The sequence below is a fragment of the Mytilus trossulus genome, chromosome 2 (genome assembly GCF_036588685.1).
Source record: "Mytilus trossulus isolate FHL-02 chromosome 2, PNRI_Mtr1.1.1.hap1, whole genome shotgun sequence".
NCBI classification, from domain to species: Eukaryota; Metazoa; Mollusca; class Bivalvia; order Mytilida; family Mytilidae; genus Mytilus; species Mytilus trossulus.
In genome coordinates this window covers 54438510-54495143 of record NC_086374.1, presented here as the reverse complement: position 1 = coordinate 54495143, position 56634 = coordinate 54438510, and the positions used below count along the sequence as shown (strand labels likewise).

At 31.5% G+C, this 56634-nt stretch overlaps 2 protein-coding genes across 3 annotated transcripts; both read left to right on the top strand.

Moving 5' to 3' along the window:
* Positions 1-7002: 7002 nt before the first annotated feature.
* Positions 7003-23475, top strand: LOC134705242 (neuroligin-2-like). Of its 2 annotated transcripts, XM_063564003.1 has the most exons (11): positions 7003-7230; positions 8161-8319; positions 8711-8855; positions 11342-11527; positions 12672-12880; positions 14652-14784; positions 15818-15913; positions 16332-16390; positions 21239-21374; positions 21571-21706; positions 22780-23475. In XM_063564003.1, exons 1-11 carry the CDS (start codon positions 7051-7053, stop codon positions 22958-22960), a joined length of 1620 nt encoding a protein of 539 aa, XP_063420073.1. In that variant the 5' UTR covers positions 7003-7050; the 3' UTR covers positions 22961-23475. The 2 variants fall into 2 exon arrangements, with proteins under 2 accessions (XP_063420073.1, XP_063420074.1); XM_063564004.1 differs by lacking the exon at positions 21239-21374 and having other exon boundaries at positions 22780-22902.
* Positions 23476-30313: 6838 nt separating this feature from the next.
* Positions 30314-51120, top strand: LOC134705868 (neuroligin-2-like). The gene is made up of 11 exons (XM_063564583.1): positions 30314-30493; positions 34964-35122; positions 35543-35687; positions 37793-37978; positions 38893-39101; positions 42920-43052; positions 43549-43647; positions 44135-44193; positions 47335-47470; positions 48124-48259; positions 51001-51120. Exons 1-9 carry the CDS (start codon positions 30314-30316, stop codon positions 47449-47451), a joined length of 1287 nt encoding a protein of 428 aa, XP_063420653.1. The 3' UTR covers positions 47452-47470; positions 48124-48259; positions 51001-51120.
* Positions 51121-56634: the final 5514 nt, after the last annotated feature.

Here is a 56634-nt window from a genome sequence, read left to right as displayed (position 1 = left end):
ATTCTGTAGTTAGTCACCACTTCGGTTTATCATGTATATCTCTTATATATATTCATTTTATTTAATTTACTGTTTGCAAAAGTATGATTTATTCTCATTAATAAGGATGTTCTTATCCCAGTCAAAAAACCCTAGCCGTATTGAACACAACTTTTTGGAAATTTTGAACATCAGGGCTCTTTAACTTTGTACTTGTTTTGGCTTTCAAATGATTTTCTTCTAAGTGTTACTGGTTAGTCTTGTGTGGACAAAACGTACGTCTGTCGTATTACATTTTAAACCTGGTAACGTTTGTTAGCTATAATTCGTAAGTTTCTCTGTCCTTTATTTTCTCCCATTTATTTGTATTGTAGTCCTGTCATGCAATGTTGTCATTTTAATGTTATATTTAACATTGCCATTAAAGCGGGAGGATTGGCATGCACAAAAACCAGGTTCGACCCACCATCTTTTTTTCTTTAAATGTCCTGTTTTAAGTCAGGAAAATGGTCATTGTTATAATATAGTTCGTTTCTGTGTGTGTTTCATTTTAATGTTGTGTTTCTGTTGTGTCGTATTTCTATTATTTTTATGCGTTTCCCTCAGTTTTAGTTTGGAACCCAGATTTTTTTTTCTCAATCGATTTATGAATTTCGAACAGCGGTATACTTCTGTTGTCTTTATTTAAGGTGGTACCCAACACTTTAACTAAAATGATTTTGGCTCATTTAATTTTCTTAAAATTTTGACAAAGTATTTACTTTGAACCTCTGACAAAAATATAAAAATTTGAACCAACCGTTTTTTTTTTTAAATTACACTGGTTACATAGCAGTTTGACAAAAACTTATTTTGATCTTTGAAAAGCTTAATTTTCCCTTAACAACACAACGTAATTAAAACGTTTATGTGATTTTACAGAGTTATCTCCCTGTAGTGTTAGGTACCACCTTAAGTACACAAAGACAACTTATTTCTGTCGTTGTAGATCAAAACAGAACTTTGTCACCTGATTTAAAAAAAATCATAATGATAACCATATTACACATTTTGAACAAAACGTAAATTGAAATGTCCTTGCAAATATCAAAATGATTCTTTAAGTATAGAAACTATATATCTATGAACTTAAAGTCTTCATACATCAAGTTTTATCTTGCAACATTTTACAACACTTATGTACCTGTTGCAGAATGTCATGTTGTATTATAGTATATTTTGTAACGTTTTAAATAATAAAACATATTATGAATTGTTTAATCTATTACATCACCATTTTAATATCAAAATAATTGTAACAGATAAAATTGCAATGAAACCTACGCAATCATCTACACTACCAATAATTTACCCATACTTTTTTGGTACATTTCTACCCTCGTGCATATCAGTACTGTTAGGAAAGACTGAAAACTTATAATGTTATACTTTCAATGAAATCAGTACTGATTTTGTCAGTACTGTTTCAGTACTGATTTTGACAGTACTGTTTAAGTACTGATTTTGACAGTACTGTTTCAGTACTGATTTTGACAGTACTGTTTTAGTACTGATTTTGACAGTACTGTTTCAGTACTGATGTTGACAGTACTGTTTCAGTAATGATTCAGTACTGATTTCGTAAGTAGTGTTTCGTTACTAATTTCTTCAGTACTGTTTCATTATAACACTTTTTAAATCAGACTGTATCTGTATAGTGATGCCTAGTTGTTTTGTATATTTGGGGTTGGTTAATTGTTCTCTTTGACACTTACCCCATTTCCATTCATTTTCTATATCGTGACATGTTAATGTTTTCGTTATGTTTTTTTTTATTTCTCGGATTTTTGTTGTCCTGAAGTGGTTCAGCTTTAGATCCAGCTCTTCGACAGTTACTTTAGCTTTTTTTTTTTTAAATATTCTGGCTTTATGTCATATTTATTGTCAGAATTGCATCTTGTGTGGTCTACAAGGTTTATGTTTTTAATACTTATTAATACTTCTATTTGACAATACCATATTACATGTATTTATATCTTGCTTGAGTCAAATCAGAACATATTGAACATTGGAACTCAATATATTACTTTTGAGAAGATGGGTGGATGGATTGATGTTATGTGATCCAGTGGCAAATTAAGTGCAGGAAGAGGACATGATACTCAGATATAAATACAATGTAATTAACATATTTTGTACAGAACTAGACCAATAATGCACTTAGCTCCTTTTTAACATGCTAGTTCACCACAAGGAGAGAATCTGCTATAAGACATGTCCCCCTACATAAAAAGGTACCTTCAGACTGAACAGTGTATGTTTTTCTCCTTTTACTGTGAGCGGAGCGAATATTCAGAATACGACCACTTTTTTTAAGTCTAACTTCTCATAAATAAATTTCCAATCATATGCTCATTGTAAGATTTTTAATGGTTAAATACATTTATTGACAGATTTCTTTTTTTTGTGTATACATTAATCATGCTGCAATTTCATTCACTTGTAATGAGTGTATTGTGAATAGTAACTTAGATACATGTATGCATAATTCTTGTACTCTTTCCTATAAAACTGCAGAGCGTATTTTACGAAAATATATTTGAAATTTGGTGTTACAATATTTAGGCATCACGTTAACGGGGAGTTGAAAGGGTAAGAACTACATTACTCAGTATAGCATGTTCACATGAGGACTGATGACTTTCAGAAACTCTTGGTTTGTAGTTTCTCAGAAATCTCTGATTGATTTGAATCTTACAGACATACAAACAAAGGTACATTTCGTACTGATATGCACGAGGGTAGAAATGTACCAAAAAAGTATGGGTAAATTATTGGTAGTGTACTATAGTTTTTGTAAGGCTTAGTATGGAGTTGGTTAACGTTTTGCTAAACAGAAACACTAGGATTTTTAGCGTTTAACCTTTGGTTTTATCTTTTATCCCTTATAGTTGTATTTAATCAGCTATTATTGAAGACCTTATACCTTTCTGAGAATCCTAGGCTTACAAAACCAAAAGTTCATTGGTTGTATATTTTCAGTTTTTTCTGATAATGTGTAATGATCATTTTCGCTAAACCATATCTTCTTATAAAGATTTACACGCAGGGAATTAAACCCTGTCCGCAGCTACTTCTGATACAGAGATAATGTTGTGACTTGGTTACATTCCTTCCCCAACCGAGTAAAATCCATTCCTAATTCAATATTCAAGTATCGTTGTTTAAAATATATACTTTTTGATAATTTTTTTAGCATTAAGATACCAAAGTTGCAAATCAAAAATATTCTCCGATTCAAAGAGACAGAAAATACCATGACAAGAATGTATAACAAAAAGAAAAGGGAGACAATCCGCAAAAGAACAATTAAAACAAAAGTCAATATTGAGAAATTAAAATTGAGAATGGAAATGGGGAATGTGTCAAAGAGACAACAGCCCGACCATAGAAAAAAGTAAAATCACAAAAATACTGAACTCAGAGGAAAATCAATTTGGAAAGTCCATAATCACATGGCAAAATCAAAAAACATAACGCATCAAAAACGAATGGACAAGAACTGTCATATTCCTGACTTGGTACAGGCATTTTCAAATGTAGAACATGGTGGATTAAACCTGGTTCTATAGCGCTAACTCTCTCACTTTAATAACAGTCTCATCAAATTCCGCTACATTTACATGATGCGTTAAATAAACAGTCACAATTAATAAAATAGTCAAAATATGGGTACATCAGTCATCATCGTATAACAACTTTAAAAGGAACAATTTAACAGGACACAACAACATCTACTATCTACGAACACATGGATTGATTTGAGTGTCTGACGTCAGAAAAATTATATACGTCACATACTTTTGTCGTTCAATGTGTATACTAACAATTTAAAAATTTACATATGCAATGTACGCATACAGGGTTAAAAAATCAAAAGTATGTAAGAATAAATTATAGAAATAGACCGAGATTCAAACTAGTCCAAAAGTTATACATAGAATTTATGAGAATCCAAAAATTGTTAATTCCACTACGCCATTGATTGATTTTGACGTTTGTGGTTCAACGTATATAGTAATTCATAATAGAAATATATCATAATGACATATTATAGACAAATATCATACTGACGGGATCTTTTAAAGTACAGAGTCACGTTATAAGCACAAAAGAAATACAAAGAGTCACATATACAAAACAAATCACAAAAAAATGAAAGCCAATACAAACACATTGACGAGATGTATAAGTACCGAGCCACGTCAAACGGATATCACATAAAACCATTCAACAGTAAAAGTAATCTTAATAATAAAACAAAAACAAATAAAAGAACAATAAAACATGTTTTTAAGATGTTACACAACATCAGTACGCAGAATCTATACATCAAGACCATCGAGTGTTACTTGAGAAGTTGATACGGAATATTTATCAACAAGGTCTTGGTACCTTCCGATGAACTTTTTTAGAAAAAGGACGAGACGTTCTTTGACATACCCCTGGTTCATCAACTTTCTACTCAGACACTGATGACGTTTTACAAAGTCTGAGTAGGAGCTGCAAGCTCTTGAATATCGAATAAGTTGGGAAATATATATCCCATATGCAGGTGAAGTTGGTATATTGCTACTAAGGTGGGGGAAATTTATAATTTCGAAATTAAAATCGTCTCGTTTGTCATAGATTCTGGTACTGAGATGACTGTGTAAGTCAAATTCGAGATATAAGTCTAAAAATGAGGTGGAGGAAGCCGTGTCTGTTGTTTCTTCAATCTCGAGTTCTGGGGGATATATTAATGGAACCCAATCAGAAAAGTTCGGATTGTTTAAGGAAAGAACATCATCAATATATCTGAAAGTGAAATTAAATAATCTGGCTTCTTTGATCCTCTTGTTTTTGACAAGTGTCTGGAGGAACTCCGATTCATATGAAAATAAGAAGAGGTCGGCAAGAAGAGGCGCACAGTTTGTTCCCTTAGGAATGCCGACAATTTGTTGGAAAAGTCTACCTCCAAACTCAACAAATAGGTTGTCGATAAGAAACTCCAGCATACTGACTACTTGTTCTTCTGTGTAGCATGATTTTCCTTTTTGTTTGTCACTATTAACGAAATATGCTTTATGAAACCCCAAAGTAATAAATTTATAGCGTATGCTACCATTTTTATGTTGAAAGGCATTGTGGAAAATTTCTTTTAGGCGATTTTTCAATTTTACATGGGGAATGGTGGTATACAGGGTTGAAAAATCAAAAGTTTTGATGGGACTTATTTCAGAAAGAGACCGAGATTTGAAATTGTCTAGAAGTTCTTTAGACTTTTTAAGAATCCACATATGGTTAATACCACTACGCGAGTAAACAGTTTCACAGTATTTCTGAAGACCCTCTTTCACTGCGGACAGAATTTTAGTCAATCTAATAGACAATTCTTTAGTGGAACATGAATATGAGCCAGCAATATACCGTTGTTTGTACGGAATTTTATGAAGCTTTGGTATCCAATACAAACAAGGTAAGTCCTCCGATTTGGTGTTCAATGTAATGTTTATTGAAGCCATGAAGGACTTATGATTTGCTAAAATCTCATCCTTGTCAAATGATATGTCTTTGTATGTGGGATTACCTGAGTGCTCCGTTATACCCAATTCTTTTACGAGACATTCGTAGTAATACGATTTACATACAAGGACAATATCATTTGAAGCTTTGTCCGCAGGAACAACAACATACTTATCATGAAGAGTTGATAGACATTTCATGACCTCTTTGTCTCTGAAAACGGACTTTGGTCGATCGTTCACACAGTTTTTCAACTTGTGAATGCGACGTTTTATCAGAGACCTGATAGTTTTAACCCATTCTGACAAAGTGTCCAGTTCAACTTCTTATCGCTTCGCCCATGCTCTGGCGTAGTCCTCAATAGAATCCATAATTATTTTGAAGTTATGGTTCCAATTGATGTGTTGGGGTTCTCTAAACTTAGGATCATGAGAAATCACCTTTCGGAGATTTTCATGTTGAATTATATTTTATATTGTCGGAGGGATTTTAAGGTATTGTTCTAAGTCAAGGTCCTGCAATGCCTGTTTATAGTTAAATATTTTAGGTGCAATTGTTTTGGTGTAACTGTAGGATACAATAGGAACAGACTGATTTTGAAAATAAATAGGAATTTTAGATGTTACCTCCTTGTGATGTAGAACGTTGCAGATATTGATTGCATCGATTCCTCTATTGGCAAAATCAATAGGAAGGAATCTCCTCTTTTCTTCATGTAAAGGTTTAGATCTTACTGGTTTGAAAAGACGGAAAAGAGCTACATCACAAATAATACTGACTAGTCTGTATATTGCAGAAAATGTATTGGTGCCTCCTTTGTCAAGTGCATAATCTCTCAAACGTTTAAGAAAATTAACTGGCAGTGAAAAGAGAATTAATTATTATCAGTCCCGAAATAATAGAAAATCAAGTTTTGTGACCTGTTATAATCAGTTTTATTAATAGTTTAAAGGGAGGAACATTCGAAGTACAAAAGTAAAAAGTAGACACAGACAAAATGATAAACTTTGAACAATTAACCAGTTGAAAATATTTGAAAAAGAGAATGTCAAAAATAAGATCTGATTTCAAGCTGATTCGCAATTTATACACTTCGCCGTGGATATTATTTCGGTCATTGTAAATCAAAATAGAATAATTCTCACACATTTCCTAACAAGCCATAAACGTATTACAAATTTTGAACACGATATACATTGATTTTTTTTTCAAACATCCTCATTAATTCTTTAATCATATAGACAATAGCTATGAACTTAAAGTCTTCATATATCAAGTGTTATCTAACAAGTTTTAATATCACTAATGTGCCTTTTGTAAAATGGCATGTACTATTAAGCAGATTTAAAAACGTTTATGATAATAAAACGATTCCATGTAATGTTTAATATAACTATTACATCCCCCCTATAATAACAAGTATTATTTCGTATTAGATAATATAAAATTGCAATGGAAAAATACCTTAATAATTATAAGTGCATAGTCTATAAAACAGTGACCAGAATCTAAGCACATCAAATAAAAATGTCTTCAGGACTTCTTCTTTTGACGGCCGCTTTCTGTACGGGTCAGTGTTTATTAGTCAGGGAGACGGTTTTCGGGAATGTCCGTGGAAAAATATCTACACGTGTTCCAGAAAGACAAGTTGAAGAATATCTTGGTATTCCATATGCATCTCCACCTATAGGTCATTTACGCTTTAAGGTATGACGTATGTTTATATCTTTGTATATTAAACCGATATTAGCTAATGTACTCGAAAAAGCTGTAATATACATGTAGACTATATTCTATTTATAATCTTCCAAGATTTTTGTTGTAAGCATGACATATACAACAAACGCAAAAGCTTACTTTTTTTAAGTGATCAAAACCATGTAACGTAGTCAAATATTACCTGGCATTACTAGAAAAGATGAAATAAACATGTTTACAATCCGCCGTCAAATAAAGAAGATTGTCAAACTCGGCTGTCGGTAATTGTATTATATAAAGAAAACTTCAGTATACAAGATTGTTAACCCGTTTGTTCAAAAAGAATAGTTTTAGTTTGTTTGCGTTTTTAATGTCAAAGTTAAAGGGATAAAGGTAAAAGGTTCGAAAATTTATTTCTTGAATTCTGAAAGCATCTCACTATTATAAATAAGGGAGCTACCATTTGACGTTTAGGGGGGTAGGATGAAAATTGTTGTCCTACATTCATTTTTAAGTTGCAATCTCTGTCCTGTCTATATACTTTTCACGCTTTTTGGTCCTGTCTTTTTTTTTATTAGGCTAACCTTCCTTCTTTCATGGAATCAAAACTCCTGGCCTGTCTATTTTTTTTAAATTTCATCCTAACAAAACCACCACCCCTTCCACCCTATTGGTACTATTGTTTGTCCGTTTGTCTTTAGCTATGACGTTATCAGTTTATTTTCGATTTATAATTTGAAAATCCATCTAGTATCTTTTGCCCGTCTTTCCTATTATAAACAATTATATGAAAACATTTCAAATCAGTATAATGAAATAGTCATACTTCTTTTGACTGAAAGTGCCAAAAATTCGCGAACATTTGTTTAGTCTGAAAATGAAAAAGTAAATCAGTTCGAGAAAAAAAAACACTAAACACTATAACAAACTTTGTTGCAGAGGCCACAGGACCCAATGATATGGGAGCCTTTAGTTTTAGAAACTACTGAACTCCCACCAGCATGTCCGCAGCCGTATATCAAATATATAGATTTTCATAAGCCAGGGTTTATGAATTTTGATGAAGACTGCCTTTATATGAACATTTATGTACCAAAGGTATGTTATACTATATTTTTTGTTATAAGTTTTAAATGCAACATAATTTTTGACAGTTTTGTACTCAACATGTTGATTATTCGATTATAAATAACATGAAAGACGCATATTTGCAAAAACTTCTGACAAAACCTTCGTTTCTTATTATAACTGTTTATCACTATCATTTTATGAGTAAAGATGAAGCTTGAATCTGAGATTTCAATGAAGTAAATATTTTTCATAGGCTTGTATGTAATCTTTTGGCAAGACAACGAAATCAAGTTTATAACAGTTTTGTTTTACCTTTAAATATATACGAGTCAACATTGTATGTATTTACATATACAGTTTTCGATTGAAATATTCATAAACTTTAAGTTCGAACGTTTTCGACTTGTCATATTCACAGGTTGATAAAGTGGCACTGCCAGTTCTGTTTTTTATTCATGGAGGTGGAAACGCAGTTGGAATGGGAGCCATGTTTGATGGAGATATACTTGCGGCACATGGAGAGATAATTGTTATAACCTTTAATTATAGACTAAACGATCTTGGTAGGAATTAGTTACTATTTTCATCTAAACCAAACCGTTATTTTGCAGTCTTTTTTAAGCTCAACTGGCCCTTCGTCGTCGTCGTCCGTTAACTTTTCCAAAAATCTACTCCTTTGAAACAACAGGGCCAAATAAAAATTACCAATATTCAAATCGTGTATATTGATTAAGAAAATAATCAATACAATAAACAAAAACAACGGAATTGCATGAACTTCAAAATGATACTGAATGAGATGCAAAATGGCATAAGTTAATACTTCAGTTTCTTTATGTTAACTCTTTCATATACATTTGATAAAATTTACTGTTTGCAATAGCATGAATTGTTCTATATAATAAGAATGTTCTTATCCCGGGCATAAAAACAATGCTGTATTTGGCGAAACCTTTTCAACTTTTGATCTTCAGTGCTGTACAACTTTGTACTTATTTCACCTTCGATCTTTTATATCTCGGCGTCACTGTTGAGTTTTGTGTGGATTAGGCGCGTTTTTGGCGTATTGAATTTTAAACCTGATGCTTTTTGTTATCTATTAATCATGTTTTTCTTTGTCTAATATGTTCTCCTATTTATTTGTATTGTTGTCCTGTAATATTATGTTTTCATCTCAATGTTATATTTAACTTTGCCATTAAAGTGCGAGGTTTGTCATGCCACAAAACCAGGTTCAACCCACCACTTTTATTCCCCTTTTAAAGTGTCCTGTACCAAGTCTGGAAGATGGCCATTGTTATATTATTGTTCGTTTATGTGTGTGTTGCATTTTAACTTTGAGTCGTTTGTGTTTTCTCTTATTTTTGAGATATTGAGATAATACGTGGCACGGTACTTGTCTATCCCAAATTCATGTATTTGGTTTTCATGTTATATTTGTTATTCTCGTGGTGTTTTGTCTGATGCTTGGTCCGTTTCTGTGTGTGTTACGTTTCGGTGTTATGTCGTTGTTCTCCTCTTATATTTAATGCGTTTCCTCGGTTTTAGTTTGTTACCCCGATTTTGTTTTTTTGTCCATGGATTTATGAGTTTTGAACAGCGGTATACTACTGTTGCCTTTATTTATTCATAATCGGTTGTTGTTTTTTTTTTGTTTTAAAAATTTATTCGTTGACCCCGCATTGCTGATCTGATCTGTGTGAGCCATTCCCATGTATAATGTTTTACTTTTACAAATTGTGACTTTGATGTAGAGATGTATCATTGGCATTCACACCACATCTTCTTATATCTATTAAAATCAACACATCCTTATTGTGAATGAAATTCAGTAGCTATTACTGTTTACTAACCGTCATATATATTTTACATTAATTTTATAGTACAAATTAGGCTAAATTAGAATTGAGAAATGAAGTGGGGAATGTTTCAAAGCGACAACAACGCGAACATAGAGCAGACAACAGCCGAAGTCAACCAATGGGTCTTCAATGTAGCGAGAATTCCCGCCTCTTAGGTGTCCTTCAGCTGGTCCCTAAAAATATGTATACAAGTACAGTGATAATGGACGTCATACTAAACTCCGAATTATACGTTTTCTCGTTTGAATTATTTCAAATTTTTAATGTTGGCGCCTTTTATAGCTGACTGTACAGTATACTTTTTTTAATTGTTGAAGGTGACCTTCATTTTCTAATCATTTGAACTCTAGTGGATAGATGTCTCATTGGTAATCATGCGACTTCTAATTATTTAATTTTTTTTATAAGAATTTAAATGTGACGAGTTGGAGGAAATTTCTCTTATGAGGACAAAATGTATAAATTTAGGCCTTTTAGTTTCATAGTTCTTACAATAAGTTTAAAATCAGGTTTCTATCACAATTTTCTAGGTAACAAATGACTGTTGTTCGTCAGGAATTTGACAGTTAAACTCTTTAAAATTTTGAGCTTTTGGAATTGTTTTTTAATAAGTGACTTTCCGAATTTAATTTTTTATTGAAGGTTTGTCTTGGTTTATATTTCACTTTATATGCTGATGATTTTTTCATCTGTATGAGATGATTAATTTTTTCAAAAGAAGTGATTTTTTAATTTTTCGAGTAAAAAAGTTTTTAAAACTGCATATCCTTATTTCTATTCAATTTGATTAAAATGAGATTCACTAGCTAATTAAGAAAACTGAAATGAAACATAAGTTTTACAGTAATAAAAATAAATTAGTATCCACGGTCATTTTTAGAAAAACTAGAATATTTTTGGATAAGGACATTATTGACACTTATTTAAATTGATGAGCGTTTTACACCTTTTAAATTTGTAATGGTGTTATTGGTAGAAAGATTAAACAGAAAAGTATTTCTTAAAGACCAACAATAGTCATCCGGCAAAAAAGGAAGTTTTTATGTTTTAAATGAACTTTTGCTACATGTTGAAATCCCCTCAGTATATCTTTTAGGAAGAACATTTGCTCTTTATTTGTCAAGTCTGATAAAAGATATAGTGTCATTAAAATACTAACAATAATTATAATAGCTAATTTATTACAGGGTTTTATGCAGATCCAAGTATTGGAATAAAGGGTAACAACGGTCTAATGGACCAAGTTTTGGCTATGAAATGGGTAAACAGAAATATCGAGTATTTCAATGGCGATCCATCAAAGGTTACCATACATGGCCATAGTGCTGGAGCAATAGATGCGGCTCTTCACTTACTCTCAAACTTAACTGAAGGTTTCATTAAAAATATACTGATTTTATCTACAAAAAAATATATTTTATTGTATACCTAAGAATGCATTCAAAAAGTAAAATCACAAAAATACTGAACTTAAAAATTCGGAAAGCCATAATCACATGGCAAAATCAAATAACAAAACGCATAAAAAACGACTAGACAAGAACTGTCATATTCCTGACTTGGTACAGGCATTTTCAAATGTAGAAAATGGTGGATTAAACCTGGTGCTATAGCGCTAAACCTCTTACTTTGATGACAGCCTCATCAAATTCCGTTATATTTACATTGATCCGTTGAATAAACAGACACGATAAATAAAATAGTCATCATCGTATAACAATTTTAAAATTATTGCAATTAAATTTGACTACAGTTTTTATTTTGTCTTTTGCCAACATCCATGATTCCAAATTTCATTGTTTGACATTAGTTTCATATCATTCTAGTTCATTATTTTGATCGTAACAACATGTTGACTGCTGTGCACATATTTTTGAGATTTTTTCCTAGTATGTCTGTTTGTTTTGATCACACATCATTGTCAATATAACGGAATTTTATTCGACTGTAATACAAGTGATATATCTAGCTAGCTTTAAAAACAGGTTTAATCCACCAAAAGTAATCATATCTATGTCCCACTTTTACTCTTTATGTGCATACACAGAATAATAATATTTCTATAAAAGATAAACAGATGAAACATCTATAGTATTCAAGTGCTTGAGTTTTGCTAATTTTTTACTATTATAATTGTTTGTTTCTCTGAATTAGGTTTTTTAGAAAGTTTTCTCGATGGTCATCTTAATGCTCTCTAAAAATAGTACGGAATTGTGGTAAATACAATTGGAACATATTCCATAACGGTCAACAAGTCTACGTCCATAACATTTTCGACGGGATGATATTAATGTTACCACTTTTAGCTCTTTGTTAATTAGTTCCGTTGTGAGCAGCAACCTTCTAACAATCAAATCCTAATAAATTTAGTGAAAAATTTTAATAACATCTTACAGACTTTTACAAATACATATGGCTGATCTTATAGTATTGTATGATCAATTATAATTCATTATCAGTCCAATGATAAGGTGAATCACATTTTACAAATATCAATGCTTTTATCCGTTCTAACAGGTTTATTCAGAAATGCAATTATTCACAGTTGCTCACCATTTTCAATTTTGGCGTTATCTCCTTGTGTGAGGACAACTCGAGTGTCAGCAATCCCAGAAGACTGCATACCTGGAACGAGTTATGTTTACCGTGATGAAGAACAGGATGCTATTAATAAATTGATAGAAGGAGGTGCTGTACATGAATATCTTTCAACAAATAGGCCTGTGGTAAAAGGTTGACTAGAGATATTGTTCATTGAGTTAAAATAGTGTGATATTTAAGATGATTTGTGATTATGTTGGTGTTTCCGGGAGCTACTAGTATGTGACAAAACGGTACCTGACGTTGTCGATATAAATATAAAAAGATGATGAATGATTGTCATTGCAATTGCTATCCACCAGCATCCAATTGACAAAGGAACTAAATTCACTTAAGGTGGTACCTAACACTACAGGGAGATAACTCTGTAAAATCAGCTAAACGTTTTAATGACGTTATGTTGTTAAGGGAATATTAAGCTTCTCAATGATCAAAATTAGTGTTTGTCAAACTGCTATATAACCAGTGTAATTTTTCTGATAAAATGGTTGGTTCAAAATTTTCAAAAATTTTATATTTTTGTTAAAGGGTCAAAGTAAGTACTTAGTCAAAATTTTATGAAAATTAAACGAGCCAAATTAATTTTAGTGAAAGTGTTGGGTACCACCTTAAAATCAACTGTGAATGCGGCAGTGGAATTTCAACTATTTTTGGTTTTTCAATTTTCAATTTCCAATAATTTCAGTACCTTCCGATTTACTATTGGTGCCATGGATAACAATAATTGATATCGACTACGTGTTTGCATTTGAACAATTTGTTTGAATTAATTTATACTATATGTATACCTCCATACATCTTCAATCTCTGACGCTTTAACTGTTTAAGAAATTTGTGCCTGGCATACATTTCTCCAAAATACGTTTCTATCCTTTTCATTACTGGGACGAATATAAGGAATTTGTGCAGGCATAAATTAATTCAAAAATAATTTTAAAAAAAACCTATTTGTTTATTTTCCCCCTAAAAATGTTGACCTAGAGATTAAATCTATATTTCCATTGATCAAGGAATATTTAACTATACATTTTACAAAATATTAATCATCATCGATATATATCAACTATAAAATTAAAAAAACGGATAACTTGTTCAAATCATTAATCCCTTTTTGAGGACCTGAATTCATTTTAGGCTTTTGATGTATTTAATGTTGCTTTGTTATTTTTGTAAATAAAAGATGTGATTTGGTTAGAGGCCGATTACACAACTCTCTGTTCTAGTCACAATAATGCATTGTTTAGTTGTTGTTTGACTTTTTTTTTATTTAAATTTTTATTTAAATACAGTTTTCAACGAGAAAGAGGTGTATATAATATCCGTCCTTCACTTACAAATGTGGTTTAACCTGATGGCCTGTCTCTAAAATATTTATTTAATCTTTAAATTCTGTCAATAACCGTTGTAATAAGATTTTTAATTAAGTCTCATTCAAGGAGGTTTTATAACTGTACTTACTAGTGAATACCTTTATTTAGGTTGTAATATGTATACCTGTGCTGATACCTATGTATTTGTTTATATAAAAATTGAAGTATGTCGGAGATTGAAACCGATAACAAAAATATTGCCGTCGTTTCTGAAGAGAGTGAATAGCTTCCCAAATATTCAGAAATAACAGAGCCATGGTTTTCAAATAGTTACCATATTCTAAAATAATTATTTACTATTGACCTATTATTATTTTATACAATGTCTAAAAGCCTTATAAAAATAACAAGAATATAACGTATTTGTCTATTTTTGGTCATATCGATTTGACGCGGCTCGGTTCTACCCCGTCCCCCTTTCCTCTAATTTGACCTAGCGAATTTGACTTAAAAAAACCACTAAACTATCAAGATATGTAAAAGTTGTTTTAACGTCTCTGATTCTAATTCTTACCCTTTTCAACAGAATAATTGGATAGTTGTTGACGGTGATTTTTTAACAGACAGTCCGGAATATTTGTTTACCTGTGGAAATTTTCATGCTGATTCAGTGTTAATCATGATGACACGAGATGAATCGTGGCCATTAGATATGTCAGGTATATTAACCATTAAATTTAAATAAAAAATACTTGTAAGTAAACTCATCAGAGTTGCTAGGACATTTTGTATCTGCACCAGACGCGCATTTCGTCTACAAAAGAGACTCGAATCAAAACAAAAATGTCAAATAAAGTACAAATTTGAAGACTATAGAACCGACAATTCCAAGCAGTTTTGTCAAATATAGCTAAGGTAATCTATCCATAAGGTAAAAAGGCCTCAGTATTTAAAACACTCTAAGTTTTGATAACAGTTATTTTATAATTATGACCATTTCAATGATAATTCATGTCACGATGTCACGATAGAGGTGCTGACTACTGGCCTGGTTAAAAGGTTTTAAAATATAACAAAGTGTAACAGTTTATTTTCAGAAGTCAGTGGATTTTATTATTTTTTTCAGCAGCCAAAGTAAATAAACTCATCATAGATACCAGGACTAAATTTAGTAAATACGCCAGACGCGCGTATCGTCTACATAAGACTCATCAGTGACGCTCGAATCCAAAAAAGTTAAAAAGCCAAATAAATTATGAAAAATTTGCCAAATACAGCTAAGCTAAGTGATAGAAAGATATATATATATTGATATTAACACAATTTTGTTTTACCTCAGATATAGTAAGGATTTATATGATTTTAAAATATAATGTTTGTACATAAATGATAGTCCATCTTAAGCCTCTAAAGGCTGGTTTGTATGAATATACACGTTTATTGACAGCATATAATTAAAATTGTAATATATTGTTTATCATGTATATTCATTTATAATTACCAAGTTGTACTTAAGAATAACAATAGCTATCTATAGCTGTGTTTTCGTGTTTAAGTACACACCAAACGCAATTTTCATTCACAACAAAAGCCATTTTTATGTAGCAAACAATGCATTGATCCATGTAAAGTCAAATAATAATTGAAGAAAAACATTTCATAAAAACTGTCTAATAACAAAACCACAAGGTGTTTTTTACAACATCTACTCATTACATCTAGAAATAATCATGAATACAAACATATTTGTAGAATTAGAAGAAATGGGTGAAAGGCATTCATTATTTAACAAAACTGCAATAATCGAAGGGCTAGCATCTTTATTTCCAGAAAGACCTGAATTCAAAGGTATTTATCTAATCTATGTATGTTGTCCGTGTTTTTCGCAGACAGTTTACGCTGTTTCAAGACTCTATATTCTCTCCTAGACGATTGAATTATTTTTTTAGAAGGGGTTATTTTTATACTAGGGCTATCTTAAGAAGAATAAAATTAAGGAAACTATCAATATAGACTAACTTCAAATTTTCGTTGAAGTAAGATGTCTATTCATTCATTTAATAATAGTTTGATGACTAATAACAGCATGTTAATTCCTTAGAAAACCCTGGAAGACGGTTTGTGATTTTTTTTAATCGCTTTGTACCCAAATGAAAACTTAAACTAAGATGTAAAGCTTATTTTTCAGCAAGATTACATCACTAATAATCAAATCAAATTAGAAAGACATAAAAAAAAAATTGTGTTATAATATCTTATTTCATAGACGCCATTAAAGAAGAGTTGAAGAAATGGAAAACCCTAGATCTATCAAGATATCCTGAAGTGAGTAAAATAATTGATACGTTATCAAACAAATTTATTCCTTTTGCAAACTGGACCCTTTAGTCTTAGGTATATGATTTTTTTTATTAGTTTTCATAGGCTTTGAACTAGCTGTCATTAACTGCGAGTACTCTAAGAACCATTATTGGTATATTTTTTGTTAAAGGTAAGTTTAAATTCCCAGCCTTGTCCAGATTGTCTTTTGTTATTTTTTTTAAGGTGTCTCATTGTCTCATTGGCAATTTTGTAACATCTTCTTGTTTCCATACTAAATAAAACCTACAGATTCTTATATGAGAAACCAGTAGCTCATAACTTTTCTAAAACTCCATACCCATAAATACAAAATGTAACTGCATCCAAGTGAAATTCATAACAAGTGTTTTCATAGTGAAACATAGTAAACAATTTTCATAATGAAGTGAACTATTTGTATTTTTTTCCAAATTGTATCAGTTTTTACCTCAACTTCATTTTTTACTCAAAGTTTAAACAGTCACGTATCAATTCAGATATGTTATTTCAAGATGACAATGATGCATGCACTTGTGAATAGATTATTTGTTAACAAATAAGGTGTAGTATAAGTATCTATTGGAATAATGTTTGTTTAAGAATTGATCTACAAAGTGCAAAACAAAATCAACAATTATGTTGTCTAACAAACAGGCCAGAAATGTTTCCTGATTTGGTTTTTGGTGTATTTCATTTTGGAATAAGTGCGGTTCTTTACTAAGAGAGCTTTTTTCATGACTTTAAAATAGAAATTTGCATCTACGATTCGAAAATTTCTTTGAGCAGGCATTTTGTAATGGAAAGGGTAGTTTTGCAAACAAACCAATATGTCTTACAAAGACGCCACCAAATTGCATTGTACATACAGTATAACAAATTATTACGACAATCTTATCAGTTCATCGGAAGATACCAAGACCTCGTTGATGAATAATAAAATTCACAAATAATACAAAGACGTTACGCACGATGTTGGTACCAATTCCATTTTGCTAAAAATTAAAATATAGTGATTTCTGATGGAATTCATTACATTAGACTTGAAATAAAGGAAACGAAATTTAAAATACCAGGAGTAATAACACTTAATCATCCTTTTTTCATGCAATAATGTAATGTCCAACGTTTCATTTTGTGTGCAAAAGATCATAGTTCCATTTTTTCCCCACTTTATTTTTTCTCCGATCATCATAAAACTTAACCAAAAATATTGCTATTGTAATAGTTATTCTCGTGTTAAAGCAAAATCAATATCCCTGAAACCGTAATCCGGAAATTGTTATTTTTGAAAACGGTCTGAAAAATGTCCAAGCAAATGCAAGTAAGTATAATTGGGCTTGCGCATTTATACTGTGAAATTGTAAAAGCTGATAGGGAAAATATTAATTATATTTTGAAAGTATTTTTACTTTTTTCCTTCTTCATGAAATTTTTTGCCGGAAACCATGCTTATAGTTTCTATTGCAATGACTTCAATAAGTATAGCCATTTTGTCCCAACGAAAAAACGCTTTATTTTCTTTAAAAAATGAGGTTATAACCAGCTGTCTATCAAATGTGCTTTAGAGAAAATAAAACTTTGCGGTAAAGGTTTTTCTGTTTTCCTTTTTAAACAATAAAGTGTTTGATATTTTTTCGTTAGGCAACAAGGTTTTTATATCGTTTCCAAAAAAATAGCCGTTTTTTCTAACGTTCGCAAAACGTAATAGATGTAATATTCTGGTTTTTAATTTTATGTCGTTATTATTTGTTTCTAGTTTAATTCGAATGAAAATAAAAATACATGTATAAGTCACAATACAATCAAAGTATGAGAAAGGAATAGTTTAAAATGTTACCAAATGAGAATGACATAAAAACAATATCGTGATCTTAGGTTTTTTGTTATAGCATATTTGTTTTACATAAGAAACATTGTCTTTTTTCAAGTTTCAAATCGTCAAAAGTAACATGTATATTTTTTGTAAATAAAATGAAATAGAGAAAAACCAAAGCTGACTATCATAGCACACAAATGATTAACATAGTGCCACAAAAATATGGAAATGAGAAATGGACCCCGAATGTTTAACTTCCAAGATATTTTGCAACAAAGAAAGCATTGGGAAATTATAAAATATAGAAAGGAAAAGGAAACAGAACGGGAATAAATGCAACAACAGGAGTATGTACAAATGTAAAATATGCAAAACGAATAGGAGAATATGAATTCAAAATCTAATTTATACTAAAAAAAAAATCCGTGTAAATTTGTAAATTAATGTATCGGATTCATTAATGTGAACTGCTACCGAAAGGTAAATTATCAGTTATGGCTTGACAAGACTGACAACTCCTGTAAATGAATATTTATTAAACATAATATCTATACGACTTCTTTGAGTTTTATTTGTAAAACTATGCATTTTTTCTGACAAAGAGGAATCTGTTACAAAATTCACTATAGTAAATTGACCTCATCAACACTTGAACGCCTGAAACTTTCTTTAAAATCATCAAAATCGCCCTATTTTGATGAACGTCATGAAACGCAAAGTAGTACCAATATCGCTCGCAACGTCATAATAGTATTGACTATAAAGAAGATGTGGTATGATTGCCAATGAGGCACCTTTCACAACAAACCAAATTACACAGAAATTAACAACTATAGGTCACCGTACAACCTTCAATAATCAGCAAAGCAAATCCCATAAAACAAAGTCAGCTAAACAAGGCCCTGAAATGACAAATGTTAAACAATTCAAACGAGAAATTAACGGCTTTATTTAATTACAAAAAATGAACTAAAACAAAACTGTTACACAGCAAATATAGATTCTAGCTACTGACGTTGTTTATCTACTTAATACCATGTGAAAGTATTCTTCCCTAACATTTTTCCGTAAAATGCCCTGTACCAAGTCAGTAAAATGGCCATTGTTACATTGTAGTTCGTTTCTGTGTGTATTACATTTCAGTGTTGTGTCCATGTTGTGTCGTAGTTCTTATATTTTTGATACGTTTCCCTCACTTAGTTTGAATCCGGATTGGTTTTTTTCTCTATCAATTTATGAATTTTGAACAGCGGTATACTACTGTTGCCTTTATATTCTGCGTACTGATCTTGTTTGTAATCTTAACAACGTATTTGATAGTTCTTTCCTTTGTCTTTGTTCTATTATTAATATTACTTTTCTGTTGAATGATTTTATGTGATATCCGTTTGACGTGGCTCGGTACTTAAACATCTCGTTAGTGTGTTTGTATTGTCTTTCATTTTTTTGTGGTTTGTTTTGTATATGCGACTTCTTGTATTTCTCTGGTTCTTATAACGTGACTCTGTACTGTAAAAGATACCGTCAGTATGATTTTGTTCTATTTTATGTCATTATGATATATTTCTATTTTGAATTATAATGTACGTTGAACCACAAACGTCAAAATCATTCAATCGCGTAGTGGAATTATCTATTTGTGGATTCTTATAAATTCTATACATATCTTTTGGACTAGTTTAAATCTCGGTCGATTTCTGAAATTTATTCTTACATACTTTTGATTGTTTAACCCTGTATGCTAACATTGCCTATGTAAATTTTAAAATTGTTTGCATGCACATTGAACGACAAATCTATGTGATGTATACAATTTTCTGACGTCAGACACACAAATCAACGAATGTGTATGGAGATACATGTAGATGTTTTTGTGTTCTGTTAAATTGTTATATATACGATGATGACTGATGTACCCATATTTTGACTATTTTATTGATTGTGTCTGTTTATTTAACGCATCAATGTAAGTATAACGGAATTTAATGAGACTGTCATCAAAGTGAGGGGGTTAGCGCTTTAAAACCAGGTTTAATTTACCATTTCGACATTTGAAAATGTCTGTACCAAGTCAGGAATAGGACATTTCTTGTCCATTCGTTTTTGATGCGTTTTCTTATTTGAATTTGCCATGTGATTATGGACTTTGCGAATTGATTTTCCTCTCTAAGTTCAGTATTTTTGTGATTTTACTTTTGACTTGCTTTTGTCTTTTTAAATTTTAACTTTTACTATTTAGTTAATTTTTAGCCAAATCCATTTGACGTGACTGGGTACTTATACATACCATAATTGTGTTATTTTGCTTTGGTAAATATTTGTATTCTCGTTTTTCGTTTTCGTTTTTGCTTATGTGATTTGTCTATATGCCTTTTTTTTCTTTGTTGACATATTTGCTTGTTTCATAATGATTGAAATTATTACACAATGTACCAATAGTTTTGTCATTTTTACCTATCATTAGGAAATAAGCTCTTAATTCAGTAGCAGTTGAATGATTCAAAGTTTTTGCAACAGCTGATAACCTTGGTTTAGATAATTATCAAAGATACCTATATTGGCTATAGGTATAGGGGGAGGGTTGAGATCTCATAAAAATGTTTAACCCCACCGCATTTTTGCGCCTCTTCCAAGTCAGGAGCCTCTTGCCTTTGTTAGTCTTGTTTTCTTTTTAATTTTAGATTCTGGTGTACAATTTGGAGTTTAGGATGGCTTTCATTATCACTGAACTAGTATATATATATATATTTGTGAAGGGTCCAGCTGACGGACGCCTCCGGGTGCGACAATTTCTCGCTGCATTGAAAACCTGTTGGTGACCTTCTGCTGTTGTCTGTTCTATGGTCGGGTTGTTGTCTCTTTGACACAATCCCCATTCTCAATTTTAGTTTAGAACTTGAACTGAGTGAGGTATAAAACATGGTTCTTGAATAAACCACATCAATATGTATTAAGTATCGAGCCATCAATCAATAAATAAACAAAATAAACAAAAATGGAATTGTCATTTGTTTCAGTCTATGGTGATGTATTCAGATGTGGTTATGTTTGCGCCTATGATGAAACTTGCAGATATGATTGTTCAAAAGAAGAACGTTTATACACTCAGTTTTGAGTATATTTCACAGAATAAAAGCGGACCGGATTGGATAGGTAATTGAAACGTATAGTCTAGTCAACGGGAATTCAAACCTTATATTGATAGTCATTTAAACTGAAACTTTTTGGTAGACTCTTTTCAATTTTCAACCGGTCAAAACACAGGTGTATGGCTGTTTTTTCCAATTAACAAGTAACCATGAGTTCTTACACACATTGATATTGGTCACTATATTTTTTATTTATCTAGGGGTACAGCATGGTTGGGACTTGTTTTACGTATTTGGCTTACCAACAATCGGACACCCAAACTTTTCATACACGCCACGAGATGCAGATGTGTCAAAATCGACAATGAGAATCATCAGCGATTTCGTCAAAGAAGGGTACGTATGTTTAATTTCAAGCCGGTATGCAATATTACAGTACATACCCCTTTTGGAGGTGTTCCTTCCATATCAAAACGTTAACAAATACACAGTTTGGAATTTTCTATTACTTCCATTAATGTGATTCAAAAGCTCTTTAATTTATAAGATTATCGATTCTTAGCTTAATGCCGATACAATTTACATTAAACATACACGTACAATCCCCAAAAACACAGGGCAACCGTAACCATGGTTACGTGTATGAGACTCCAGAAAATATAACAATGGTAAATAGGCAAAAGCAAGTACAAAGTTGAAAGCACGAAGGACCCGATTAGAAAAGAATGGAATGATGGAATATGTGTGAAGTAAGATTTAACCATATTTCAAATCAACAACTTGTAAAGACAAGACGGTGATAAAAATACAGGGACAATAATAGTTTACCCATGCTCAAATTGAATAAATCGATTAACAAGATCCATAGCAAAGTTCGGGAAGCCAAATCTGAGGAATTCGCGAAAACTCCATAAGAATGGTGAACGGTTGTGTCGACTGGTTAATTGTGTCTTTCTATCGATGCATTAACCGCTATGCGAATCCACACTTAGTCAACATGTCTTAATCGAGAGAAGCACAACATCTACAGATCTAACGAATATACCGGTATCTTAATATATAAAACACACAACATGTCCATGTCAGTTAATACATAGACACATCGTACAAGTCAACCAGTTTGTGATCGTGACTGTAAACTCATTTAAAAAGCTGTTTTGAGTTTATGTAATGTATACATAAACGCGCGTCACGTAATAATCGATATATGTAAACGCACGTAACGTACTGATTTAGATGTGAACGCCTTACTATGGACATATATTGAAATAAGAAGTTGACAGTTGGGTAGTTGGAAATCATCAAGTTTTTTATTTGTATTTTAAGTAAAAGAAAAATCAAGATAGAACCAAATAAAACAGCTATCTTATTTGACTGACCCCAAATAAGTTGAATAGTAAAACCACGTTCATATAAGTAAAATGCGTTTGCCATGTTTTATCTGCATTGATTGTTTTTATCAATTTTAGGCATTGGGGATCATATAGTGGGTTGAATATCTACAATCCGGAAAGAAAATCTTACAACAAACTGGATTATGCCAATGACCATGTCGTTTTAACAAACGAATTCAACTTTAAACAACCAAGATTATCATTTTGGTACAACTATTTGTTCCCTTCAAATTTCACTTGCGACATCAGCAGTTAAATGTAGATTATAATGTGTATGTGAAGTCATTAAAAACGACATAGGGAAAATAAAATGAGTCATCTTATTGAAATTCAAATGTACACTTTCGACAATTGTAGACTTTTTAATACTTTAATAATTAAGTCCGGGAGAACATTTTGTGCTTTGTAGTTGTAATTGACTGTGCTCTTGCTTTCAGTAACTGCATGTATTCTTTTATAGGTTTTGTCTCCCTTAATGCTTAATGTTATTCGTTCTTGGTGTCAATCTGATAAATCAGGCCATTTCCTGCGTATTTTATCAGTTTGTTTTTATGATGTGCTGTTATACTACTGTCCTTTTTTAAAAGTTGATTGCTCACAAACATGTTTACTTCAGTCTTATTCTTTATGTTTTTGTCTCAAGATGGGCAAGTTGGTTGATCCGTTATATTTGTTTTTCTATTATTGCTTTGTATACAATAATATTGAATTTCTAATTAATTATTTAACATTTCGACATGTCGAATCGTTTTGTGTTCAGTGTTTTTGAATGTATTATCAGTTAATTTTTATGATTAAATTTTTGATTGTGTGTATTTTCATATCTTAAGTAAAAAGTATCATCAAAATCAACATAAGTGTCGTTATCAAGAGATAAAACCAGGTTCAATATACCATTTTAATCATTTGAATATCAAAGTTGTTGTCCATTCATTAGATACGTTTTGTCATTTGATTAGGGACTTACCGTTTTAAATTTTCAGTATTTTTGTGATCTTACCTTTTGTCTTGCTATGAAAAATTACATAAATTAAACGTCGGCAATGAGAACAAACCACTATACAAAAAAAATGTATAAATTCAGCACCGAAAAATGACTAGATAAGAGAGCTTAAACACAGATGTTCAATTCTTATAGGTGACTATGATGATCGCATCTATCCAATCAAACTTTACAGTGAAGTGTACCACATCTAGAAATTGACAATGACGGTCATTTGAAAACAAAACTTAACAAAAAGGAGATAAATTCAGCTTCTTAATTGTGAACTTTCCATTTCTATGTAGCAACATTCCAGTAGCGCCTACATACAGAGTGTTTATTGCCTAGTTGATACGATATTCAAGGGCTGGTATTTCCTATCACGATTTCCTAGATTGGGGTTGCTGCTCACAAGGACGCTTTTACACAAAGAGTTTTAAGTAGTGAGTTGACATCATCCCATCGTTAATTTTACAGACGCAATCACGAGTTTGTTGACGGTTATTAAATATCTGTTTCAGATGATGACGGATATGCTCAAATTGAAGTAAATTTTTCCTCCAGGTCAAAGGTCAAGGTCAAGTTCTTAATTGTGACATTCCATTAATTGTGAAATGTGCGTCTGGCGTATATACTAAATTTAGTCCTGGTATCTATGAAGAGTTCATTTTCCTCCAAGACTTTTAAATATATGTATAAAGAACAGGTGCAAATGATGGTTTTATTGTAATGAAGATTTGTTACCTTTGGTCTGATACAATCTTTTGGTATTTTATAGGAGTTAGTGCCCCTGTAATGTCTTATTTTAAGTTAATTGATTATTACTTCAACTTGGTTCATTATAAAGCCATATGACCTTTTACAAAAGGTTAGGTGACAAATAATCTTGAAAATTGACAACCGGAAGTGATCTTGAGAAAACCGAAAGTAGCTATAGTTGTACTTTTTCATGGAACAGTTCTCAGAATTCGTATTTTATGTAATGTAGATACATAAATTTCTTATTAGTGACCACAACTGAATCTCGATAAACGGGAAGTGGCCAATTATCTCCTGTTCTACATGCAAATTTATATAGAAATTATATATTTCTGGAATCAGTGCGAAAGAAATTATCCGATGAGACGGGAAGGTACATTTACGTCAACGGAAGTAGCACATTGTCTCCCTTAAAGCTCAAAAGTGTATTTTGAAACAACTAATTTGTCGAAATAGTATGAAGTAACTAATGCTTAGATGTCAGTTTAATTTTTGAGTACACTGGAGCTAGCTTCTTTTCAATAACTTCGAAAATTGATGTGGAAAGACCTTTATTATTAATATAATTAAAAAAAAAAATCTTTCATTTTCCCACCTATTTTTTTAATTTTTATTTTGTAATATGTCGCTTAGATATTTTTTATATTGTATCGTACAGTTTATGCGCTTTTAAATTTTACCCTGTTAAGACGAACAATATATCTTTGTAAGAGTTATCTCCCTATTCACAGTTTTAATATCAAATGTGTGCATCTCCTTCATCGAAAAAAAATAACGGCAAAATTCTTTTTCTTTATTGTCCGTTACATCCTCAGGAATATTTGGCTAATTTTGATTCGATGAAATTTTATAGGAGTTATCTACCTTTACCAAATAAATTTGTCTGTATGTTTTTTTAACTCATCAAGCGTTAACCGTATAAACCTGGAATTCTTTTATTCGAGGCCATAGGTCCTGACTAAGAAAATGAGATCAAGGTCAAAGTTCAAGGTCAAGTTCTAAATTTTGACTTTTCCTTGTTTTGCATTTCTTCAATTTTTTTTAAACAATGTAATGGCATCTTGTAGGAGTCAATTTCCTTAAAATGTCTAATTACGAGGTTAATTGATTAATACTTCAAATTGTTCATTATAAAGCCATATGACCTGTTATAATGACAACCGGAAGTGACCTTCAGGGAACCGGAAGGAGCCTTTTTTTAATGAAAAAGCACTAGGAATCCATAAATTTAGTATTTTAGATACATTAACTTATCACTTAAGACTAGAAGTGATTTTCAATAAACCGGAAGTGGCCAATTATCTCCTTGTATATAGGCAAAAGTATATAGAAACCATATACTTTTGGAATCAGCGGGAAAGAAACTGTCATATGAGACCGGACGTGATATTTACTTCACCAGAAGTAGTTAAAAGTCTTCCTTCTGTCACTCAAAAGTAAATAGAAAACATTTATTGATCGCATCAGTATGAAGAAACTTATGATAGGCTGCCAATTTTAACTCTGAGTTAACAGGAACTAGCTTATTTTCAATAACGTTGAAAATTGATGCGGAAAAACCTTCAATTGTTCTCTGAACAATTTGTTTTTAATAAGAATACATGTTTTTTCAAACAGCAATCCGATTAAGTTTTACGATTTACTTCCGTTATTCTATTTTGATCTTATATTGCGTAGACCTAAATCTGAATGTACAACCTCCATAAGGCAAGGCTTTGTCATACTTTTAACAAAATGAATAAAACAGACCAGCCTTATAATGCCGAAGGAAAAACTTCAATTCATCGTTTTATAAAAACGTACATTTGTAGGATACAATAGATAAGACCTTAAAACGTCAAGTTATTATCGGTTAACTGGTTATTCGGTCGAACGATTATCCAAGTAACCGGTAAGTCAAACAGTAAGATATGACAAAACTAGTTTAAATATTTTGCTTTGAGCGATCCTGATAAAGTTTAATCAGAAAACGCTTCTGACGCATGGAATTCATGAATTGTTGTGTTCGTTTGTGATAAAAAAAAAACCAACATCCTGAACGATTCAAGTTATTCTCAAATGATTACAAGGATAAGGTGAATATGATGCAACCTCAACATGTGGAGAGTACACGGTCAGTTTAACGTTTCATTGCAACCGCAGTAACCTAATAACTACATGTTATTTACTTTACGTTAATCATATGGCCATGGCGTTGTCAGTTCGTTTTCTATCAATGAGTGTGACTCTCCTTCTTGTATCTGTCGTCCCTCTTTTAAGCTGGCAAGGTAAAATTTGTCACTGTGACATTTTGTCATTACGTTTGGAGACGCTTTTAATCATTTACAATCTTGTTTCATATTTATCTTTGCATATCTTAATGCCCGCGTCACACTGTCCCGATTTTGGACAGACGTCGTGTATAGCTTACGATATATTTAAATTATATGCTTCAAAAGATTTTTACCACACTTGGTATATTGTTCCTCCTTGATATGACCTGACATTTTTACGTTCAAGACCAAAGGTCAAGGTCATGCAGATGGGCTTGTTTTTTCTCATAATAGCATAATACACAGGAAATTGGTTGTTCATTTTTTTACCTGCTGGTTCTAAAGACAATATTAACGGTATTTCCAGTTACTGAATGTTTTGGTTGATTTCTAAAAAAATAGTTTATGTATCAAATATGCATATTCAATTTACCATTTTCTGCATGTGTCATATACAAATATAGTGTCCATATTTGTCCCCAATATGTTACATACGAGGGGATGCCACGCTCGACAGTGCCTTGTTTGAACTGTAAAATGTGTGCACTGGTCTGAATAATCACCCATAATTATGCCCATGTTTACTAATCTATCTTAAAGGTAAGATTATGGGTTCGTTGATCCCTTTTATTCAAAAAGAGCTCTATCCAGGAGAATATCATAATAATATAGACACATGGAAGGATGTGGGGAAAGCAACAAATGCGGCAAAATATGACATATAGAAAACAAAATGGTTATGGAGTAAACAATCGTGTGACAACAACTCAGACGATACATAAAAACAGAATAATGAAGAAGAAGTTGGTTTCCCTATATAAGTGTACCTGCAGTGTTGGTGTACGAGGCGCGTTTAAGATTTTCATTATGTTACTTGATATGAAAAATTGTAAAAAAATTGATATATTTTACTTGTAAAAGTAAATCCTGAGCCTGTAATAGGTGCTCTTCTTGTTCCATTTGAATTAATAGAAACAACGCTGTCGCCTTTCATGTTCTCATAGAATCATATGATATGAGCTCCATGTTTTGTGAACGTCTTTCTTAACTGTCGTATTAGACTGACCAGTTCATATCGCGTATGGCACTTTAAATGTATTTTAGCGCGAAAATTAACTTACATTTAGCTGGATTTATTGCCGTCCTAGTTTCATCTTGTCGCCTTCGTACTTTTATTCGATGGCAACACGACGGGATTGCGAGGTCTTCACGAAGTCGTGTTGCCATCGTAAGACATTCGGGTAGCTTCGTGGTTCATTTGTGTAGACATCGTAATGTCAAAACTGCCCGACGGAAACGATGGCGACACGAATGCAATACGATGTTCAAAGATGCATTCCCGGTGACATTACGATGGTGAGGATGGTGATACGAACTCAATACGAACCCGCAACATCGGACGCACATTTGAGGATTTTTCAACATGTTAAACAATTTAAAACCCTTCCCGAAGTTGTTCCCGAAGGCTATTAAAAGTGGCCGATGGTTTACGATGGTTAAAGATGGCACTACGAATAGCCCGATCTGGATACGATCAGTCCCGATTTTGAAAATTTCCATAATCGTGTTGCCATCGGCGTAAAAATCGGGACAGTGTGACGCGGGCTTTAAGATTCAAACAGCTACAAAAAAAAATTAATCATAAAATTTTATAATAAAAAATCTGTCTGCACTTTGGGAACGTTAAGCATTAGAATTTAGAAGGGCTTAAATATTTGAAATACAGTCGTAAATACTTGATTATCATAACGAATTAAACATTTTGAAAATGATGACTTATACATTCATTCCGAACTGGTAAAGGTTATGTGGAATTTTATACAAAACTATTAAGTACACATAGACGAAATTGTGAAATTAACAAAATGAAGCAGTTGAGAATGTTTGAAAAATAGTAAGTAGAAAACAAATAGGATAACCAATTTACAAATGTTGAACATGAACATTTTGTACATTAAAATGTCCTTGCAAATTTTAAAATGATTCTTTGAGAATAGAAACTATACGTCTATGAACCTACAGTCTTCATATATCATAGCTACCTAACAACATTTTACAACACTAATATGATGTTGCAAAATGTCATGTTATATAATAGTAGATTATGAAACGGTTTTAATGATAAAACATGTCATGTACTGTTTAAATTAACTATAACATCACCATAATAGACAAAACTGCAAAGACAACCTTCTCAATAAACTACCAGTATATAGTATATAAAGATATGAACCAGAATCAATGCAAACCTAATACATATGTCTTCGATACTTGTTCTTTTGAAAGCTGCTTTCTGTTCAAGGTCAGTGTTTATCAGTCAAGGAAACGGTATTCGGAAAAGTCCGTGGGAAAATATCTATACGTGTTCAAGATAGACAAATTGAGGAAGATATTGGTATTCCATATGCATCTACTTTTATTTCGTTTTTCATTTTCGCTTAAAGGTACGAAAGTTCATATGCTTATCGATGATATAAAAAAACACGAAAGTGTACGGATTGCAATTTAACTATACTGAAACACTAGAATTTTCATCTTTTTATCCCTAATAATAGTAATTCATCCTCTATTTTTGAACCCCTTATACCTTTCTGAGAATCCTCGGCTTACAAAACCAAAAGTTCATTTGTAGTAGATTTTCAATTTTCTAAGATAATACAAAACTATCATTTTCGGTAAACCATATCTTCATAATGAATATTTACGCACAGGGAATAATATAATTAAACCCTAGGCCTGCCCTCTCCTGTTCCTTTTGATACAGAGACCTTTTTGTGACATAGAAACAGTCCTTTTGCAATCTAGAAAAATCCATTATTTAGTATTCAAATATCATTGTTTATAATATATACTTTTTGGTTATTTTTTTAGCTGGAATTTATCGTTGCAAATCTAAATTATTCGTTTCGGAGAGACAGAAAATACCATGATAAAAATTTGAAACCAAAAACAATAGGAAGACAATCCACAGGAAACAAACATAAAACAAAAGTCAATTTTGAGACGAAATACTTTAGTAAACTAAGAAAAGAAATTAAGTTTTTGTGACATTGTTAATATTTTAAAAGGATGAACATTCGAATACAAAAGTTAAAAAGTAGACACTGCCAAAATGATAAATTTTGTACAATCAACCAGTTGAGAATAGTTAAAAGAAAAAAAGAATGTCAAAAATTATACATTTCACTGTGGCTATTATTTCGGTCATTGAAAATCCAAAAAGAATAATTTTCTCACATTCCCTACCGAAACATCGTAAGCATATTATAAATTTTGAACACGATTTCATTAAATTTGTATTACAAAACTCTCACTAATTCTTTAATCATATAGACAATATGTATGAACTTCAAGTCTTCATATATCTAGTGTTATCTTACAGATTTTATAACACTTAAGTACCTGTTGTAAAATGTCATGTTGAATTATAGTAGATTTAAAAACGTTTATGATAATAAAACGATACCGTGTAATGTTTAATCTAACTATTACATCTCCCCTCCTCTAATAACAAGCAATTTTTCGTATTAGATAAAATGCAATGAAAACATACCCAAATATCTATTTGAATATAGTAAATAAACCAGTATTCAGAATCAATGCACACCGAATAAAAATGTCTTCAATACTTATTCTTTTGACCGCTACATTCTGTACAGGTCAGTGTTTACTAGTCAGGGAGACGGTATACGGGAAAGTCAGTGGAAAAATATCTACACGTGTTCCAGATAGACAAGTTGAAGAATATCTTGGTATTCCATATGCATCTCCACCTATAGGTCATTTACGCTTTCAGGTATGACATTTCTTAGCTATGTTTATCGATGGTATAAAATAAATGAAAGTGTAATAATTGCAAATTCGGGCAAAACATGTTTTTATTTGTCATAAGATATCAATATTAATGTAATAATTTCAAAGTTTATATCTTAGTAAATTTGACCGATGTTAGCTAACGGACTTGAAAAAACTGTAATATAGACTATTGTATTTTCATAATCTTCCATAATTTTATGTTATGCATGAAATAAACAGCAAACGCAAAAGCTTACTATTGTTAAGTGATGAAAACCATGGAACGTAGTCAAATATTATCTGGCATTTCTAGAAAAGTTGAAGATATCTCTTCACAATCCTTCGTTACATAAAGAAGAGGTGTATGTCAAATTCGGCTGTCGATAATTGTGATTTAGAAAGAAAACTTCAATGAGTTTACTATCCAGTTATCTAGATTGTAAACCCATTTGTTCAAAAAAATTAAATGTGTCACTGATGATCTTGCATATGTCCAGAACTAGTCGAGACCACAGTATCGTCCTCTTTTTCTCGACTTTTATATAACCAATTGTGACTTATCACCAGATGTATATATGTTCCGGACCATATGAGTATTTGGACCATACGCGTATGGTCATGACCATATGCGTATACTCATATGGTCCGACCATACGCGTATGGTCCGACCGTACGCGTATGGTCGGACCATATGAGTATATACTTGTTTGGTTATAAACGGGCCGGACCATACGAGTATTTGGACCATATAGGTATATTTTTCAAAAATATGCGTGAGAAAACTGTATAAAATAACAAAGATTGCTACATGCAATTGTATTATTTACAATTCAAATAACATTAAATATTGGTGCAAAGCTAGTTTTCTCGCATTATTATGCGTAGGGTGACACTAACGTCAACATGGTATAGCTTTTCTTGGTCCCGGGTCAATCCGATGTGTCTACGGTGAAAACCCTCTAGATCTCCAATATAGTTTCAATATCGTAACATTACTGAAGTACATCATATCACCAGACAACTTTAAATAATAAACTAGTGTCCTTGCCGGTGACGTCATTCATTTTTTTTAAAACAAAACACGTATGAGTATAAAAAAAATATGAATATTGCACTGCTAATGCTAGTTATATTAGGATTCAAAAGTAAGCAATTTATTAGACTCTCCATCCTGTTGACTTTTACGTCAGGTTATAGTAAATCAGCACATTAAAATATTTTTGGAAGTTAAATTCCCAGGTCGACATTTTCCCATTCACTAGTAATAACAATATCGGTAATGAAAAAAAAATGTGTTTACTATAATTTTGACTGGTGATGAAATTTACTGTGTGAAACTGCTTATTTTATTTTTTATTCTTGTTATTACTAATTTTAATGATAAAATTACCTTTGGTAGTGTCTTTTTAATGACGTAACAACTAAAATGGTTATATAAAGAGGTAAGCATTTATGTACATGTTAATTACCCCGACCATACGCGTATGGTCGGACCATATGAGTATATACCCATATGGTCATGACCATACGCGTATGGTCCAAATCCAATTACTCATATGGTCCGGAACATATACACAACGAATATCAAGTAACCGCGGGCAACGGTGTCATTATCTTATAATAGCAAATTTACCTGACGATATCGGGATATAGGTATTTAGTCGGATCTTAATATGTATTTGTGATAAAAAAAAAAAAAAAAAAAAAAAAAAAAGAAGAAATATCGAAATGTTCAGGACTTAATGAAATCTGTATTTGGGTAAAATGATGCAAGCATACGATTTTAATTGCGTCTTACACTTTGAGAAGCGAATAGTATTTAACTACTTTATCAAAATATTGTGTAAATACGTTACTTATGAGGTATGAAAGTCAAGTTGCAAAATTGCAAAGAAATATTTTTACAGTGGGTTAGCTTTTAATAGTTTCACTATCCTATAGATTTTGGCCATGAGCATCACTAAAGAGACATGTATTGTCGAAATGCGCATCTGGTGCAAGAACATTGGTACCGTTAATTTTATTAATAACTTTTGGATATATTTATAATTTAGAATCATCATTGAAGGCGGAGCACGAACCCACAGTTTATTAATTTTATTGATGTGCCATTTGTATGCGAGAGTGATATTCCTTTGTATTATGTGCTGATTCGAAAAAGTTATGCGAGTATTGTCTCCCTTTAACAGGTTCATTATTTTATAACTAAGTTTAGGTTTCTGATATAATTTTGAATAATAACAAAATGTATCAATTCAATATCTTTCAGTTTTTGTAATTGGTGTATCAAAAACATTGATATCAATTTAAAAAGTTTAAAATGATTACATACCAACATAAAGAACAATTCATCATTTTTGAATAGATCTATAAATGTACATCGAAACATTTATCTCCCCTTCATGCTAACTTGATTGGGAAATTAACCAGAGGTTTCTAACATTAATCACAGAGAGGGACTAGCAAGCAAATTTTACTTGTAGCTTTTTTAACGTTAAAACAATATTCCACTATAAAAGAATGTTACTTTATATGAATATAAGGACTTTGAAAGCTAAATCTACAAATTTTATTAGAAATTATGAATTTTTGTTACAATAGATTAATATGTTACGGTATATGAATGAACAAATAAATGGTTTATAAGAGTGCATGTACCATAACATGATTTACATTGAGTATAAGCATAATGATTCAGCCAGCCAAATAGGCGTATGATGCAATTGCATGTTTTAACTTTAAATATTTCAGATATAAGAAAATAATGTCAAAATTAAACATTTAAAAATGTTGACATGCGTATACTTCGATATTTACAATAGACAGATTAAACAGTTATATATATATTCACGTCTTATGTTGGAACATTCTAAAATAAAGTTTGCTACAAGTCTGCTATTAGCATTTAAGAGCTCTATCGGAACTATGATTAGCCACAGTATTTGGCAAGGTTATACATTTTCAATCTTCTCTTTTTTCTGTTTAAAATGTTCAATTGTCACTTAATACCGTCATTTATCTTTTTGCCATAGTGTTGTTAGTTTTTATTATTTGGCAAGCAACTTTTTAGACCTTCCTTTTTTGTTGTCCTTTTTATTTAGAGAAACAAAATCTAACAATTTACACCGTTTAGCTAAACGTTAACTTGCATTTAATAAATTAATTTTCAAACTTTAGAATTATCATTAAACCTTTAATGTATAAGTACTGTAACCTATGTTTTGTTTTGTAAACTATTGTTTGTCTCTTTGTGTGTAGTCATGACGTTGTCAGTTTATTTTCCCTCAGGTATCTTTTCCCATCTTCAAAAACACTTTTAATTAGTATGAAAAAGATACTTATACTAATCAAGACCTGTTTGTGTTGTATTATTTCAAACAATGACCGAACCTTAAGTAGAAACAATAGAAATATTACAGCTAAATTTGATTCAGAGAAAACGTGACTTTTTACATAAACATTTGACATTTTCGCGAGGTGTTTATTTTCGGCAAAGTACGACATAATAACGAAGATTATCCCTCGTCTAAAAGTAAAATGTGAAAAATATCTTTTTAGTCTGACAATAGGAAAGTAAATGCTTTCGGGGATAAAAGACTAAACAATATTTAAATTTTTTTTTCTCAAGGAAGTATCTTAATTTAAAAGAAAATAAACTTTTCACTTGTTTGATTCTCTGTAGGAACAGAAAAAGTGTTTGATTGTTTATTTATCTATATATCTCTATTTAGCTACATGTATTATTATTATATAATTTAACTTTGGATTTTATATGCCTTCCGATTGGTTGAATTGGTTGAAAGTTTCTTGGCTTTCAACTCATAGAGGTAATTTTGTCACATGACTATAACGTCATCAACGTTTTTTTTTCTTAATTTTCCCTGAAAAATGGAATCAAGAATTCATTTATAATGAATGACTGTGATGATTTTACGCGGGTTGATAAGTGAGCATTACACTTCTTATATTATTTCTTCGTAGACAAAAACATCTTCATCTCTAAAATAACTTTTGCCGACGGAACATTAACAAGTTAATTTATTATATTTTACGTTAAAATGCTATATTTTGATTATTGATTGATACGAGGGTGTTAATTTTCTCTATCACATGGCTGAGAGGGTGACAATTTTTTTTTAATGTTACCCTCTCGTCTAGACTAATCAGAAATCCATAATTCAAAAGACAATGAATTGAACTCACATCAAGTAATTAAATAGAATGTACCTGTCGTCATGGAAAACCTTTTCAAATACAACTAATCAGTAAAAGACTATAATGATAGGACATTCAGAAAAATAAATGAAATAACACATAGCTAAGAGGGTGATAGAGCAGATTGGTACCCCTCGAAATACATTGTTAACCTTCGCTTCGCCGCGGTTGACAATTTTATTCTCGGGGTAACAATCTGCCCTATCACCCTCTCATCTATTTATTTATATAATGGCATTTGTTTGGATTATTGCAGAGGCCGAAGGACCCAATAACATGGAAGCCTTCAATTTTAGAAACGACTGAACTCCCACCAGCATGTCCGCAGGCGGATACCGACTATATAGATTTTCATAAACCGGGGTTTATGAAATTTGATGAAGACTGTCTTTATATGAACATTTATGTACCAAAAGTATGTTATACTGTATATTTTTATAATAAGTTTTAAATACAACATAATGTTAGACAGTATTGTAAGATTTAAGTTAAATATTTAATTAAGAATTAACATGAAAGACGTAGATTTTATATAATTCCATGTCTTTACAAATATTCTTCAAGCAAAAACTGAGTTTCTTATTATAAACTGTTTCTTATTATTATTCCTTGAATTTTATGAGTCAAGATGAAGATTAAATCTAAATTTCCAACGAAATAAATATTTGTCATAGGCTTGTATGAAATCTTTTGCAAAACACCGAAATGAAGTATGCAAGATCTGTTTTACCTATGAATATAAACAAATCATTACATTTACAGTTTTAATATGAAATATTCATAAAGTTCGAATGTAATATAAATATGAAAGCTGCAAAACTTGTCCTATTCACAGGTTGATAAAGTGGCACTGCCAGTTCTATTCTTCATTCATGGAGGTTCAAACAGAGTCGGAATGGGAGCCATGTTTGATGGAGATATACTTGCGGCATATGGAGAGATAATTGTTATAACTTTCAACTATAGACTTAATGATCTTGGTAGGAATTATTTATCATTTTCATCTAACCCAATATATTTTGCAGTCTTTTTCTAGATCATCTGGCCTAAAAGGGCCATATAAGCTTTTCTTATAACTTGGCGTCCATCGTCCGTCGTCGTCGTCCGTCGTCGTAGTACGTTTATTTTTACAAAAATATTCTTCTTAGAAAAACCAGGTCAAATAAAACTAAACTTGGCCTAAATTATCCTTAGGATATTTTGTTTAGACAAATGTATCCGATGACCCCCGCTATAATCAAGATGACTGACATGGCTTAAAATTGAACATTGGAGGAAAATGATGTTTTGGCTTATTCCTCTGAAACTAAAGCATTTATAGCAAATCTGAAAATGGGGTAAACATGTTCATCAGGTACAATTCTTAAACTGACCTGAAATTTTCAGACGCATTAGACAACCCAATAAGTGGTTGCCTTCTCTGAAGCTGTATTTTTTTTTAGACATTTGGCAGTTTTGGGTTATTATCTTCAATATTATAATAAATAGAGATAATTGTTCAGCAAGGTAGGATCTACAAAAAAGTCAAATGACCAAAATTGTCAATCTACCCATATGGGGTTTATGCCCTTTAAGGTCACATTTTTTCGTAATTTTTTGTTATCTTTTACAAAAATCTTTTCTACTGAAACACATTTATTCAAAGATAACAGTTACCCGCAAAAATGTTCAGTAAAGTAAGATCTACAAACTAGTCACCATCACGAAAACAGAGAATTTCATCATGAATTCTATATTTGTTGTTAATGTTGTCTTTTTTTTTTAAATGCACTTCTGAACATAAACCAAGATGAGCGACACAGGCTCTTTAGAGCCTCTAGTTAAAAGTGTGCTGTAACAACACTAACCCAGGTTAAACGAATGGTTAAGCACTCACATGTTCACATATTGTTCAGTGATTGTCGTTTGTTGGTAGGGTTCAAATGTGTTTGTCGTTTGTTGGTAGGGTTCATATGTGTTTCTCGTTTCTCGTTTTATCATATAGATCAGACCGGTGATTTTCCTGTTTTAATGGTTTTACACTATTTATTCTTAGGGCCATTCATATTTTGCTGTTCCAAGTGAGCCAAGGGTCCGTGTTGAAGATCCTACCTGTAATGGTTTACTTTTACAATTTGCCACTCGAATGGATAGTTGTCTAATTGGCACTCATACCACATCTTCATATATCTTAAACATCACCACATTCTTTTTGTGCCAATAATTCAGTAGCGGTTAGTGTTTTATGACCGTCATATATGTTGTTTTTTCGTTAATTGAATTAAGTTAGTTTTCTCGTTTGAATAGTTTCACATTTTTAATTATGGCACCTTTTATAGTTGACTATACGGTATATATTTTTTTCTTATTGTTGACGGTGACCTATATTTGCTATAGTCATTAAAAAAACTCTATTGGATAGATATCTGCAATCATAAGACATCTAATTATCTTTTAAAATTTTAAATCTGACGAGTTGAATTTCATTTCACTAATGAGGAAAATGTGAAGAATGTTAGCCCTTTGGTTTCAAAGCTCTTACAATCAGCTTTACAATTAGGTTTAATTCACGATTTTCGACGTAAGAAGTGACTGTAGCACGTCAAGAATTTGACGGTTGTTTTCATTCTTTATAAGTTTTTGATTTTGCCTTTTAATACGGGACTTTCTGAATCTAGTTTTCATTATAGGTCGGTGGTTTTTTTTGTTATTTCAATTCACACCAATGTCGATTTATGTTTTTATCTTTAAGATCTAAAACAGTAATAAAAACATGTTAGTATGCACAGTCACTTACAGTTAAACTTGCAGATTTTAGTATAAGAACATTATTGATAGTTATTTAAATAAATGGGCTTTTTACCGTTTTTGAAATTAGTATATTCTATTAATAGTTAGATTAAAAACAAATTATAAGTAAATTTGAAAGATCAATAAAAGACATCTGACAAAAAGGGACTGTCTTTATTTCGGTGTGAAATATGCACTTTTGCTACGTGTTGCAATCCACTCGTTAACTTTTGAAAGAAGAATATTTGTCCTTTGTTTAACAAAGTCGTGAATACTTACAGTGTAGTCAATAACTATAATAACTTAATTATTACAGGGTTTTATGCAGATTCAAGTATTGGAATAAAGGGTAACAACGGTCTAATGGACCAAGTTTTGGCTATGAAATGGGTAAACAGAAATATCGAGTATTTCAATGGCGATCCATCAAAGGTTACCATTCATGGACATAGTGCTGGAGCTTGGGACGCGGCTCTTCACTTACTCTCAAGTTTAACTCAAGGTATCATTATAAAATATAATGATTTTGTCTACAAAATAAAATTATATTGCAATCAATTTTGACTACAGTCATCATTTTCCTTTTGACAACATCAAATATTCCAAATTAGATTTTTAGACATCTGTGATATTTCATGTTAGTGTATTACTTTGATTTTAACACAATGTTGACTGCTGTACACATATTTTATTTTTGCGGAAACGCATCTGTATGTTGTTTTTATTTTTTTGTGAAAATAGTACGTGTTTGTAGTTTTGAATTGTTTCGCAATAATTCTTTTTCTCTGGTTAAATAATCTGATAAAATGGAGACGATGGAAAAAAAAATGGACATACACACACAAAAATTGAAAATAAACTGTCAACGCTATTTAAAAAAACGCCAAAGAGAAAATCATCAGAGTACAAAACCATCATAGAAAAACTGAAGATTGAGAAACAAAACTCCCATCAAAAACTGGAATGACCTCATGGCCTCTAGAGGTAAGCAGATCCACATGTGGCAGCCGACATACTCATGTAATAATAAACCCGTTGTTAAGTATAATTCGTTAGATCCCATAACACAAAAACTTTGTGGATTGTGGTAACTACAATAGGAATATATTCGCCCTCATCGATCTGTGAAACTGAGAGTCCATAACGGTCAACAAGTCTCGTCATTACGTCCATAACATTTGCAAAAGGGATAACATTAAGTTAATCACTTTGAACTCTTTGACTAGTTCCCATTTGGGCAGCAACCTTCTAACAAACAAATCCTGATCATTTTTAAATAACATTTTTCTTGTCTCATCTTACAGACTATAGCGACTGATCTTATATTATAGTATGATCATTCATAATTCAGTAAAAGTCCAAAAGATAAGGAGAAACACACTTTACAAATGTTAATTTTTTAACACGTTCTAACAGGTTTATTCAGAAATGCAATTATCCACAGTGGCACTCCATTTTCCATTCTGGCGTTATCTCCTTGTGTAAGGACAACTCGAATCTCAGATATCCCAGAAAACTGCAGACCTGGGACGAGTCTTGTTGTCGATGAAGAAGATCAGGACGCTATAAATAAATTGATAGAAGGAGATTCTGTACATGAATATCTTTTAACAGATAGGCCTTGGGTAAAATGTTGACTAGATATATTGTTCATTGAGTTAAAATTGTTTGATTTTATATGAAAATATTTTTTTAAGTAATTCTGTGTTCCCGGGAGCTATGTGACGAATTCCTCACGTTGTCGATATTAGAATAAAAGATGATGAATGATTGTCATTGCAAAAAAATCCACCAGCGACCATTGACAAAGGAATTCAAAAAGTTTATGTCAATACTTTTTTATTGCAACAGAAAGAATTTTAATGAATAATCCTAGTACCTTCCGAAACACTGACTTCTGAGCCGATAATACCCCGTGGATACCAGTTTACAATCATTGATATTATTGGCCACGTGCTTGCATTTGACAGATTGTTTTTAAATTCAACTATACTATACGTATACCTCAATTAATCTTCCATTTCTGACGTTTTATATATTTGAGAAGTTTTTCCTTATTTTTCCTTTTATCTTTATTTTATCATTATTTTCATTTCACTATCTTAATTTTCAAACATTTAATAAATTTAAAAAGAATGCATCCTGTCAATGTGATTGTATAAAAATATTATCAATTAAAAGAAAAACTAGTATCCTGTATCAACAATATTCTTGTAGCAAATATTCAACTTTAGAAGTGCATGTGAACTAATAGTCTAAAATCATATCTTAATACTACACGAATATATGTTCCTCGTATCCTTGTTCTATTATAAACAGATGTCTTTGGGTTTACAACTACTAGCTTAATACACCCGCTTGCACTCGCAAAATCTACAGCCCTCTTTGGCAGAAATAAAATATCATTGATTCGGTAGTTTCTATTTTATTGCTGGTTCATCATGTTCATTTAATCATTCAAAATATGTTTGCAAGCGATTGATATGTAGATAAAAAGCAAAACACGCGTCTGACGAGCTATATTATACACTTGTTATCATTGGTGAGATTTTAAAAACAAATTTAGATTGCAACATGTTAAAAAATATAAAATTGCCATCGATTAGAGAATTTCCGTTTTAATTTTCCTCGGAGTTCAGTTTTTTTGAAATTTACTTTTTTAAGATGTATAACAACAATAGGATAAACGTTTATACAAAATAGAAAGACGAACAACTTTACTTATAGGGGAAAAATGATTGACTCTCTTTTGATATATAACTATAAACAAATAATCTTTCTTTGATAACTATCAAAATAAAGCATTTGTTAGGATCGTGTAAAATGCATGTTTATAAGTATATATTTTTTTAGAAAATGCACTTTTATTGTACTTTATCGTCATTATCGATGTTGATATACTTATCATTTTACAAACAAACAAACAAACAAACAAGCAAACAAACAAAACAAACAAACAAACAAACAAACAAACAAAAGATTAATTTGCCATTCACGGCGCCCAACATGAGCAGAATTATTACAATTTAATTTTCAAACATAATGTAAAGTAAATCAAAAATAGATTAAACAAAGTACATCATATGATTGATTTTGATTCATTTTACAAGTAACAGTAATGTACATTTTGGCATCAAATTTGTTGACATATTGTATGTAATGGTTAAGATACTAATTGTGTCAAAAGCAGACTCGTTCCTATATTGTTTTTTGTATCACAGTTTATGATCAGCTTCATCGAAGTACATTAAATGTCAAAATGCGCATCTGGAGCAGTTAAGGTGGCTCTTGGGTACAAAAATGTCAGCAAAAAAGTCAACCTTTATTTTTTCATTACAAATTTTATTTGTTACACTATTAGCATGATTAGTTATTACTTTATGTTATGGTACAAAAATTTACCAATAAAAATCGATTCGGTTTGGCCCCAGAAGACTTTTAAAATGTTTGTTTCATTGAAAAAGCTCCAAATTATCTCCCTTTGGTGCAATAATGCTATTTTTTGGCATTAAATTTGAAATATCTTTTTTTACTCATCGGTGACCTATATTTTCTGTTATTGTTTTCAAATAAGCTATACATAAACTAAATAATTGTAAAATTTAAGTGATTTCTGTAATTTGATTATTTTTTTATTTCGATATTACCGATATTTCTCCTATTAGTTCTTCAGAAAAAAAGGACATTAACAAAAATGTATGCTTCTTCTGGAGGCAGATTGTGAGCTTAAATGAACGGTGACCCCATTTTTTTAGTCCATTTTTCTTTTAAGTATACGATAAAGTTCATTTTAAAAAAAATATATAGCGAAATCCTATATTAGAAAAAAAATGATTTGTACCCAGGGCCCCCTTAAGGTGGTACCCAAAACCTTGACTAAAATTAATTTGGTTCGCTAAATTTTCATAAAATTTTGACAAGTTATTAACTTTCATCCTTCGAAAAAATATTCAAAATTTCAAAAAATATGAACCAATCACTTTCTGGGAAAAAAAATGGTTGAATGCATAGCATTTTGGCAAACACTAATTTTGATCATTGAGAAGCTTAAGATTTATTTAACAATACAAAGCGATTAAAAAGTTTAGCCGATTTTACTTAATTATCTCCCTGTAGTGTTAGGTACCACCTTAAAATGGACCATTTAAAGTTAATATTGCATAACGGTCAATTCCTTTGAAGGTGGATTCAAAAGGTCGAAAAAAACACTGAAAAAAAATTATGATGTTGTTTGACTTTATACGTTTTTTGCAGCTTTTATCAGTTTATGGAGGAATAGGTTTATACGACATGCATGTCAATAACATAGTCATTTTTATGAATTTCCTGTTTACAAAACATTGATTTTTTTTAAATAAGGATTTTCTGACCAAGGAATAGATTATAGATTACCTTAGCCGTATTTGGTGCAATATTTAGGAATTTTGGTCCTAAATACTCTTCAACTTTGCGCTCGGTTGGCTTTATTACTATTTTGATATGAGCGCCACTGATGAGTCTTTTGTAGACAAAACGCGCGTCTGGCCTATTGAATTATAATTGTGGTACCTTTGATAACTATTTATAGTCTATTTGTCGTTCACGTACATGTGTAGTTTAACATGACGGTCTCTCACATGTTAATTGTTTAATGTCACCGTTTTACATGTAGAATACAACAAGTTTGAAGTGAATTGAATTCAAGAAATTTCACATTCTATTTTAGATCTGCCAATAACCTTTCTAATAAGATTTTTTCATTTAGTCTTATTCTAAGATGTTGTACAAAATGTACTAAACTATGCTTATTTAGATGGTAATATGTATTCATTTGCTGGTACATATATATATTTGTATATATAAGAATTGAAGTGTTTTGGAGTTCAAAACCGATAATAAACAATAAATTGTCGTTGTTTCTCGAGAGAGTGATCAGTCTCCTTAATATTCAGAATGACAGAGCCGGAGTTTTCAACTAGTTACCATATCCAAAAACAGTTATTTACAATCAATATATTATTATCTTTTTCAAAAGAAGGACGAAAGATACCAGAGGAACAGTCAAACTAATAAATCTAAAATAAACTGACAACGCCATGGCTTAAAATGAAAACGATAAACAGACAAACAATAGTACACATGACACAACATAGAAAACTAAAGAATAAGCAACACAAACCCCATGTATTAAAGTCTTTAAAAACAACAAAAATATATATAATATATAACGTATACAAATGACTAAAACTCTACTAAACAATCAGGATATTATAAAGTTTTTTATCAACTATGATTCTGATTATCAGGTACTTGGAGGGGACTTTCTCTCTGAAAGCCACTTATTCAATATTTCAATATCTGCAAATAAAAAAATGGTTGTCACAGATTTTTAATATTCAAGTAAAAGAAACACCTCGTTTTAGCAGATATTAGAACCCATGCTGAATCTTTTACTTTTTAATAGCAAAATTGGATAGTTGTTGACGGTGAATTTTTAACAGACAGACCGGAATATTTGTTTACTTGTGGACAATTTCATGCTGATTCTGTGTTAATAATGATGGCCCGAGATGAAGCCTGGCCATTAGATATCTCAAGTAAGTTAACCATTGAAATATTAAAATAACTGTAGGTTTATTGGAAATATCTTTTTATTTAATTTCCTCCCTAAAACTCGACTCGATTTTGAAATAATTGTTAAAATCAAAACCAAACTTCATGTAGTGACAACAAGAAAATATCAAAATATAACTATGTGTGACTGCTAATTTGCAGAGGCCAGTGGATTTTTTAAGTTTTTTTTCAATCAGCACCAGGACGAGATAGATATATAGGTAGCTGTGTTTTCGAGTTTAATGGGATTGCATAAGTACAAACCAAACACAATAAATGATTACATAAAAAGCCTTGACATACATTTTTTTTATGTGGCAAATAATATATTCCTCTATGCAAAGTAGACAAATAAAAACTTTTTACAAAAAAATATCATAAAACTGTTCAACGACAAAGACAAGCACAAACCGTTTTTTTTTAATACAAAATCTACTCTGTTACTCTAGAAATAATCACCAGATACTAACATATTTGTAGAACTAGAAAAAATGGTTGAAAGTGATCCGCTTTATGACAAAAATACAATAATAGAAATGCTAGCATTGGGAGTATTTCCAGAAAGACCAGAATTCAAAGGTATTTATTCAATTTATGTTTAATGTCAGTGCTTCCCACAGTCACACTCTATATTCGTCGCATATTCTTCGATATATGATGTCTTCTCATTCAATTAAAAGTTTGATGACAGCATGATTACTGTAAACAAACTTAATTTCGCGACTTTCGCGAGTAGAAAAATAACGCGAAATTAAATCGTCGTGAAAATGTATCACTTAGATCTTTCTTTATCAAACTACATCAAGTAAATTAGAAAATCGCGAAACTAAATCGTCATGAATTGGTCTAGCTCGGGATAAACGCGAAATAACGTGTCCGCGAAAATTAGTTGATTTACAGTACTTATCAGAATACCCTGGCCGACGGTTTGTGATTTTTTTTAAATCGCTTTGTACCAAAGGATAAATAAAACTGGAATGCAAAGCTAACTTTTCAGCAAGACATTGATTACATCACTAATAAACAAATCACATTAAAAAAAGTAATATGCGTTTTGTTTTTGTAGACGCCATTCAAGAAAAGTTGAAAGAATGGAAATCCCTAGATCTTTTAACATATCCTGAAGTGAGTAAATGATTCAGATTTGTCACTTAACAATTTTATTAAGTTTGCATGAAGTTGCAAACTAGACACTTTGATTCCAGATACATGATTTCTTTTATTAATTGTTATAAGTTGTCATTGAATGCGAGTATTTATCTTTCTTTGTACCATTAACTTTGTTTTAAAAAAATACAGAATCTGGATAGTACTCTAAAAACTGTACTTATAATTATTGTCTTTTTTGTATAAATACCATGCATCGTCAAGTCGGTAACTTTTTTATGTTTTGTATCGAATGGATGATGCGATAAACCCTTACCAACTGATTTTTAAAGTTTGTTCATATATTGCCCTGTTCCATTCATGGGGTTGGTTGGCGCAGTGTAACATGTTTAACCCAGTCACATTTTGTATTTGCCTGTCCCAAGTCATGAGTCTGTAATGCAGTGGTTGTCGTTACTTGCTGTAAATCAAATTTGTTTTTCAATCAGGCCGTGGGTATTCTCGTATGAATTGTTTTACATTTTTGATTTCGGGTATTTTTATAGATGACAACAGGTTTTGTTTATTGTTGAAGGTAGTACAGTGACATTTAGTTTACCCATATGTCATTTGGTCTATGGTGGAAAGTTGCCACATCTTCTTATTCCTTTCCTGAATATATCCTACAGATTCTGATATGGGAAGGCAAAAGCTCGTTAATTTCCCTTAACTACGTAACCAATCTATACAACAAGCTGCTCATCTGCTGTTTAATATCTAAATACCGTTTCGTAACTTCGTCCATATGAAATCTTTAACACAAATGAGGAAAATATTTTTGCGAAGGTCATACATTTTCCGATGTCTTGCTTTTGTTCTTTTTACGTTTTTGTATGCGCCATGTAATTGAGAAGGGAACAATGCTTTGCAGTTTTGAGCGTTCTTTCGACCAGTATCAGGTTAAAGTGTTTGGATAATCTAGTAAAGCTTGAAGCTGGAAGTGGAAACATCAAATTGAAACATAGTAAACATTTCCATAATGATGTGAACTATTTGATTTTTTTGCCAAATTGTAAAAGTGTGTATTTTATTTTCGATGTTTACTTAAAATTTTAACACTCATAAGCATTCACGTATCAATTCAGATATGTTACTTCAAGATGGCGGCCATTCGTGCAAAAAAAGCACTAACTGTCATTTTAATAATTTAGTTACACGAAAGATAAATGTTTCGGAAAGATAAACTAATCAATTTATCAAGATACTTAACTAACTTACTAAATACAATATCTAGTTGACAAGAAGGGTGTATAATAATTATCCATTAGAAAACTATTTGTTAAAAAATCAATCTGCAAAATTAAATTAAAAATCAACAAATATGTTGTCTGCCAAGCATTTTGTAATAAACGAAAAGAGGTTGTTTTGCAAACAGACAAATATTTTTAACAAAGAAGCCACATAACTAATCTGCTGTTTAATTCATCGGATGATTCCAATATCTTGTTGACTGATAATCAGTATCAACTTCACAAATAATACACAATGGTCTTGAATAATAAAAGGAAGATATGGTAGGCTTGCCAATGAGACAACACTTCACAAGAGCCAAATGGTAAAGAAATGTATAACTATATGTCAACATACTGCCTTTAACAATGAGCAAATCCCATACCATATAGTCAGCTTAAAAGGCCCTGAAATGAGTAATTTAATTTGACCTACCGAATTAGACTATTTACCGGATTTGTAATCACATAAGCAACACGACGGGTGCCGCATGTAGAGCAAGATCTGCTTACCCTTCCGGAGCACCTGAGATCACCCCTAGTTTTTGGTGGGGTTCGTGTTGTTTATTCTTTAGTTTTCTATGTTGTGTCATGTGTACTATTGTTTTTCTGTTTGTCTTTTTCATTTTTAGCCATGGCGTTGTCAGTTTGTTTTAGATTTACGAGTTTGACTGTCCCTTTGGTGTCTTTCGTCCCTCTTTTAAAGCATTGTGTTATTGTAAATGTTTGTATTCTTGTCTTTCATTTTTGCTAATGTGCTTTGTCTTCATGCATTTTTAATTTACTATCTTGACATATTAGCTTGTTTTATAATTATTTTAAAAGAGGTTAACACAATGTTGACTGCTGTACCACTATTTATTTTTGACAGTTTGAATTATCCCGAAATAACCACCTCAGTAGTCAAGATTTCGGTGTTGACATGAATATCAATAATGTGGTCATTTTTATAAATTTCCTGTTGACAAAACTTTGAATTTTCGAAAAACTAAGGATTTTAGTATTCCAAGCATAGATTATCTTACATGTCTTAGCCGTATTTGGTACAACTTTTTGGAACTTTGGATCCTCAATCTTGTACTTGTTTTCTTTATGAATATTTCGATATGAGCGTCACTAATGAGTCTTATGTAGACGAAACGCGCGTCTGGCGTACTAAACTATAATCCTGGTACCTTTGATAGCTACATAGTATTTATTTTTTGTTTTATTCACACATCACTGTCAACATTATTGAATTATATGGGATTGTCATACAAGTGAGAGGGAAAGTTGGCTATGAAACCAGGTTTAATCCACCATTTTCTACTTAAGAAACCACCTTTACCCAAAATTGGAATATTACAGTTGTAATACATTCATTTTATGTGTTAGTGTAGGCATATATCAATCTTAATAACAATGCTTAAGCTAACCTTTATACAACAAAAGCAAGAAAGCCAACCAAAGTCTATATTTACTAGCATTAGGAAAGTAGCTCTAACTCAGTGCCAGTTGAATGATGCATATGTGTTGCAACAGCGGAATACTTTGGTTTCGATCTAAAATCAATTCGAAATAAAATTTTAGGACAAAGTTGACTATATACGTTTTTTGCTGTTTTGATTATCGTTTTTGTTTTGTTTGTTAAAAAATAAAAATAAATTCGGAAATAAATGGAGTCTATTCATGTGGTTTTTTTTAAATTTTGTATTAGCTGCTTCTCTGGAATGCCTTTCGTCTTTGGAAGAGAAAGACCAAAAGCATTACCAAGTGTTTGTATTTTCTGTAATTGAGGCTCATTGTGTCAGTGAGGTACCAAACATGTTTTTTTATCAATTTGCATTAAATATCAATCCACCCATCAATCAATAGACAAAATAAACAAAAATAAAATTATCATTTGTTTCAGGCTGCGGTGATGGTTTCAGATGTGCTTATGTTTGCGCCCATAATGAAACTTGCAGATATGATTTCTCAAAAGAAGAACGTTCATACACTCAGTTTCGAGTATATTTCTCAGAATTAAAGCGGACCAGATTGGATAGGTAATAAAAACGTCTAGTCTATATTAGCTAGTCAAAGGAAATTCAAACTCAAAAGGCCGTACGGTGACCTATAGTTGTTAATTTCTGTGTCATGTTGGTCTATTGTGGAGAGTTGTCTCATTGGCAATCATACCACATCTTCTGTGTTTCTATTAGTAACATATATTAATAGTCACTTTTACTAAAATTAATTTAATTTGCAAAAGTTATATCAAGCATTGTTGTAATCATATTAGTTTGACAGAATAGGGTAAACAGAATAGAAAAAAACAGTTCAGGGCTTGCATATAGCAAAAAGAGAACAAAAGAACAAAATAAAAAATGATATAGAATAATGTGGTGCTAAAATATAAGGAATAGGGAAGAAGGGAAAAATATAAAAAAGAAGAGAAAAATTGCCTAAACAATTTAAGGATAAAGAAATAAAGGATCCATATCCAGACCTTTATATCAATAGTTAAGTCCATATATACCAATAAAATATTTGTTTATAATGTCACATATCCAGTTGTTACTGTTAATTCAACATTACAAATTTTGATAGAACCGTTTGAATTTCTAAGCGGTCAAAACACAGATTTTTTGTTTCTTTTAACAAGATGATCTCTAACAAACATTAATTTTAAATAATTACTATATTTGTTTTTATTTAGGGGTACAACATGGTTGGGACTTATTTTACGTGTTTGGCTTACCAACTATTGGACACCCAAACTTCTCATATACGCCACGAGATGCAGATGTGTCTAAAACAACAATGAGAATCATAAGCGATTTCGTCAAAGACGGGTACGTAGGTTTAGTAGTTAAGCATGTACAAACTTTTACGGTATGTTCCTTTTGGAAATTGTTCATTGCATTGTTCAATGCATTACCAAATACACAACAGTTTGAAACGGAATATGTGTTTAGTAAAATTTAACCATATTTCAAAACAACAAAAGTGTAACTTGTAAAGACAAGACGCGGTTATAAAAAGGTAGAAACAACAATAGTTTATCGATGTTCAAATCGAATCAATCGATAACCGAGATATAAAGCAAAATTCGGGAAACAAAATATGAGGAATTCGCGCAAACTCCAAAAGAAGGGTGAACGATTGTGTCGACAGGTAAATCGTATCTTGCTATGGATGCATTAACCGCTATGCGAATCAACACTAAGTCAACATGTTTTAATCGAGAGAAGCAAAATATCTACGATCAAACAAATATAATGGTAGTTTAAAGTCATAAGAAACCTCAAATAAAAAAAAACCCAATGCATATGTTTTTTATAACTCAATGGATAGTTTTCATTATAAAACTTATGTACATATACTTTTTTCTGAAGAAAATTCTTTAATTTATTCATATTTAGAAGAAGTTTACTTTATTTGAATTGCTTCCTTCCAGCAAGCAATTCCCCCGACATATTTTCCGTATGCAAGGTGACCTCAGTGTGACCCATCCCGTAAAAATCCGGTGACCACAATACGCATGGATGTCCTTAAAATAAACTATTATCTGAATTTACATGTTAAACACGTGCTCAATTTCCATGCTTTTTTGTTTATTTTTCGTCAATTGTTGACAAACAGGTGACAATCGTTAAACTTCGGCTTCAAAACACGAACTTTAATAACCTGCCATATTTGCACAACAACACTGACCGATTGAAAAAAAAATGACGATTATACGAAATTTACACAAAAAAAATGATAAATTCCAGCACAGAAGACTAAGTTTATGATGTTTGTATGCATTGGTTCAAGAATTGGAAGAACATTATTTTTCACCGGTCACTCGTTTCTTATGACTTTAATATGTAAACCAAACAACGTATCCCATGGGAGTTAAGACATTCGACACATCGTACAAGTCAACCGGTTTGTAATCGTGACTGTAAACTCATAAAGTATCGAATTCAGCAATTCTTTTCCCGACTTACCTTTGATTAATTTTTTTGAGTCTGTTTAATTCATACATAAACGCGTTCTAATCAATATATGTAAACGCGCGTAACGTATTGATTTAAGCTAGGTTCACACTGCAGATCAACCCGATCAATCTCGATCAAGAAAAATTATGCGATCGAATGACTAGTCTGACTCAGTCGAAAAGAATGTTGTGGGCGGTCTACCTTGGTCTTCATCAATCTGACATTCCACCCGAGAGTGTTTGACATGTCAAAATCATTCAAGTAAGTATCGAGAGGAGATCGAGAATTCATCGAGTTAGGGTTGAATTGATCGGGAAAGGATAGTGTAGAGATCGAGTTTGGTCGAAATACAAATAGTTTACCGATCAATACTCGGTTATTTCTATCTTTGCACGATTAATATCCGATCATTTCCCGATCAACGACGACCTGTACGATATGTGGTCCAAATTAACTCGATCAATCCTCGATCGCTTCATGATAACTGCGACTGCTATATATTTTTTCATTCCAGACCAACTCGACCAATATCCGATCTCCACGCAACCACATTCGACCACTCTTCGATCTTTACTCAGCAATACTCGATTCTCTAAAAAAAAATGTGCAGCTCTGATTAACTCTCATAATTGAGCTTCTTCAAAAATATATTGTCACTATTAAATTAATTGTTCACAAATTCCTACAAGACTTAGTACAATACGCGTCTTTTGGGAATAACTTTTTATTAAGCCATATTTTTTCAAATTGGGATTCTCCTCCAGAGGGAAAAGCCTATATTCTCCATTAATTTAAGGCAAACAATATCACTGACTATTAATTATTTATTCTCGGATTCCGTATCATAAATGATAATATAAAAAAAGATGTGGTATGATTGCCAATGAGAAAACCGTCCACAAGAGACCAAAATGACACAGACATTAACAAATATAGGTCACCGTACGGCCATCAACAATGAGCAAAGCCAATACCACAAAGTCAGCTATAAAATGCCCCGAAATGACAAAGTAAAACAATTCTATCACTACGAGCCCTATACGATCAAATCGATCTGGTCCGGCAGAGATCAGACTGAGATCGAGTATAGCTGAGTTGGTCTAGCTAGTCAAGTAAAGATCGTAAATTGGTCGAAATTATCGAATATTTATTCAATTAGTGGTCAGATTGGAGTGTGATGGAATCATCAAGGAGTCGTGAATGGTGTAGTTAAGCTCGTGTACAGTCTGATAGTAGTCCGGTAGTAGTCGTTAATAGCCTCGATCAAGAAATTGGTTATGCTTGGCCAAGGAAATTTGGACAATCGGGATCATCGAGTTGATCTGATCGGCAGTTTGAACCTAGCTTTAGATGTAAATGCCTTACAATGGACATATATTGAAATAAGAAGTTGATAATTGGATAGTTGAAAATCATCAAATTTTGTATTTGTATTTTAAGTAAAAGAAAAATCAATCCACAACGAAAATGAAAACTGAAGATAGAACATTTACACAAACAAAACAGCTATATCATATTTGACTGACACCAAAAATGTTGAATAGTAATACCACGTACATAATTTTGTTTTGTATTTTTCATCTGCTATGAATTTTTTTTATCAATTTAAGGCATTGGGGATCATATAGTGGGTTGAATATCTACAATCCGGAAAGAAAATCTTACAACAAACTGGATTATGCAAATGACCAAGTCGTTTTAACAAACGAATTCAACTTTAAACAACCAAGGGTTATCATTTTGGTACAACTATTTGTTTCCTTCAAATTTCACTTGCGACATCAGCAGTTTAGTGTAGATTATAACATATGTATGTATTCATTCAAAAACGACATAATTGAAAAATAAAAAAGTCATCTGAAAAATATTCATTTAGTTCTAATAATTCTACTTATATGGTTTAATGTACACTTGATTGTACTTAATACTTAGTCCGGGAGAACATGATTTAATTATTAGTTTTATTGGCTTTGAAGAAGCGTACATGTATCATCAAAATCAACATAAAGAATACAAGTGGATATCAAGAAATAAAGTCATTTGCCTTTGGTATGAAAATTAAATGAATTTTAACCTCGACAATGGAAAGAAGACCCCTTTACAAAGGAATAAAAAAAATATCGCTATTTTACGAAAGTTTTCTTTGATCTTACCGACTGATAATTTTTCTCTAAGCAAAGAAGTGAGATATGAAAAATATCGCAAGAAACTAATGGCACACGTGCCGTTGTATGGCACGCCTGAACCACTTTTATTAATTAATCTTAGATTATCTCAGATAAATTAGGTTTATCTGAGATAATCCCGGTTTATCTCAGATAAACTTAGATTATCTCAGCTTAATTCAAATTCGAAAAAATCCTAGTTTATCTCAGATAATACAGAAAATTCATTATCTGGAGAAAATCCCGGTTTATTTGAAAATATTAAGAAAAGCTAGGTTTATCTGAACGATTTTCAGATAATCCTAATTTATCTCCAGATAATTGATTATCTGAATTTCAGTTAATTCAATATCTCATTTTCCACATAATTCAGTTTTAAAAATACCAAAGAATAATGTAACGAATGTTCTGATTGGACGACAATCGTTTGCCAGATTATTTTTTAAAAATACCGTCAGATAATTAAGCATTATCTCATTTTCCAGATAATTAAGGTTTATTACGGATTCTAAATATACCAAAGAACAATGTAACGAGTGTTATAATTGGACTACAATCGTTTGCAAGATTTTATATGAAAAATAGTTTTTATACCGTCCTTTTTTAGAAGAGGGGCGACGTTCTGCACACGGCACGCAATTAACAAACTACTTACGGTGTGGACATCATCGTTATTGACACCTGGACAAGCGAAATTTGTTGAATAAATTAAAAAAAAACCTGTGAAATACAGAAGGGCTGATTAGATACAATATACATCATATACTTTAAACATACTTAATAAACACATTTGTTAGCTGTTTTGACGCTAACTGACTGTTTATTTCGCATGCGTTTATTACTGACGGCTAATTTCCGGGGGCGACATCGCCGATAATAATTGAACTCTCATATTCATTTAATCAGTCGATTTTAATCTTTTGATAATGACAACGGTTTTGTAAAATAATTAAATTCAACTATTTCGTCATGTCTGTCAGTAAACAAATAGAGATGAAAATCAAGTAATCCAATACACAAATAATGCACGATTCAATAATGGAAAAACAATTATTTCATCATGGTTATTGATATGACATACTTTTCATTTTGCTTTCAAAATAATTAAATACACAAATCAGAGTGTAAACCTTAAACCCAGATTTAAATTGTAGGATATAAACAATACTTGTACATTGTCGGAAATACTAAATGTTTGCTTACTCGCTAAGAAACAGGAGAAACCCTCTTCATTCTGTTTTTAAATCTGGATCCAAATAGGGAAATTTTTACATGTAAATGTAATTACGGGTGACATGCATCATTGTCAAACCTATGCCTGTTATGTACTATATATACCATGGTTTTTACGAGTTAACATATTTAAACAAACGAATCCGAAGGATGAGTTTGTTTAAATATCTATACTATTAAACGAGAAGACCTCATTTTGGGTGTCGCTTCTCTTCTTTCCACAATAAATTAATCATCATGCCTCTGTGTCCTATGGGTACAGTGCATAATCGCATTTGTCATCCATTCATATGGTTATTCGGATTGAGTTATTTTGGGTGAAAAACGAGAAAAAAGACGTCCGGATATGTTTCCGTCATTGGGCAAAATTTTAAGTCAGATTAGCTTTCCGGTTTGCGTTTTTCTGTATACTTTGAACATACATTAATACTACGAATACAGTGTATTTTCTGTCTTATATCCGTCATTAGATGAATTTTAAGTCAAATTAGAACCCCGGTTTGCGTTTTTCTTTTTTAAATACTTTGAAATAAATACATATACTACGAATAAAGTGTATTTTTCTGTCTGATATAATTTTCAAGTTTTCTATCCACGGCAGTCACAGGTTTTATTTAATAGAGAGGGTCTGAATAATCAATCAATGACCGCTGTGGATCAATCATTAAACTGAGAAGTGACTGTAAAAAGAAAATACACTTTCGGGACGTCTGGAACGGGTGTTTTAAGATAGAAATTTCAGGATTGACCATTTCGGGATCCGGGATTTCTTTTTTCGAATTTCGGGATGTCGAGATATTTAATTTGTATAATAAATTCAGAACCTCAGGATTTCATGTTTTTAAGCCCGGGATATTGGGATCAGGGCCCCTCTGCAGTGGCGGATCCAGAAATATTCATACGCAGGGGCCCGTTGACTGCCTAAGAGGGGCCCGCTCCGGTCATGCTTCAGTGATTCCCTATATAAGCAACCAATTATTTTCAAGAAAGAGGGGGACGGGCCCCCTAAATCCGCCCAGTCCCGACCCCCCTGTAATGACAGTTCATTATATACAGATAAGCGCTAAAATTATTCATGTGTCATTAAAATTAATAGAGAACAAACAGGAATGTGGAAAAAGGAGGAGCCGGGCTAGGAAAACCATTATCCTGTCCCAAATTACCTATGACTTTTGATACCTTTTCTGAAATTATCAAGTCACTAAATGTTTTACAAAAAAAGAAGATGTGGTATGAATGCCAATGAGACAGCTCTCCACAAGAGACCAAACTGACACCGAAATTAACATTTAAAGGTCACTTTACGGCCTTCAACAATAAGCAAAAGCCGATCATGACTGCATAGTCTGGTGTTAAAGGCCCCGAAATGACAATGTAAAACAATTCAATTGAAAAAACTAAAAGCCTTATTTATGTACAAAAAATGAATGAAAAACAAATATCACTGAACCACTGAATTACAGGCTTCTGACTGGAATGTTCATAATACATGTACACTAAATGTATGTTCATAATGAAATTAATAGAAAACAAAAAATGGGAATTTTGGAAATAAAGGAGGAGGGTTAAAAAACATTTTCCTGTCCCCAAGTACCTTTTAGTACTTTTGATTCTTTTCCTGAAATTCTCAAGTCATTAAATCTTTTAAAAAATTCTTCCTACGACACTTTACATCATTTCAAATACGCTCTGAATGCCTGCGATTTCGCGGGTGTGTTCTAGCGTTAATGAGTAAGACACATGGTATATAAAATTTGTAATATAAATAAATTGATTGACAGCTTCAAGACCTTCAACTAATATTGAAAATTGATCACGTTACAGTTTTATCCAATAAAATGGAAGCTCGCGCAAGTCACTTTGCACTTCGTGTATGATCGTCTGTGTATTTCATGTAATAAAACCCCTAAATTTGCAGAAAGAAAAGAGGATTAAATAATTATTCTGATGACGGTAGGAATGGTTTTTTTTGTTTTCAATGTATCATACAAAGAATAATATTCAATTACTGTCTTCATCTATTTGAAAAATACTTTTCTTCCCTTATTTTATTAATTCGATTATTAGATTTATATTATAGAAAAAGTGCATCTAAAATTTTGTAAACTATTAAACCTTAAGAAGTCGACACCCAATTTTATGATTTATGGTGAACTTGGTATTTATCCCATGTCTTTATATACACAGCTGCGTATGGTTAATTTTTGGTCAAAAATGGTTAACGGGGATGATAACAGTAGGTCAGGTTGGTTGAAACACATTAAAAATATATTAGATAAATGTGGATACAGCAATATTTGGTTGTCACAAGGAAATTTCAATTCTAAGTGGTTGGGTATTAGTTTAAAACAAAAGTTATTTGATCAGTTTCAACAGAAATGGAGAGCTGATATTGACTGTTCGCCAAAACGTTTGGCCTACAAATTGTATTAACAAAATTTTGAATTTGAGGAATATCTGAATATTTTAAATGATAAAGATAGAATTACATATTGTAGATTTCGTATGGGTAACCATAAGTTACCCATCGAAACTGGTAGATGGAATAAGATTGAGAGAAACCTTAGATATTGTAACGTATGTCATTGTAACGAGATTGGTGATGAATTTCATTACACTTTGCAGTGTAGTTCTTTGGCAAATTTTCAAGCACAATATTTGGATACTTTTTCTTACACAGATGTAACATACTAAAATTTAAAGACTATTTCAGTTAAAAATTAAAAATAAGTTGAAAAAGCTGTGCAAATTTATCAGGATTATAACTTTTCAAGTGAGTCTTCCTGGTTAATCACCACTCTTCTTTACTATACTGTTTATTATATATTATTTGTTATTTTCATCTCATCTTGTCATGTGTGTTTGTGTTATGATATATGACTTTTGATGAACTTCTTTGTACCATTGTATCTTTATGGTGTTTAAGAAATAAAGAATCTTGACTCAAAAACTAGCATATTTTAACACACAAGACACAAAATCACAATCCAGTGATATGAATTTTATTTCTTGAATTAGATCCTTCTCACAGGAAATATCCTTCTATAATAATTAATTCAGAGCTCTTCAAAATTGACGAAGAACATATAGAAAAGAAAGAAAAGAAATCTAAAATGTGTTCGTCAATCCGTGTACAAAGAAAGAATGGAACTTCATCCAGTTCAACCAAAAATCCATCTGAATTTCACATACCTCTTGATGATATTGGTATTGTCTCTGTGTTGTAACAAACACAGATGTTTCAGCATATTTTGTACATAATTAAAATAACTCTACCAAGTTGTAAAATGCTAGTCCTACGCATGAAAAATGGAGGAGACAATTCAATTATTTAGTCGATTTATAAGTAAAAATAATTGATTTCATAAAATTGGCAAGACAAGATAAATTCATCAAACTTGTAAGACAAGGTGAACGTATGACAGAAAGTCACAGGACAAAAAGTCACAATTCAGTTTTGAGATTACTTTTGAACAAGAACACATTTATTTTGAAAATATTTTTTTCACATTTTTCTTGAAGTTTTATGTTTCAAGCAACTTTGTAATAAAAATCTTCTCAATAAATATCAATAACGATCAAGTAATTGTTATGAAAATAAAATGTCAAAGTGACTTGGAACCTAAATGGCTTCATTTTGCCAATATAAATATTCTTTGCATGATTAAAATTTAATACATCTTCATTTATCAAGGTTTATGACCTTTTTTCTTAACTTAAAAAGGATTATATGTAATAAAAACTTAAAGAGAATATTTCAAAATATATTTGAACAATTGTCAAAAAAATATTTGTGACTTTCTGTCCTATCAAATTTGTGACTTTATGTCATGTGACTTTCTGTCC

Bases quoted from the DNA above. Each gene is read 5' to 3' on its own strand.
- LOC134705242 (XM_063564003.1), top strand. From the start codon at position 7,051: ATGTCTTCAGGACTTCTTCTTTTGACGGCCGCTTTCTGTACGGGTCAG. The intron at 15,914-16,331 runs GTATTTATCTAA...CTTATTTCATAG, and splicing joins AGAAAGACCTGAATTCAAAG to ACGCCATTAAAGAAGAGTTG. The intron at 21,375-21,570 runs GTAATTGAAACG...TTATTTATCTAG, and splicing joins AAGCGGACCGGATTGGATAG to GGGTACAGCATGGTTGGGAC.
- LOC134705868 (XM_063564583.1), top strand. From the start codon at position 30,314: ATGTCTTCAATACTTATTCTTTTGACCGCTACATTCTGTACAGGTCAG. The intron at 43,053-43,548 runs GTAAGTTAACCA...ACATATTTGTAG, and splicing joins CTGGCCATTAGATATCTCAA to AACTAGAAAAAATGGTTGAA. The intron at 44,194-47,334 runs GTGAGTAAATGA...CATTTGTTTCAG, and splicing joins ATCTTTTAACATATCCTGAA to GCTGCGGTGATGGTTTCAGA.